We start from the raw sequence: 72089 nt of genomic DNA, 5'->3' as shown, positions 1-72089 counted from the left end.
TGTCGGTGTTGAGCACAATTCCATTCTTAGCACATTGGAGCAGAAAATCGAAGGTATGATAAAAGGCTCCCTCAATGCTAGAGTCATATAGCAGGGTATCGTCTACTATCTTCACCTTGCGTGGGATATCTTTTATTATCTCATCGTATCTGCGAGTGTAAGCATCCCCAGATGCGACATATCCTTGAGGCATCCTAAGATACATGTATCTTCCCCACTCACTTATGAAGGTGGTTAATGGTTGAGATTCTTTGTCTAAGAGAATCGAGTGGTATCCATCAACAGCGTCTAGGACTGTTTTCTTTGTTCTAGGTGGCACTTGCAGTGCCAACTGGAATGGCGACCCAGTATGGTGGGTTTCTCGCTTGCATTGAGAGTTAAGGTGTTGGTAATCTATTGTTCTCCTTGGATTACCATTCTTTTTGGCAGTTATTACCATAGTACTGCACCAATCAGTAGGCATACCCACGGGTACTGGAGCTATGATACCTTTTTCTACATCCTTCCAAAGGGCTTGTCTTACTGGTTCCTTGAAGTGGAAGGGTACAGGAATTGGGTTATGCCTGGCTTTAGGGATAGCTCCCTCTTTGAGGTGAATGTGGGCAGCTGGGCCGGACATGGCTGGAAATATCCCATCTTTGTTGAATGTCGTTTTGGCAAACTTTTCTAGGAGCCAGCTCTTAAGTTTGCCTATGTTATCTTCTGTTGCAGGAAAAGGGAGGTTTTTGGGGCGATTTGGCAATTGATCTGCACACTTTTTAGACTCGGTGTCTACCTCTTCATGTACGTCTGCTAAAGGGTTTGGAAAATGTTTGTGCAATATTCCCACATCGATGCAGGCTGCTCTGCTGAGATAAAGCCGTTGTATGCCCTTGCATATGTAGAGGGCTTGTTTAGTTGTTTTCCCTCTGACCACAAACTCAACTGGTAGCCAACCCTGACACATGAGTGTGAAACCTCCAACTGTTCGTATGATCTTTCTTGATTGGATAAGACTAATCTCTGTGAGGCCCATTTTGATTAAATGCTTTGGTCCCCCAAGACAAATGGCGGCACCACTGTCGGGAAAAACCTTTAGCGTTGTACTACAACTCCTAGGGATATTGACAGGTCGTCTGGGATCTGGTTTTGGTGAGAATGGGATTACTGATGCATTTATTTCAGTTAACAGATCACCTTCTGTAGTCATAATGGTGCCCCTCATTTGATCGAATGTGATATGGGCCATGAGTGTATTCATGGGAGCTTCTTGGTCTTCAAAACTCTTTATCACTGCCGGGCGATATTTCTTTGTCCGGCACACTGCTGAGAAATGGTTAAGTTTCCCACAAGTGTTGCACATTTGATTCCATGCCGGACATGTTAAATGGCGGGCACTTGTCCTTGGAGTACCGTGTTGGTGACTACCGCAACCTATGCAGGTTTGACGGGGTTCTTTATCAGCAATGTTATCGTTGTGAGTAGCAGTAGAGCTAGTGCGAATATTGCCTCTGCTAGTTCGTACAGCACTGTGTTTTTTTTTGCGATACATTGACATCCGGACTGTAGCTATGTCTGAGGTATCAGTCATTGCGGTTTGGTCCCGTAGTGCAGACTCAAATGCCTCAGCATGACAAATATTTTGGTTGAGAGTTTTTAGCAACCCGGCTTTTGCCAGTAGATCGGTCTGAAGCGTATCATTCGATATCCCTTTGATAAATTGGTCCTTGATGTAAATGTCGGACAGGTCGTGATCGCAGTTGGGGCATGAAAAATTACAGTCTATGGCCGTGGACCTAAGACGAACAAGGTATTGTTGGATGGGTTCATCTTCATGCTGTGATATAGCTGCAAATGTCATCCGATGGACCATGGGATTTGATTTTTGAGTTACCAATGCTTCTGTCATCTCTAGCAGCTTGTCTGGGTTGGTGGTGAAGAACTTAGGGTACGTATTTATGATTGCGTTTTGAACGGATTCATCAGCGCAACTGTATAACTGGGTATTGGCCTGAGAAGTTGGCATGTCCGTTATTCTGGTGAATACTTCCCAGTCAATCCGAAATTTTCTGAATTGTTGAGGGGTCATTTCGAGATGAAGTTGGGGAGGCCTGGCAGCTGGTGCCTTAGCATAGGTGGTCTGGGTAGCGGGCTCCTTGGCTTGTCGAAGGATAGACAGAGCTTCTCCCATTGTTGTGATTCCCAATTCTCTTAGCATGGCTCGATCCATTACTTGAAGGTTTTCTTTCCTCAGTTTTTCCTTCACAAAAGTTGCAGCGTAGCTCTTGGCGGAATCGGCAGCAATGCCTGCTTTGAGGAAATAGTCTTCCCAATCTTCTGTCTCGAATCCTGTTCGTAGCGCCATGTTGGATTGTGTAGTGGACTTTCGGTCAGCGTTCAAGTTGTGGATAACTTGACAAAGACTAAAGTTACTTCTCATGAAAGAGGAGAACTATTTATGGCACAATGGGAGATTCCATTGTGCACACATGGGCCAGTCTATTCCTTGGATTGTGATTGGCTGAATCACCTGATTGGATATGCTTGTACATAAATACAAGCCCTCAGTCCAGCTCAATCTGATGTCTGTCTTGTGCATGAGCTGAACCCTTGGTAAGTGTTGCTGCTATTATTATTATTGTTGTTGTTGTTGTGTGTTATTGACTAACACAGTTCTTTTGATTATTCTACAAACCCGTGGAAAAAGAAAGGGAAAAAAGGCAGCTGTAAACGACGAAAGGAAGAGAAAGAAAGACAGAGAAAAAAGATAAGATCATAGCTTATGGTGGGAGAACGTGATGACGTTAAATTGGCCATGACAGCCCGTGGGTGGCGAGGATACCAATGAAATTCCGATGTACAAAGCAAACAGTGTCGACGAACAGCTGGGCGATAAGTGACCCTATTGAAAAGACACGTGGCCTTTGTGGAATCAGATTCAGCTGTTTTTATGTCCTCTCAAAAATAATTAAGTTGGACATCTCTGTTTTTACGACCTGTCAAGTTCCATTAGGCCGAAATTCAGAACACCCGAATGCCAACAGAGGAAGAAAGACAGCTCCTTTTTTGGGTATAGGCCGCCTGGCGAAGATTTGACGGACAGTGATCCCTTAATTCTGATTGGCCAACGACCTGAAATGGGAAGAGACCCAGTCCACGCCCCCACAATATAAGCAGCAAGCCTTGAGAGATTGACAGTGAGTTAGAGAGAGAGAGCTTTGCTTCCTTGGGTCCGACGAACGAAGATTCCCCCATCGATTGACCCTGTCACGTAGATAATTGAGTTTTCTGTCGGAGAGAGAAGAGAAAACCTCGCAGTTAACAAGTGGCCAGTCCCTAACTGAACAGCTAGCTGCGATTGTACTGTTATCGAAATACAAGGAAGTTTGTACAAAAACAAACGCTTATTGACTTGGTCCTTTCAATTGTTTTGCATGACAAGTCTGTTTCAGGAAACCGGCCGTTGACATCATCGCCGAGGAAACACCAGAACCGACAACCGGGGTCATTCCACCACTGGACGACGCGCGAGTGACGTAAGTGTCACATAACTGGTGCCGACGACCTGAGATACCTCGTTTCAGTAGGAAACGTGCGAACGAATTTCCACGGGCACACAATTTTTTTTTTCTTTTCTCTCTCGAAGGCACAAGATCTCCCTGTGAGAGTGGGAAGGGAAAGTTGAAAAAAAAGAAAAAGAAAACGAACAAAACAAGGAGGGAGAAAAAGAGAGAAAGCCAAAATTGAAAAAAAAAGAAAAAGGAAAGAAAGTAAATTCGAAACCAAAGCGCCCCTTGTAAAAAAAGAAGAAAAAAAAAAAAAACGCCACGAGTGAAGCCAGACGACGAACTTTAATCAACTGATTATAAAGTCTGAACAGCTCGTTAGTCATTCATCCACCAGTCGCAGAAGAACACAAGTGCAACAGACCGGGTAAGTCTATTTTTTTTTGCGGGTTCCCTCTTTTGTATGCTTTGCTTTCAGCGGCTGTCTGTGTTTTGTGTTGGGCGCTGTTACACCTTGTAGGGGGCGAGGAGTAGTAGGAGTGAAAAAAAATAGAAAATAACATAATGTATTCTCAGGGAGGATTCGGGGCGGGTCAGTCGATGGGGGAAGGGTCAGAGCAGACTGTTGAGCTGCAGATGACCATGGAGCGGCCACTGTGGGGAATTAGCGTACCCGCATATGGGGGGAGACCCGAGGGGAGTCAAGGAGTGGTTGGCGATAATAGAAAAAAAAAGATTAGTATACGGGTTGACCGATAGAGAAATGGTGCTGCTTGCCTGTGACGGAGTAGTCGCAGCGGCCTCAGAATATATATGCAAATGCTTGGAAAGCAACCCAAGCATAGCCTGGTCTGATTTTCGCGATCAGGTGAAGAGTAAATTCGCCGGCAAAAAGACCACGGTGCAGGCGGTGCGCACGCTGTCTCGAATAGAGATGGCCAACGGGGAGAGCATGGATGAACTGGTCGACCGCATGCAGGAACTGGCGGTCCTGGCGTATCCAGTGTCCGAACACCGCGAGATGCCCACAACCCAAGCAATGCTAGTTGACACGATGGTGGATGCATTGCGGGACGAAGCGACCAAGATAGAGGTGCTAAAGAGTTGCCCAGACACTCTAGAAGAAGCACGCAAAATAGCTAAGAACTATGCGTGGTTGCAGAAAAGAATAATGGGGGAGGAGTCGCGAAATAGGAGCCGGGAACTGGGGAACAGAATGAGATATGGGGCCGGAGGACTCGCCCGGGGCCAGCCTGGATTTGTGTGCTGGAACTGTGGCGGCGAGGGCCACCGGTCGAGAGAGTGCCCCACTGTCCACGAGAAGACACCCCGACAGAATGGGAGAGTAAGAGTGGGCATCGTAAAGACCGAACTGAACGCGTGTCAGAGAGGAGGTAAAATTGACCGTTTCTCCTACAGCCACCAGTCCCACAGGTGTTGGCGGGGTGGAGACCTGAGACATATTAGGAGGGACTGTCCTGACCGAGGGAAAAGCCACCCGAGGGCGAAGGATCCTCTGGAGAGAGGGAATCAGAACCAAACCCCACCCCCTCGGCGAATCTGTAAAGAAAGAGAGGTAGGGCAGACAGGTAGGGTTGGAAAGAAACCACTGTCACAAGTTGCGATGCTCACGGGAGCGGGGTACCAGGAGAGAACCCTGAAACAGGAAAAGAGGAGAGCCCAGGTGTTCCCTCCTTTCACAAAAAAGGGAGAACTCACCTGTAATGTGACGATAGGAGCCACGCAGGTGAAGGCTCTGGTTGACACCGGAGCGTAATATCCCTAATAGACGCGGACGTCTGTCGGACTGTGGCAGGGAGGAGAAGGTTGTACCCGTCGGATGTGGGGCTCAGTCAGGCCGACGATTTTTTTAAGGAGTTTAAACAGGGTTATTACTTCGCTTATTCTTTAAGTAGTTTCCTCTGGAAAAAATATCCGAACATTGTTCGTGCAGTTAATCTATAAGCATCTTTTGAAATCACCTGCGTATATCAAATTACTTATATATTTAAAAAAGCATTTTTCTAGATGTTCGTCTTGATTTAACTAGGTTAGATATATATTTTTCTTTTAATAGTTTTGCCTTTTTCTCTAACGATGCATTCCACCTATCTTTTAGATGCGACTTTGTATAACAAGAAGTTGCTTTGTCCGTTCATTTTCTTTTCCTTTTGTTTTGGCTTTTCCGAACATGTTCATTTTTTAAAAAATTTTTAATTTTTTTTTTGTTTTGATTTTTCGGATTTTTTTAAGGAGTTTAAACAGGATTATTACTTCGCTTATTCTTTAACTCCCTCCCCACACTACAAACACCCGGGCAATGCCGAGTACCCCTGCTAGTAAATAATAAATCACAAAAAAAAGAAAAACATCAACATGGAATTCTTATTGAGAGGAGTAATTTGCATTAGTTATCCATTTATTTATTGCGAACTATTATCCTCGTCTAGTTGTTTCACGTTTCAGCCAACTATTCCTATGGCCTTCGTCAGGTGGTTAACTGCGACGGGATAGGCACGCCAAATCTAACTGCATCCTCAGCAATTACTGCCTTCCATAGTTGTTGTTGTCGCACCACGTGTTAGCCAACTAAGCCTCTGGCCAGAGGAATAGTTGGCCAAAATATTATGAGACAACAAAATAAATAAATGGATAAGAGATGTCTACCTCACGACTCATTTGTAAAAAAAAAAAAAAAAAAAAAAAAAACTCACAACTTAAAATTTCATTTCTTTTTCTGTACGAATTTCAAAATGTGCAAAAAATAAAATAAAATAAATAAAAAAAATAAAAAAATTAAATAAATAAAATAAAATAAAAAATAAAATAAATAAATAAATAAAAATTAAAAAATAAGATAAATAAAAAAAGTAAAATAATAAAATAAATAAAAAAAATAAATAAAAAAAAAATTAAAAAAAAATTAAAAAAATTAAATAAATAAAATAAAATAAAAAATAAAATAAGTTTTAAAAAATAAATAAATAAAAAAAAATAAAAAATAAGATAAATAAAAAAAAGTTAAATAATAAAATAAATAAAAAATAAATAAAAAACAAATAAATAAATATCAAAACTAAAATGAATTCACTCCATCCTGAACAAGTTTTAATTTTTTTTTTCTTCTCAATTTTCTGTTATAAAAAGGAATGCTATTAAAAACTAAAACATTTCTTGTATAGGCTTAATTTATCCTTAAATTATTTGGTTGTAACGAGTCTTCACAAAACACTTTGTCCTGCCGATTTTATTCATTCCTTTCAAATGCATCCTTATTGCTTCCTACAATGTTTCCCTCAACTTTCTTCGACAACTTAACTGATCTACATCTAGCCCATTCTTCCAATGTGACCAGACCAACTAAGTCTCCTATTTTACACACATCTCTCTGTACCATCCAGATTAATCTGAGTTCATCAGATCTAAGCCTGTCATTAAAACTCATGTTACACAAGGCTGATGTGAGGAAGGTGGGCTCTCTCTACCATGTTAGAAAGTTAATTACACCTATGCAAGGCCACCATTCGCCCATGTATAGAGTATTGTTGTCACATTTGGGCTGGTGCATCTGCTACTAGTCTCTCACTCCTAGACAGGGTTCAAAAGAGAGTCGCCAACCTAATAAGCTCTGAACTATCATCTAAGCTTCAACCTCTGTCCCATCGACAAAATGTTGCATCCTTCCGTGTGTTTTACAAGTATTTTAGTGGTGGATGCTCTGACGAACTACAAGCACTTGTACCTCCTCGACATAAATACCCCTAACAAACCCGATAAGCAGCAAAGTCCCACCCCTACACAGTAGAGATCCCTAGATGTAAGAAAGCCTTCTACCCTAATAGCTTCTTCCCCAGAACTGCTAGACTTTGGAACTCCCTTCCAGGATTCTGCCGACTGTACTGACATGCAGAAGTTCAAGTGTAATGTGAACAGACATCTTGCTGCTCAACTCCCTACATAGTAGCCCCCTACAACAAAGTTTCACCCCAAACAAGGCACAATGCCTATATATATATATATATATATATATATATACACACACACACACATGCACGTTTCACCAGACTATCCATTCACGTGAAATCTTTTTTTTTCACCATATTCCCTCTGCTTCACTTTTTGTTATCAAGTAAGATCTTTGACTTACTTGTTTCATCAAATACTTTTGCATGCAAAATCCGATCCCGCATTTTACTAATTCCTACCCTCTGATGAGAAGGAAAGTATTTCTTCGAAACTCCGCGGATTAAGAACTATCCACATTAAATATGTTTTTAACTCTTTTTCAACATGTTTTATTAACTTTTTGCTCATATATATATATATATATAATAAAAACATCCATCATACCAAACTCATATCCGTCGGGTTAGTAATAGGTGTGTGGGGTCGTCTTAATAGTACTTTTTCTTTTTCCTTCTTTCAACCATTGTAAATAGTCATATCACCCTCACGATTGTAGATGCACGTGGTATTTGTTGATTGATAGCAAGAACTAGCTAGATCAATTAGCAATTGTTTGTCATTCCCTCCCCCCTACTCCTTATTTGACGTTGTGTCACTTTTTTTTTTTCTTTTATATAATAATTTACTTTTGCAATTTATTAAAACTAAAAATTTACTCCATGCAATGCATGTCCTCAACCATGATTGGCTACATTTCATTTCCATCGACGACACTGTTCATATATTCCGGATAGATTCTTTTCTGGGTTAACATTGTTAGTAATCGACAGAATTTCTGTGAACTTCTGTCCATTCATTTCTAACTTTGGTTATCACATTAGCACCAGCTCCTTCCTGTGCTCCAAAGCTAACATTACACCATATCGATTTGTCTTACACTTTCACCATTTATTCACATTAAATACACACATAAAAAGCAAAGAAAACCATGTATGCAACAGAGGAGTTGACCGAGTTTCAATAGAAAAGTTCAGCTTTGTTTTGAGGTGTTAAAAGTGGGTGGATATACAGGGTGTCCATAAAGTTTGTGTGCATTTATAAAAAAAAAAAAAAAAAAAAAAAACAACTTTATTTGCATTTTTTTTATTTTTATATTTCAAATGCAAATAAAGTTATATTTTTAAATGCACACGAATTTTATGGACATCCTGTGTGCGTCATATATATATATATATATATATATATATATATATAATACTAGCAGTTTAGCCCGGCTTTGCTCGGGCCCTATGTACTGTTCATAACTTGTCCTACGTGTGAATACACTTTATGTAAGATTTCAAATGTTTAGACCAAAATTTGTCTGAGTAATTTTGTAGAAACTGCAGAGGTCATTTTTTTTTTTAAACTTTGACCCAAATTTTGCCCCTTAACATTTATTATTTTGATCTCAAATCAAAATAAAAAGTTTTTCATATGTCCAAGTAACCTACATATAAAATATAAAGTCTTTAGACCCAAAATTGGTGGAGGAATTTGGTAGAATTTACAAAAGGTGCACTCTTTTAATGTTGACCTTTTGGCAGCCAAATTTTCACCCCAAAACTGATTAAAATGCTTGCTGCATGTCTGAATACACGTTATAAATTTCAAATGGTTAGACCCAAAATTGGCTGAGTAGTTTGCAAGACACTGCAAAGGTCAAATCTTTTTAACTTTGACCCCTTGGCAGCTCAAATTTTCGACCCAAACCGATTAAAAAGCTTGCCCTATGTCTGAATACCCTTTATGTAAAATTTCATATGTTTAGACCAGAAATTGGCTGAGTAATTTGGTAGAGGTCAAATTTTTTATTTTTTTTTTTATTTTGACCCCCTTAACATTTATTTTTTGGGGGATCAAATCAAATTATAGTTTTATCCATGTCCAAGTAACCTACATTTAAAATTTCAAGTGTGTAGACCCAAAATTGGTGGAGGAGTTTGGTAGAGTTTTCAAAGATGAAATTTCTGGCCGAAAACCAATTAAAAAGATTTCCCCAAATCTCAATACTCCTTATATCAAATCTCGAATCTCTAGACTGAAAATTGACAGAGTAGTTTGGTAGGGAAATGTACACAGAGACATTTTCACTTTTATAGATATATATACATAAATCTAACCGGACTGTTTATGTATGTTTGTATGTCTGCCTAAAACTTTCGACATAGGCGATGGATTTTCACAAAATCTGTATCACTTTGAAGCTCGACATCTTGGACAACAAATATTGAAAAATTGGACAAAAACATTAATTCCTTCACCCTTAACTGGAAGGTTTTTTTACAAGGAGGGGGTCGATTTTTTGCAAGCCATTTTTTGCAAGTCATTGTATCGGTTGAATCGACTTTGCCTAATTTTAACATACCGAACTTCTGGTCACGTCATGGAGTAGCAGTAAGACGTCAGATTTTCTTTCATTTTCTTTTCCGCCTTCATGTCACGGGTTCGCGCTTGCCTACTACCACTTTTTTTTTTTTTTTGGCTCAACACACATCTCCAAACACCCGGGCAATACTGGACACCCAGGCTAGTATTTAATAAAAGAAAAACACAAAGTAATTGGATAAACAATTTTTTTTTATTAAAATCTTCAGAACTTGGAAATCACAGGAAATAAGAGGGCAGGGAAACAAAATAATACAGACACAATTATCAAACAGAAATTCTTCAGAAATAAAAAAAATAAAATAAAATAAAATAAATGGACATATTTTATTTATCACATAAACAAGATATAAAAGTCTAACCAAAAGTCTTCACACTCATAAAAAAAAAAAAAAAAAAAAAAAAAAAAAAAGCAAAAGAGAAAAACAAAGATTAAAAAAAAAAGCAAAAGAAAACAAAACCCCAAAAAGCAAAGTACACCGGTTCATGTGATGAAACATGAGTATCAAAAGAGGTATGTGCATTGTGTACACACATATCTCCAAGATAGGAGTGGCTGATAACAAAATACTCAGCCTGGGAGACACTCCTCATAAGTAAAAAAAAAAAAAAAAAAAAAAAAAAATCATCAACACCAAAAAGCTTGTAGAAATGATTTGGACATGGTTTTATTGATAAGTAGTTCAAACAAAATTATCAAAATATAAAATCAGTTAAGTATCAAAATCAAAAGAGATTAGAAAGAAAAAAAAAGGAAAAAAAAAGAAAAAAAGAAAAAAAAAAAGAAAAAGAAAAGAAAAAAAGAAAAAACAGAAATGGATTAGTCATTTTTCACATCTGATAAACAATAACACAAAAACATCAAATACATATTTGAGTGAAATTTTATATCATTTTCTTTTTAATTGCATACAAGTACATACAAGTATTTATAGACAAACTGAAAGGCACTTTACAATTTTATTTTGCTGTTCAATTTGTAAGGGGGGTTGGGGTTGGAAAGCATTTGGCAAAGAGTAGAAGACAGCTAAGCTTTCTTTGATGTAAACTGTCTACATTTGTTTCTAAACAAAAAATAAATGTTTGAATTAATGTATAATCCATCCAAAATTTAATTTTTTTAAAAGAAAGATACTTTATTTATATAACAGGCAAGGGGGTCTGGAGAGAGGCGTGGATGGGAAAGGAAGTCACATCATTTGAAAATGAATAAAAACTTTAGAATATTATGTAAGGAAACAACACTTTGGTATGGTTCAACTTAAGACCAGAAAAAAAAAAAAAAATCCTCTCACATCAAGCATGACAAATCCCATATTAGATGAAACCAAAAGTTGTTATAAAAATCTCAGCTTTAAATTACAATACAGGATTTCTAAGTTGATCTGGGGGAACAATTGCTTGCAATAAATGAATCTATATTAATAGAAAATATACATTTGCTAACTAGTTTTTTTTTTTTTTTTTTTTGTTTTTTAAATAGTAGCATGAAATTGCGTAGAGAAGGTCACTTAAGATAAGGGAGGTAAGTATATTTATCTTTTTCTCAGGTCTTTGAGGGAGAAAAGAATACACTGACATTGACTCTTTGAACCTCAAAGTTCAGTTTGAGACCGAATAAAAAAAAAAAAAAAAAAAAAAAAAAAATAGTAAGCATTCAGAAACTAAAACTACTTTGAAGGATATATAAGATTTAAGCTGTAATGTATTAAATATAGATTAGGGATGTAAAAAAAAAAAAAAAAAAAAATATGCATGGTGCTGTATGTGAGATGACGCCACAAAAAATAATGAAGAAATGATGAATGTGAGAAGTGTGAAGGGCCAACGTTGCCTTCACATTTTCCCCAAGTTAAAAAAAAAAAAATCTAATTGATGGGGCAAAAGTGTCATTTTGTTGCAATTTTCGGGCATTTGTGACCCCTTTTGAGCTCCTGGGAATGCCGAATCCAAGTGAAAATAGACAAACGGTGCAGTTTCACGCCTTAAGACATGTATATTTCAATTCAACGCCATGGAAACTACTATATAGACATACATATCAAGTTTTTGAGTAATATGAAAAAAAAAAAAAAAAAAAAAGAAAAAGAAAAGAAAGCTCCAAAATAGCATGTTTTTTTAGCCATAAAAGTCCCAGAGAGATGCGAACCAGAATTTTGCCAGAGTGACCCATACTGAATTTATATTAAGAACAATGGCCTCTACATTTTGGCCAAGCTTCAGGAAAATCTAATGGATGGATCAAACGCTATGGGACAAAAAGTGTCATTTTTGACCGCTTGAGCCCCTGGGGGTGCTGAATCCCGGTGTAAATGGATAACTGTGCAATTTCAGGCCTTAACACGTATATATTTGAGTTGACCACCGTGAAAAACCACTATATAGTCAGACATATCAAGTTTTTGTTGAGAAATATGAAAATAGAGCCACAGAAAAGGGCGTTTTTAGCACTAAAAGTCCCCGGGGATGCGAATCAAAAGTTTTCCAGGGTCACCTATCCTGGATTTATATTAAGAACAAGGGCTCCACATTTTAGCCAAGTTTTAGAAAAATCTAATGGATGGATCAAAAGTTATGGGGCAAAACGTGCCATTTTTTTTTTTTTTTTTTTTTTTTTTTTTTACCTCTTTTGAGCCCCTGGGGATGTAACAAGAATTTTTGCAAAAAATTTTTTTACTGTGCACTTCTATTTAATGAAATACAATTTGCTGTAGGAAAAACTAATAATCTGGAATAATGGACGTCACTGAAAAACTAATAATCTGGAATAATGGACGTCACTGAAAAACTAATAATCTGGAATAATGGACGTCACTGAAAAACTAATAATCTGGAATAATGGACGTCACTGAAAACAAAGGTCCCACTCCAATAAATCGGGGGAACAAAAAAGCAGCTTCTAATCTGCTAAATGTATAATTGACTGCCAGCTGAATTGTCTGACTTATTGTTTGTATGTTTGCTTAAGCTTAGGTTTCATGCATCGTTGTTGGTATCGTAGTTGAAACATTTTTATTGTTCGTATGTTTGTGATTACAGATTACAACCCAGATTATGCAAATAATATGAAACTTCTGTTTAACAAAAGTAAATTATTTATTTTGTGAGGATTTGGAAAAGAAAGTTTATAGCAATTTTGTTTAGCTTTGAAAAAGTTTGAATTTTGTTAAAATTACACCGTTTTAGGGTCATTTTGAATTTAAATTCTGGTAGGGGTCAATAGACAGATCTTAAGACATTTTTATTAAAATGAATCTACTTTTGCTAATTTAAAAGTATATAACCATCAAAATTTATTTGATGATGCATTTCATGGGATGGTGTAGAAAATGGTAAAACAATCTAAAATTAACTGTTTTGGCTATTGCGTAGACACAACGGCCTACAGAGAAAATAGCTGCCGAGTCCAACAACTTTTGTAAATGAGGTTTATGACAATGATTTGATGCGGACTGAAGAAATAATATTCCAATTTGTTGTGAAGCTGGCTGACAATTTCAAAATGATTCAATAAATTGCCGAGCATTGGGTAATAGCAAATTCTTAGGGGTGGGAAATCTGTAATTTACTGTGGCCATTCAACTGTTATTCGCAGTCAATTGATAGTTGGAGATGGAAATGTTCAAAAGATAGATTTTGTCATTAAATACAAAAAGCTTTTTATGCGTGGCCAATTTCCCTTACGTAACATTTTTCCGTTTTTTTTTCTTTTCTTGGTCTTATAATTAGAAAAAAAAAAATTTTTTTATCAAAATGCATTCAAATTTAATTTTTTTTACTAATCTGCATATATATTTTTTTTTAACTTGAAACTTGTAAAGTTTTGTTTTATTTCAAAATAAGTTGCAGTATCTCAATACTTATGATTGCATGTGTTTGTACATTTTTTTTTTTTTTTTTTAAATATCCCTTAAGGCTGGAAAACAATTCTGAAAAAGTGGGGTGGGGAGTCAGAATTGCAAAACTATATAGGTTGGTTGAAAACTAAATTGCTATGTATTGTAAAAAAAAAAAAAAAAAAAAAAAAAAAAAAAAAAAATTTGTCATATATATTAGACATTTTCATTTCTTGACTGCTAACTAGACTGCATGATTGACAGGTTAGGAACATGCACCAATAATATGCATCGATAAGTGGTGAACTCCATGTAAAAAAAAATAAAAAATAAAAAATAAATAAATGTAATTAAAATTTTAGCAGACAAAAAAATTGTGAGACAAAACGGTCAGGAGAACCTGGACGGTTTTTAATGTGGAAAAATTTAGCTTCCCAAAAAAAAAAAAAAAAAAAAAAAACAGTGAAGGGTAGTTCATCCTTTGTTTCTCTCCCGCTATCTTTGAGCCCCTTTCTCTCACTCCCTCTATATCTCTCTCCCCTTCTCTTTTCCTTCGTCTCACTCAATCCCTCTATCTCTTTTCTATCTTCCTCTTTATCTATCTCTCTCTAATCCCGCATCCTATTTTAGTCACCTAAATTAATTAAAGTGAATAAGGCATTGTTAAAACATGGATAAACCATGTTTTAGTCACCTAATTTACTTACTATGAGAATAGAAGTTATCTGGAAATTATTGCTACCTTGAACAGCATCAGGAGTAACTGGTAAAACCTTTCTAATTTGATTTTGGCAGCCATTCGATGACAAAATGACATTGCCTTAGCTCTTGCTGTATGCGGAATAGCTGTGACCTTACTACCAGGTAGAAGAACTACTCATTTTATTTTTTAATTACTATTAAACATTCGATTTTGAAAACTTCCATGTTCAATATATATATAAAACATCCAGTATGGGAAAAAATATTGCAGAAATGCAAACTAATTGTTTGGGATGAATGCACAATGGCACACACAAAAAAAAAAAAAAAATCACTTGAGGCTCTTGGTCGATCCTTGCAAGATTTGCATGGCAATGTCAGACCATTTGGGAATGCAGTAATATTGCTTGTAGGAGATTTCAGACAAATATTACCTGTAATTTCTCAATCAACACCAGCCGATGAAATAAATGCTTGCCTCAAATACTTTACTTTTTGATGCCATGAGAAGACATTAAATTTCACTCGAAATATGCGTGTCCAGTTACAGAATGCTCGATCCACAGAGAAATTTTTGCATCATTTGTGTGAAATTGGATAAGGAATAGTGCCGGCTGATCTGAGTTAAGGACGAATTTCTTTGACTTTTAACTTCTGTAATTTTATTACAGCAAAAGAAGAGTTAGTAAAAAAGGTTTTTCCAGATATTCAAATAAATTATACGAATTCCAGTTGGCTGAGTGAACAAGTTATTCTTGCAGCTCAATACAAAGACATTCATGAACTTAACGATATTATTCAGCTTAAAATTCAAAGTGAGGTAGTCACATACAAATCCATTGACACTGTTGTGGAAGCAGATGAAGTGGTTAATTATCTAACAGCTAGATTTGCCAGGGATGCCACCGCATGTACTGTAATTGAAAATTGGTGTACCAATTATGTTGCGGAATATAAACCAACCCAAGCTTTGCAATAGCACATGGCTTGCAGTAAAAAAATTAATGAACAACATCATAGAAACAACAACCTTAACAAGACTTTTCACAGGCGAAGATATCTTCATTCCCCACATTCCTATGATTGTACTGGATACACCATTACACTTCAAGAAATTGCACTTGCCAATTTTATTGTTGTTTGCAAACACCACTAACAATTTTCACAATTGTGTGGCTTACAGCTACACATTGATTGTTTCTCACATGGACAATTTATGTTGCACTAGCGAGAGGTACCCGGTGTTGCCTGGGTGTTTGGAGGTGTGTGTGTGTGTGTGGAGGGGAAGGGGTAAAAAAGAAGTAAGTATGAGGATCGAACCCGAACCGTCGAGACAAAGGTGTAAATTAAAGTGTGAAAAAAAAAAAAAAAAGAAAAAGTGAGACGTTAACCATTGCCTCACTGCAAGATGCTAACGGAAACAAGTTTGAATTTATTTAATTACTTGGATTTAGCAGGTGCTCGTTTTAATGAGTTAATGAGGTCAAGTTTGACTGCGGGATTTCATTTACTGCTGACCCCCCCCCCCAAGATGTTATAGGAAAAAGACTAACCCACATGCGGCGAGCGACAAATATTGAATATTTATAATTAAATAGACAGGCGAGCTTCGTTGTTAACTGAGATATTACGATTTATATGTGATATAAAAAGTTTTAAAAGGTTGTGAAGCGAGCGACCGCTTCTCTGAAAGAAGCCTTTTGTAGACACACAGAAAAAGCGAACAGACATACATACATACATTTTCGCTTTTATATTTATAGATGTCCAAGAATCAGCAAACCAGAAAATCTCTATATCAGCTTAGAAAATGGAATGACAAAAAACAGAACCCATACGTACTGGGAAATTAAGCCTATAAGAAATATTAATTTTCTCGTTTTGGAATTTTTTCCATTGGGCCAATTTGAGCCACAGCATCGCATGGCAAAGTACAGCTAGTGTGTGTGTGTGTGTGTGTGTATAAATATATATATATATATATGTGTGTGTGTGCGTGTGTGAATGGTCTATTTTGCCAAAAATGTTAGTTATATTTTGCATTTTATTATAAAAACCTTACAGCAAATAAATATATGGTCAGCAAACAAATTTTATACTTTATCAATAAAATATTAAACATTTTGTTGAAATTTCTAAGAAAAGCGTAAAATGGCAGAAGTTTATTTCAAGTTATAAAAACAATATGAAGTTTTCTATATAGATTTTTTTTTAAAAAACTTTTAAACAGAAAAGTTTTGAAAAGAAAAAGACTATTCCAATATGTTGTGTAAAATTGTCAATTTTATTGTAAATTGTAATCAGTGCAGTTTTTATGGTTTTCCTTCATAGTAAAAAAAAAAAAAAAAAAAAAAAAAAATTAAAAAAAAAAAATCAAAGAACTATCATGGAATTTATAAATGAATGTAAAAAAGGTTTACATTTAAACATGGATGTTACCTAATTTAAAAAAAAAAAAAAATTCTTTGTTTAATAGCATATTATGCAAGTCAACGTCTAAATTTAATGAATTAATCTTTAGAAAAAAACGATATGAAAGAAGAATTTTATAAAGGAAATTCCAAAACGATGAAGAAAAAAAAAAAAAAAAAAAAAAAAAAAAAAATTGACTTCTCATGTACAGATGACAAAAGTTCATGAACAAAAAACACACGGAAAAGTGAGCAAAGCTACATTTTTGATTAAAGGATATTAAAAAAAAAAAAAAAAAAAAAAAATTTTTTTTTGAAGAAAATTGCAAAAAGAAAATAAAAAAAAAAAGAAATGAAAAAATTAACTCATTTTTTTGTACGAGACACTCGTGTCCACTTTGTGGATTGTAGTGGTAAAAGAACGCAATCTGACTTCGTCCGAGTTGGCTATGAATTGTGGACCGGTTTCTCCCCACGTGTCTGGGGATTCAACATCTTTATGAGTATAAACAAGGAGGTCAAAATTACCTAAAGAGAAAGGAAAACAAAAAGTAAAAAAAATTAGTCCAAGAGAGTGGAATGTAAAGTGCTGTTTTATGATCCAAATTATATATTTTGGTAGCAAGTCATTATTCAAACATGTCTGATTGAACACGAGTTATTCTTTTTTCGGATTTTTCTGGATATCTTTTTCATTCACCAAGTGGTCTTTTTATATCAGCTGGTATGTTTTATAGAATGGCGCCCAAAAGTTTTTCTACGGACATTTCTATCGGTGCATCCAATAATTTTTTTTCTTTTCTTTATTTTTTACAAAGGCATAACCACTTATCAAGGCCAGAAACCACTCGAGGATAAAGGGTTAAGAGTGTACAGTAGTCAATTAGACAATATAGTAATCGTTAGTAATGGAAATTCGGTAAATTTGTTAACTTATATGGAACGGCCCATCAAGAACTTGTTTACGTTGGACTTGAAGACAACCATATTGTAGTCAGTTGAAAAGCAGGAAAACGGAAGACAATTCCACAGGCGTGTGCAGTTCTAAGAAAGAAACCTTGTTCATGGAATCTACATTTAGGTTTAGGCACAGATAAAGAGTGGGAGGAATTATTGATAGTGTTTTCAGCTAGACGAGTGTTTCTTGTGAAACTTTGATGAGGGGGACCATAGATTGAAGCTCAGTCGAGCACTTGCCATGAAAATAACAATAAAGCAGAGAAACTCGCAACATCTTTTGTGAGATAGAGGTTGCAGGGAAGAGAAAAGGACATCTCCTACGAGGCTACGAAGTTTATTTTGAACTCTATCAAGGCAGGACAAGTCCTTTCTAGCAGCTCCTGCCCAGATGTGGCAACAGTATTCCATCTTTGGACGTACCTGGCTCTTATATAGATAGAGAATTGCATCAGCAGGAAGATATCTACTGGATACCACCATTTTTCCAGCGACCTTGGCAACAGATTTGATGTACGTGTTCCATTTAAGATCAGGAGTAAAGGTCAAGCCCAGAAGCTTGTCAAAACATGAGGTCTCCCCAAGACGAGAGCCATTCATTTCAATTGATGCCAGATGAGAATCAGAACGTTAATGATATAAAAGATAGAAGCTTTGTTTTAGATGCATTAAAAGTAATCAGCCACTCCTTTCCCCATTGTACCACGTGCTCAAGATCAGAGGAGAGAGAATCGGAGAGAACTTAGTCGTTTACGGTCTTAGATGTGCTACCATAGATGGTAGTGTCATCAGCATAAATGTTTACGAATGATGTAAGGATGTGATTTGGGAGATCATTAATGTAGATCAGAAGCGATTGTTATTGCCGTCGTTTTTTTTTTTCCCCCTTTGAGGCTTGGTGCATTTATATTTTTTTTTATTGGTTATAAAAGGTGGGTGCAAGATAGTTCAGGGCAAGTTATTTTTATTTCGATTTTGTTATTTTATAGTTTATTTGGTTTCTCGTTTCTTATTAAATACGGTTAGTATATTTGTCCCAGTGTTAAACGAAATATACATATCATATGCTACTGGTACCATGTAACTCAGTACTACCTGCCTCATGGTCGGGTCACCGGCGACTAAACTGGTTTTCCCACCAAACTTGTTTGGAGAGGAGGGTGGCTAGTCTCCCTGAAGGATTAAAAACAAGACCTTCGAAAGGGCGAATTAACCCTTTTTTCCGGGTCAACCAACTAGCACTGTGTGCGTTTGTGTGTATGTATGTGTGTGTTGGGGTGGAGAGGGCTCCTGTAAGCCGGGGTGAAGGCAACCTTTCCAGGAGCAGCAAATCTGATTTAAAAAAACCATAAAGTGGGAGACCAATACCCGCATTAAGCTGGTCTGCAGTTTAACTTGTTGCTGGCTATCTTGCTCTTGCTTGTTGCTGGATCTCAACATTTTGAACCGAGAGAGAGACTTAGCTGTCATACAAAGCTAAGACTAACATCATCTGTGTATAGATAGTTCCTCAGGCATTTGCCTATTAAAATGGTCCTGTGGCGATGGAAGTCATTTTTGGGCTCATGGACTTTAAGTGTCTGAGGGAATGGCACTCGTCTGACAAGACGTTGCAATCATCATATATGTACACACACACACACACACACACACACACACACACACACACTAGAAGGGAGACCTCTACAATGCCAGAGATTGAATGAGGATCAACAAATATTTCACTCATTTTATTATCATCGAAATTGGTGAAATTGCCCATTTTCCGATCAAATCGATTAATTTACCTGCTCTAGTGGGGAACCCATTGTGGTGCATCAAGAGGAACCTTCATATGCCTCCCCAGTGACTTAGTCGACAATACATTGTAGTCTACATTGCACTGTGGAGAACCTACTGTTGATTTTATAAAATTTTTTGATTATCGATTCTTATTGAAGATATTCCAATACAAAACCTATCTAAGAATACTGCCAGATACATAAAGTATATTTGTGCAAAATTTCATTAAAATTGGTCCAGCCGTTTTTAAGTTTATAGGGAACAAACTCAAAGTTCCATTTTATATAATAATAAAATTTTATATTATATATATATATATATATATATATATATATATATGTGACACTTACGTCACCCGCGCGTCGTCCAGTGGTGGAATGACCCCGGTTGTCGGTTCTGATGTTTCCTCAGCGATGATGTCACGGCCGGTTTCCTAAAACAGACTTGTCATGCAAAAACAATTGAAGGGACCAAGTCAATAAGCGTTTCTTTTTGTTTAAACTTCTTTGTATTCAATCAGGGTACAATCGCAGTTAGCTGTTTAGTTAGGGACTGGCCCCTTGTTAACTGCGAGGTTTTCTCTTCTCTCTCTCCGACAGACAACTCAATTATCTACGTGACAGGGACAGTCGATGGGGGAATCTTCGTTCGTCGGACCCAAGGAAACAAAGCTCTCTCTCTTACTCTGACTGTCAATCTCTCAAGGCTCGCTGCTTATATTGTGGGGGCGTGGACTGGGTCTCTTCCCGTTTAAGGTCGTTGGCCAATCAGAATTAAGGGATCACTGTCCGTCAAATCTTTGCCAGGCGGTCTATACCCAAAAAAGGAGCTGTCTTTCTTTCTCTGTTGGCATTCGGTTGTTCCCTAATGGAACTTGACAGGACATAAAAACAGAGATGCCTAACTTAATTATTTTTGAGAGGACATAAAAACAGCTGAATCCGATTCCACAAAGGCCACGCGTCTTTTCAATAGGGTCACGTGTCGCCCCGCTGTTCAGCGACTGTTTGCTTTGTAGATCGGAATTTCATTGGTATCCTCGCCACCCACGGGCTGTCATGGCCAATTTAACGTCATCACGTTCTTCCACCATAAGCTACGATCTTATCTTTTTTTCTCTTCTTTTCGTCGTTTACAGCTGCCTGTTTTCCCTTTCTTTTTCCACGGGTTCACCGCTACTCTTGGCCTTTTGGTCAGGATCAAAGTGCAGCATCTGTTCTTCGGATGCCGCACTTCCATTTCTTGTTCTCTTTCGGTGGAGGAGAAATCCTTCACGACTGGGACAATTTTTATTTTTGTACCCTTGAGCGTCTCTCATATATATATATATATATATATATACACTAGCGGGGGGTACCCAGCGTTGCCCGGGTGTTCGGCGGTGTGTGTGCTCGGACGGGGATGTTAATCAAAACATAATAAGCGAAGTAAATATTAAAAAAAAAAAAAAAAAAAAAAAAAAAAAAAAAACTAACGTAAGGCAAACGAACGATGTTAAATGTCAAAATCAGAAAAAAAAAGAAAAAAAAAAGAAAAAAAAGAAAAGAAAACAGAAAAACGAACGTTAAAACTTCTTGAAGAAATCTGAAAAATACCCCCCCCCCCCCAAAAAAAAATGTGAAAATGGCTACCCGGCATAGCCCGGGTGTTTTTGGGTGTGTTGAAAAATAAAAACCTAAAAAACATGTGAAAAATGGCTTAAATAACCCTGCTTCAATATCAAAATTTTTTTTTTAAAAATCGAAAAAAAAAAAAAAAAGACATCTCACACCACAATTCGAACACAAAACCTTTAGATAATGAGGCCGCGCTCTAAGCAACTGAGCTAAGACAATGTCGCCAAAATCAGGTTACGATGTCGTAAAGCGAGTTCGTCATGAGAGGAGGGTTTTTGAGCCACGATTGTGTTGTCGGCCGTAAGTCCTTAATGTGACGGGGCACACCATCGACACACACTGCTTGCTTGCTGATTACTTCAGTGATGCATCCAAGTCCATACTGAGTTGTACATTTGCCGCACGGGTTCTTGACTCAGACAACATCTCCTTTTTCCAGCCTCCCTCCAATTATTTTTGTCTCAGGTACCGGGTTCGTTTCTATGCTCTTCACCCTAACGTGATACCTATACAATGTGTCGGCCGGAACTGTAGAGGGTGATACAGCATCCTTGGAGGTCACGTTGTATAAATAAACTGCTTCAGACAGCCCGTTCTGGCGGCGATAGTTTTGACAGTCCTGTGGTTCCACTCAATCCCATTCCCGCTCGGAATGTAAGCACATCGGAACCACAGATGTACTCCCCAGCCATCGGCAAACTTTCTGAATTGCTCACTGGTGAAAGCGGTGCCGTTATCAGTTAGTATCTCCGTTGTGAGGCCACGGTCGAGGAAGATGCCGTTTAGCTGATGGATGATAGCTGTTGTATCTTGCCGGCGAAGTGGCCGCAATATTGCAAACCTAGATGGGCCGCAGTCAATGAGTGTTAGGTAATCCTCGCCGTTGTGGTGAGTAACATCTATCGCCAGCCGTCTCCAGTGGCTTTTTACAACCAGTTTCCTTTTTCCCAGCGAATGGATGCCTGGTCGATGGATTGACAAGCCACGCTGCTTTGGTTGTATGGGTTCGATGGTCCTTCTAGTGGCGTCAATCCATTGGCGAGGAACTCTTGTTAAACAATCGGCCTTGTTCCGGCTGGATCTGACCAGGGAGATTTCTATTGACAGCGCACATTCTTCTTTGGTCCTCATGATGGTATCGAGCCACCGTCAGATGAGCATCTCGCTCGTAGCTTTAGTTTGTACTCTGGCCCTCCCGGTAAGGATGTCCAAAATCCACTTGTGGATGCAAACAGAATCTGTAAACAGCCGCAAGATAGTTGACTTCCAGAGGATTGCCAAGTTTATCCCCTTGATGACAGCATCAAGCTCTGCCAGGTTCATATGCTGGGAGTCCCATTCTGGGCATAACCAGCAGGCATCTTCCACCACGGCCCCATCATGGACTATTGATACGCCCGTGGTAAGAGAGCTCGCATCAACCCACACACTCAGGTCCCGGCTGTCGACGCACCATCTGCTCCGTGCAGGGTCCTCCTTGCACACTCTGGTGAGAATTCCTCCAGCATTGTGTTGAGAGAGGCGTCGTGCACCACATCATCTCATCCAGTGGTGACCTTAGACGCTCTCCTCTTTATGAACGCCACCGCAACACGAACCTAGCTGACCACAGGGAAGTGTCCAACCAATTTTCCGCACCAAGAAAATATGTTTCTTCACATGACATCATAGAGCATGTCTGAGACTTGCTTGCCGCCATTCCCATAATTTATCAGCGCACACGTTTGCACGGGCCGTAAAGGGGTCCAGGTGTTTAACTCCCTATAATCGAGCACCAGCCTCACTTTTTGTTTGTTTGGCTGGATGACCGCCATTAATGGGATTAAATCCTTTGGAGGCCCCAATGCCTTCTCAGGATAAGGAACCAACCATCCAGAAATCTTGTACTCTGGTACTCTATTGAACAAATTCTCTGGTGGTTGTTCGTTCAACCACTTCCAAGCCACAATTCAGGAGTTCATGCACTGGTCAAACTCCGTACGAAAATCAGGCTTGTCTAGGGTGAGTGCTGAGCAAATGCATTCTTCGCATTGGGAGAACGTCACATTCCCGGCTCCATTTACTACGACTCTGCCCAGCTGCACAATTGCGTCCATTCCTAAGAGTAAATCGTACCCAAGTAGCTCAATGTCCATAATCAGAGCTTGCATGGTTACTTCAAGCCCGCTACCGATGCTTACGTGGATACTACCTCCTCCGTGAGAGGACAAAGAGCTCCCGCCTACAGTCAGCACCGGAGTTCTTGTCACAACGTTCTTTGCGCACAAGTGTCTGGGCGCAACCCGTGTCCACAAGTGCGTGGCACTCATGCCCGTTAACGCGTACGCTCACCGCAGGTAGTGCCTTGTTTAATGATGATCTTGGGGAGAAGACTGGCGCTGTAACTTCTTCCCCTAGCCTGTTTCCAGGACAGGCGCGAGCCAGATGTCCCAGTTTTTTGCATTTGTGACACCGCGGTCTGCTAGGCTTCTGGGTCGTTGACCGAGACGAAAGGCAATCATGGGCCCAATGGTTTGGGGCCCTGCATCTGAAGCAGCTAACACTTCTGGTGTTCTCACTAGCTGTAGACAGTGGTGTAGGTGCACATGTGGCCTCTCGAGGTTGCACCCCGGCGACAACCTCCCCATCTCTGGTATCCATCAGCACGGCACGAGCCCTCCCAAGCAGCTTTTTTAATGACAGCTTGTCCATTCGTGTTGAGGCTTGCAAAAGTCCCTTTGCATGGCATGGCAATCCATTCACGAAGGCTCCCTTTATCCAACACTCTGGTGGCATTTCACCTACCAGGCGTGCTTGCCGCTGTAAATCCGTCAAAAACTCATCCACGGTCTCCCCTGGCCGAAGGTGGCGGGCGGTGAACTGTTCCAATGCCGTAAACTTCAGTCCCGTAAGCCTTTACAAAGGCACGCTTGATCTCCTCGAGGTCACTCCGTTGGTCCTCCGAGTGTTGCCGATACATCTCATGAGCCGCACCCTTTAGCCGCAGTGGCAGTACTCTCCCCACATTGGTTACCTTGCACATCTCACACATTAACTCTACATCCTCTAGCCATTCTACTATTGGAACATCCGTTGCTGTGCCATTGAACTCGGGGATGAGTCGGAGGTCAAACTGTCTTAGAACCATGATTAGAATACAGCCGAAATAGCTTGTATCAGAAGTCTTTGTCTAACGCAAAGTAACAAAACTTTTTGGTTAAATCGTCACGCAGAGGTTCGCTAGTCACAAGTTGAGTCGAATAAAGTTCGTTGTTCACAACACGAGATACACGTCGACATTCTTTATTCGCATGTCTTAAACGCTTCTCTCACTCCTTCCAGCGACTTGCCTTTTATGTTCCGGGCACACCAATTTGCATATACCACATGAGACTGCTCGATATTTACGCGTGACCGGAGGCTTTAAAAGACAACAGCCACCATCTGGGCCTCTTTTTCTTTTTCTGTCTTTCAGCCTGCTGCCGAGACAGATTCGCGCCCGTTTCTGTGGTAGGTCCTCTCTATGTCTATTGCAGCAAGTATGCTGGTTCTTTTTAAACAGTTCACTTCATGACCCCCCCCCCCCCCAAAAAAAAACTCCAGTTGAGATCGAAACCAAAACTTAAAGACAGAAAGTCAAGTACAATAACCATTAGGCCAACTTGACACAATCTATAAAACATGTTTTCAAACATACTTATATAATTAATCTATCATGTGAATCAATTATACATGCACATTCTTGAAACAGTTGACAAACAGATAAAAATCTGATGACCTGCACGTACCAATTTTTACCCCTTAGCGGCCCTTTTTTCTGGATGAAAACTGATTAAAGTTTTCCACATGTGTGAATACTTTATATCCCAAATTTCAAGTCTGCAGATTGAAAATCCGTTGAGTATATAGATTGAGAAGTGTCCTCTCTGTCTCACACAAACACACACCGATGCCTCCATTCAGTCTCGAAAGACAAAGGATAATCCCTGCATGGGCAGCTGTGTATGTAATTGTATGGCAAGGGTTGCACAATCCCAACTACACCTCTTCTGAATCGGCACTACTTAAGTTTAGTGGTAAGAAGTTCAGACGACTGGAAACAATGCAGAGATGAGCGGAGAGCATAGACAGAATCTGGAAGTTCCAAATGGTCACCAATTTAGTACTGACCAGGTTCAATGCTATTACTTTTTTTTTTTTTTTCTTTTTGAGATGGAGACTAATCTACAATGGTTGTTTTTTTCATACTACATGTACTAGCAGATACATTCGAACAGAGACAGGAGTTAATCATTAATGAAACCAAAATCTTCTACCTCCCCTACCACTATTGTTTGAAAGTATGGCAAAATTAACATTTTGAAAGAGAGGAGAAAAGAGCGGGAGAGAAGAGCAACACGAGAGTCGAAAAGTGGGATTAGAGAGAGAGAGAGAGGGAGGGGGGGGGGCCTGCAAAAAAAAAAAAAAAAAAAAAAAAAAAAAAAAAAAAAAAACGCATTCCTTTGGTAGGGGTGCCTCAGGTGCTTAGCAATAAACTAACCCCTTATCAAAGGAAGAAGGAAAATCCTGAGAAGGTGGATCTAAAACTGCATAGGACTAGCAGCATAACAGTCTCGCAGAAAAAAAAAAAAAAAAAAAAAAAAAAAAAAAAAAAAAAAAAAAAACAACAACATTATAATAATAGTAATTATACTCTGTACATTTTTTGCTGATGTCAAGGTTAAACTCCTGGCGGAGACATCGATTTAGATTTTGTCTGGATGGATAAGGAATATCTGCAGTACTAATAATACTGATACAAACAGTAAAAAAAATGTAAAAAAGAAAAAAAGAAAAAAAAAAGAAAAAGACAAACGAACTAATATACTCACAAAGAGTTTCTAATAATGGCAGGAACGTAATCGTTGCCGTTATTTGTCGCATCACAGCCGCAATCTCATCATGAATCTCCTTTTCTGTTTTGATTTTTGGTTTACTGAAAAATAAAAAGTAAAATAAAAAGTAAATATATATATATATATTACCATTAGCATATGAAGCGATGCTCTTTGTGTAAACAAATTGAGCTTAGGTACTTTGGACAATGTCAAAACATTGTTAATTCATTGCCCACACAGCAGCAGACGTATAGCGCAACGGTTAGAAGCTCCAACTGTCGTTTGGGCGATCGGGTTTCGATCCTGGCCCGAGGTAATTGCTTGTCTTGCTGCACTGAGGAGTTGTGAAACAGCGAAACAGTACTGTATGTGGATGACTATAATTGAACATTTTCAAACGGATAGAAAAGTTGAAATTACACTTACTATATATGAAAGTGACAAATGTAAGCCATGTTGGAGTTAAATGATTTATTTCAAAAAAAAAATTTTTTTAAATTTATTTAGTGTTATAATTTGTTTCAATAAATTTTTCTGTAATAAAACCATAAGGTTCTTATTGACAGAAATACACAACAGGTGAAATTTACAAAGTGGAACAATAAAATTGATGTCCTAGAAAAGATGACATTATTCAATATCCGTTTGATGAGAACTGTTTTTTTTTTTTTTTTTTTTTTTGTACCCAAGAGCAATAGGAGCCTTCTAATATGTCTGGAAGTGACAATGTTCAAGGAGCAAGATCGGAGATGCACCGCTGTGCAACTAATGCTTTCAACCAATCCAAGTTATAACAACAGGACCATTGCCAACACCCTCAAAATGCAAATCCGGATGGTTGAACACTTGAGGGCACAGCTCAACAAAGTCTCCGGCCACGGTTATGGTCTTTGGTGTGGTTTTAAGTGAGAGTCACATCATGCCACCTCACATCTTCAAAGTCTGCTTGAAACGACTCAGCACTGATCCACAAGTCCAAAAAGATCCAGGCTTGACTTCAGAAGGAGTGCTATAACTTAGCACCTTTCTCTGACTAACCCGCATCCTTCCCCTGATCTGAACCCCCTGGACTACTTTGTTTGGTTATACGTTCAGAACATCACCAACATAACCTCTCACACCACCGAAGCCAGCCTGATCGCCGCCATCTGCCGACGTTTGGGAAAAAGCATGCTCCCTGTTCCAGATCCGTACTGAGGCGGTGATTGAAGCTGAAGGCGGATACATTGAATAGATGTCACCTCTACTACATCATCAACTTACCTGAATTGATTTTTTTCAATAAAAGTTTTAAAATAAGCTGTAGTGTTTTTTTTAAAAAGGCGACAAATTTATTGTTCCACTCTATAGCAGGTCAAAACGTGGGAAACGTCTTGGATATGCTTATAAAGCACAACTGTTTTTATGTATCAAAAATTATGGAAAATAATTAAGTAGAATCTTGATAAAAAATAAAATTATTATTTCAATATTTGTAGTCAACAAACTCCAAATGAAAAAAATCGTATGGCATGTTCATATTAGAAAAAGGGAGATAATCTTATACAACACGATAATGAAAAGATGCCTAATAGAAATAAAGGATTACCAAAATCTTTGGTAGAGATATTCATACACAAGTATATTAACGAGTTTTCCTGTTTATTTTGAACTGTCATTTCACCTGTTTATTTCTGTCAACAGTTATTAGTCGCGTGCAAGTGACTCTATAAGTCACTCCGTCGGTTGGTCAGTCTGTCACTTTTGTGCTTGGCCTTTTTGGTTAAGATCAAAGGTCTGTTGTTAATAGATGCTGTGCTTAGCTTTTTAAGCTTTTCTTGGCCTTTTGGCCAAGATCAAAGTGTAAGAAAAGGGGAAGAATAGGGGAAGAAAAGGGGAAGAAAAGGTGCCCCCCCCCCACTCCCTGTGAACATACACCACCCCTAACAACAAAATCCACTTCCACCCCCAAACCAGATACTGCACCAACACCAGACATCCCCACACCAATGCAAACTGAGCCACCACCCCAAAAAGAAAAGGAAAAGAATGAACCTAGGGAAGGGAGAGACTCCTCTGCCTCTCGCAGACCAACCAAATTAAAAGCCCTTGCCCCCGAAGAACTATGTTATGTAGACCCTCTATCTGTGGCAACAGACATTTCCCATTGGCAGAGGAAAAACTTAAAACCTATGCTCGCTTACAAACAGATAGAGGGGAAAGATGTAAATATCCCCTCAAATTTCCCAGACGCCCCGCTCCTAATAACTTTTGTCAGAACTCCAGAGGCCTGCAAGACCAACTTGTGGACAAGGCTGCAAGCTGTGGAAGGGGCGTTTCCGGGAATCGAACTGGTGAAGAAAAATGACCCTTCTCTTGACGAACTGTCAAAACAATGCAACGGAAGGTTCCCAGTGCTGGTCCATCTGTCACTCTACAGGGCCATAAAATTAATTTATCCTTTAGACGTCAGCGGCATTGCGAGAGAAGGTCAGGATATGAAAAACCTGACCACCTTGAGCATGACACATAACGTCAGCGTCTTCTCCCCGGCTGACTTCGGAGCTGAGTGTGACACACCCTAAGGTAAGTACAATGGCTTTGAATTTGGCTAGTTTGAATGCGAGGGGCTTGAGATCATCAGGCTGGGCGGTTCGCCTCCGGCACGACCTCTTGTCCCTGGGAGTGGATGTGGTTGCGATTCAGGAGATGCATTTCATTTCCTCTGTGGACTGTCAGGTGCTGGCCAGAGATTTTGAATTTTTTTTCAGCATATGACAGCCCGCGGGGGAAGGGAGTTTCCGTGCTGGTTAAACGTACCCTGTCGGCGACCGTCAACATTGTTCATAGGGATGCAGCGGGCAGGCTGGTTGTGGCCGATGTTGCCGTAAAAGATTCTGTGTTTCGAGTGATCGCAGTTCATGCGCCCAGCACCGCTCGTGAAAGGGTCTCATTCTTCAATAAGCTTGACACATTTGTAGATCGTGGGGAGCGGGTAGTGCTAATGGGAGATTGGAACGCGCCATCTTAGACCCCGAGATAGATAAGGTAGGAGGCGATGCTAGAGGATCAGAGAGGTGCGAGTCCAGTCTGGTTGATCTGATGGCTAGATGCGGTCTGGTCGACAGGTTTCCTCTTATCCAAACACTTACTTGGACAGGATGTTAGTTAGGAGAGGCGAAGTAGACTTCTTATCTTGTCCCACATTCACTTGGCTAGGCCAGACGGACCATAAACTAGTTATGGTTCGGCTGAAGCTAGGAAATAGGCCTAAGTTAGTGGTTCACTGGAAGTTAAACACCTCCCTTCTGGAGATACAAGACTTCCAAGAGAAGTTAATAGAATTAATTCAAAAAGCACTAGTAAAGAATAGTGAGCATTATGAAGGTCAAGTAGTCAGAGCTAGGCTTAGAAAGGTAGGCAATGAAGCAGTCAACTCCAACACTGACGCAAATTTCTAGGTGTGGCTCGGACAAGTACATTGCAAAGGTAAGACATCCGGATGGACGCACCCTGGAATCAACTCGGGAGATCTGTGAAGGGTTTCGAGAACATTTTGAGGAGCGTTTTATGCAGCAGCCCGATCTTCCGGTTCTCGAGTTTAGCAACTATTTGGCTGACTCTCCCCACCTCGAGGTGGCTAGTTGCGAGGGCTGGGTGACGGAGCGGGAGGTTTTTACTGCGCTGAAGCAGGTAAGCTGTGACAGATCGCCGGGACTTGATGGTCTGCCATACAAACTATATTTGAGGCTGTCGCCCATGTTTCTGCCTCTTTTGACAGATGTGTTCAACCACTGGTTTGCTCAAGGATCTACTCCAGGGCAAGTCAACAAGGGAGTGATCACATTGCTGAGGAAAGGTGACGGGCATGGTGGGGAAGAGTTAGACGATTACAGGCACATAACTCTGCTAAACACAGAGTTGAAGATTTTGGCCAAGGTCCTGTCGAATCTGCTGCAGGTTGTTATCAGCGAGTTGGTTGAACCGGAACAGAACTACGCTGTGAAGGGGAGATCGATTCAGAACAACTTGCACCTGATCCGCACGATCCTAGAGGGAGGGATAGATGACGACACAGAAGCCGCGCTGATCAACTTAGATCAGTCCAAAGCTTTCGATAGGGTCGACCATTGTTTCTTGACATCTGTCTTAGAGGCCGCCGATTTTAAACTGGACTTCTGCAAGTGGATCTCCGTGATGTATCGACAGCCCACAGCCGTCGTGCAAGTCAACGGAAAGCGCTTGAAACCCCTTGTTATCTCTCAGTCGGTTCGTCAAGGTTGTCCCCTGTCGCCCCTGCTCCGCAAGCTGAGACATGGGGAGGCAAATTCGGCCCTGCGCGGAATTGCAATACCCAGTGGCTCAGCCGCCAAGGTATCCACGTTCGCCGATGATGTCACGGTCTTTGTGTCGAGCTTCAGAGACATCGAGATCATGTCGGAGGCGCTCGCTCAGTACGAAAGAATTACAGGGACCAAGATAAACCGCAGCAAGTCGATAGGACTGCGGTTGGGCGCCTGGAGTGGCAACGCCAACCTCACAGCGCCCTTCAGCTGGACGGATGCGCAGTTCAGATCCTCGGCGTGTGGTTCGGACAGAGTCTCTAGCTTGACAAAAATTGGTTGGAGGTACGGCCAAAGGTGGAGGCTGCAGTAAATTTGTGGCTTCCTAGGAAACTTTCCTTAAAGGGTAGAGCTGAGACGTGCGCCACTTATGTCTTTCCTCTCATCCTTTACAGACTGGCCGTACTTTCTCTGCCTGCACAGCACCTAACAGCTCTTGTCGAACTCTTGTCCTCGCTTTTTTGGGACAGAGGAAGACACTGGGCAAGCAGACAGGTCTGTATTCAAGTCCGTGTGAGGGAGGCTTGGAAATGCCGGACTTGAAGTGTCAGAGACGCTGAGAGGCTGGCCTTCCTGAGCCACTATATGCAAGATGACTAACCGTGGCACCCCGTGGTTACTGCCGCCTTCCCTGACCTTGTTCTCGACCTTTCTATCGAGAGCCGTCACAGGCCGCGGGGAGAATCTGCCTACATGAAAGAGTGCCAAGCTGCGCTAAAACGACTACCAAGGTCCAGCGACCTTGTGACTGCTACCTGTAGGGAACTCCACAGGGATCTAGTGATGGGGGCCGCCGCCGACCCGCAATGCGCGCGTTTGGGTTGGCAGCAGAGTGAGATCCGCTCTGCGTGGAGCTGGGCGCCAGGTTTGAGTCATCTGAACAATTCGGAGTTCTCTCTGACTTGTCGATTGGCCCGAAATGCACTTCCACTCAACAACATACAATGCAGTTCCGGGTTTTTGGAGTTGCCTGATTGTCCCCATTGTGGGACAACAGCCGTAGAAACGACTGATCATGCTTTCTTCGATTACGCGAACTCCGCCGGTACTGGTTGTATGTCAGCGAGGTGACGGCTCGCATCAATCCTGAGCACCCTCGCCCAATTACCGTATCCAATGTCGTGGCCGTCGTGGGACCGGGAAAGACAAATGGTCTACGTTACGATCCTGGCTGTGGCGAGAATGGTGATTTGGACGTCGCGTCTGCAAGGTTGCCGGCAAATGTTGTCTTTTTCTTTTTTTCTTTAAACACCAACTACGGGTGAAGATCAGATGTGATAGAAGAAGGCTGCATCGCGCTGCATTTGACAGAAGATGGATACATGTAGCAAGTCTGTGTGTAAGAAGAGGAGCCAAATTTAAATACGTGTTCCCCGCCTAGGTGTGGAACGCGCAGTTCCGTAAAGTAAAAGTAAACAAGTAGCCTTTCAGCTAGCTGAACGTGTGTTCCATCCCTGCCCGATTAGGAAGCCTCCAAGATCCCCACCCCCTCCTTTTTGCAATTTTTGTTTTCACCCCCTCCTCTAAATTTCACCCATCTTGGAGAGAAAGAAATACAAACTAACCCGCATTCCTTACCCACAAAATTTTCTTTTCTCCATTCACCCTCATCTAGAGGGCATCTCCACTTAGAGACTGACCCGCAGAAGCGAGGTTCCTTTTACAAACCTAGTGGAACAACTATCAACTAGACGGGGTTGGCAGGGTCCTACTAATCACAAACTAAAAATGAAGATCACTTGTAATACGAAGATCTATGTTGAAACTATAAAATAACTACAAAAAAATAAAAATATAGTAAAAAAAAAAACTTGATTAAATCACATTTTTGGAAAAAATGCAACTAATTTACACTACATACTTGATTTTTTAATCAGTTTTTTTTAGTAAATTTATTATCTATTCTCATTTTTTTTTTTTTTTAATTGTCGTTTCATGTTTCGGCCAACTATTCCTCTGGCCTTCGTCAGGTGGTAACCGCGACGGGATAGGAACTCTGAATCTCCTCACTATATCCTCAGCAATTACTGCCATCCATAGTTGTTGTCGTCTCATGTTTTGGCCAAGTAATGAATTCCAGTAAAATAATAGTTTTTTTTTTAGCTTGTATACCCGTGACAGTTTTTTTTTGTTGTTGTTTTTTGCTGCTTTGTTTTTTTTATCATTTGAGGGGGAGCACTACTATATGTTGGGTACAATAATCAATAAAAACTGGCTCTTTAATAAATAAAAAAATCTGCATAAATTAAAATATATTTAAGCGTATTTAATGATCAGCCTTATAGTAACAAACTAAAAATGAAAATCATTTGTACAGGGTTCATACAGCTTTTCAATGTCCATTTTCAAGGACTTTTTTCAAAACAAAATTCAATACATAAACAATGACATAATAAAACAGGAAAAGTCATTTACCTACAAAACAATATGGCTGTCGATAATCATATTTACATTCTCTGACCCACTTATATTTGGCCAACAAAGCGCAATTAAACGTGGTGTTGGTTTTACATTTAAATTTTGAATTTCCAGTGTTGTGTATATTAGAGTTACATCCCTTTATCAAGAAACTACCCGATGTCAAGATATGGAAAACATCACATGGTTTTGTGATAAAGGGACATATCAGAACAATATATTTCGATTTTATTTACAATGTTTAAAAAATAGTTTAATGATATTTTATCATTAATACTTAAAAATAACTTAATAGCATTTATTTCGATTTTATTTTTAATATTGCAACAAAACATTTTACTTGACAGAAAGAATAGGATTTTCAGGGCATTTTCCATATTTTCAAGGATTTTTTAAGGTAATAATAGAAATAAGGTCTTTGAGGTCAAATTCAAAATTCAAGGACTTTTCAAGTTTGCATTGAAGTCTGTTGTATTATGATAATCTATGATGAAAGTATAAAATAACAGCACTTGTAGTTTAATCAAGACATTAAAAAATCCAAATATCTAATAAAAAAAAAAATATTGTACATCTGTTTTCGACTGAAGATCGAAAAAAATTTCACTTAATTTGATTGAGTAGTTTTTTGGGTTTTTTTTCAGCGAAAAAACATGTTTTTATGACAGCACGTTGAAGGCGGAAATCTTGGAATTTTTTGAACACACCATGGGGGAGATAACTCAATTTAAAGCCCCCCACCCTTAATATTAGCTTTTCTTTCTATATAAAAAAAAAAAAAAAAAAAAAAAAAGATACTTCATGAAATTAAGTGAAATTTTTTTCCCGGAGAACTTCATTCCATAACGGATACGTACAATTTAAACTTTTTTTTCAATATTTTCATTTTTTAATGTCTTGATTAAACTGTATAAGTACCAAATTAACCACAAAAAAGATTAAAAATATAATATTTTAATATTTAAAAAACTTGATTAAATCACATTTTTGGAATAGATCCAACTTTTGTTCATACATGATTTTTTTTTTTTAAACAATTCTTTTAGCTCGTATACTTCTGATTGTTTTTTTTTTTTGCTTTGTTTTTTTTCATAATTTAGGTTAATTCACAACTTGTTATTTTAATTGACTTTCTGAATGTCGACTTGATTTTTTTCAACTTCTTTCTCTTTCAATGTTATATTTCCCATAGTTAAAATCAGAAATCCCGGAACACTTTCAACACGGACATTACCAATGAGCAGGAAAAGAAGTTACCTGTTTTCTTTTGTTTCGGAAGTATCATCTTCTACATCAAACTGCCATCGTTCCAAAACTTCGTTTGTATCTGCACACGTGATCACAACTACAAGTTTCTGCAAAACCATACTTCCAAGCCATTCTAAAAAAGCGAAAAATAGAAAAATATAAATTATAACAAATCATTTTAACGCCAAATCCAATGCAAAGATCTTTTTTTTTTTCAATAAATGAAAATAAATTAAATATTTTGATTGACTTTTTTTTAGTAAAAATTAATATTGTTTTTTTCTTTTTTTCTCATTGTTGTGCTTTACCAACAGATGCTGATAATAGCGGAGTTTTCCTGTTATCAAATAGAGATGTTATGTCATATTATAAGATGTAGAGATTATGCTGGCATTGTGTGTAACTATAATAGATCCTGTATTTCTACATTTTAAAAGCAATGCATTTGTCAGTAACAAGTAAAAAGATGAAAAAAAAAAGTATATCTATAATTAACTGAAGATGGTTGGACATTGATGGAAATATTTGATTTATATTTTTTCATTTATTAAAGATAGCCAGTCGTAAAATATGCTTATTTTAATTCATGCAGATTTCATATAACAGAACCAATTTTTTTTTATTTATATATATATATATATATATATACACACACACACTAGCATTTCAGCCCGGCATTGCCCGGGTGCTTGGAGGTGTATGTTGAGAAAAAAAAAAAAAAAAAAAAGGTCAAATCATTTATCTTTGACCCCTATTATGACCCCATAACATTTGTTTTGGGTTCAAATCAAGTTATTAAGTTAGATGCATGTCCAAGGAACCTATATCTAAAATTTCAAATGTTTAGACCCAAAATTGGTGGAGGAGTTTGGTAGAGATCTCAATGGTCAAATCATTGAACTTTGACCCCATAACAGCCAAATTTATGCCCGAAAACGGATTACAAAGATTTTCCCAATCTCAGTACCCTGTATATCAAATTTCGAGTCTGAAGACTGAAAATTGACAGAGTTATTGCGTAGGGAAATGTACACAGACAGACACTTTCACTTTTATAGATATATAAAGATAAGTCACAGATTAGAGATCAAGTGAATTATCCTGACAGATATTACATTGAGGTAATACTTTTAGGATGTTCCTAGCGAAAAAAGTAAAGGGTACTCTTGCATAATTTGACCCGAATTCTCACGAATTCCACTCAAACATAGATCGGGCGAGACCGGCAATCATCGGTGTCAGCCGAGCGTCATAACAGACGCAGACTAATGAAAAAAAAAAAAAAAAAAAAAAAAAAAAAAAACTACCTTGAAAAATGAAAATATGTTTATTTCATTTTAGTATTTATTTATTTTTAAATATTTACCAACACAAAGTTTTGTTTTTTTTCTCCAAGAAAATATTTTTTAACCATATAATTGTTAGGTGAAAGTACAAGTTTTTTTGTTTTCTTTTCTTTTTTGTAACCATGTTTATTTTTTTTTATTTTTTATTTTTTTTTTAAGACTTGTTGTTCAGTCAAGTTCTTTTGGTGGCACTGTCCATTTGTACATCTCCAGGAGAAGCCATCCTTTACACACAATCTCTTTAAAGTAAACATTTGTGTTTACAATTGTTGTACCTCATTTTTTTGGAGGCAGCAATTTCTTCTGACAATATGAGATTGTCTGCATCGATGTTTTCATTTTTTTTTTCTAACTTGTATAGATTTATTTTCTTGCCTGTCATTTTCCTGTTTGGCGAGTTTGAAAATATATTTGTCAGCCTTTTTTTTTTCTTTTTGTTGGCTTAGTCGCTTTCTTCCAATTTGAATGTTGTCCGCTTCCATTTAGATAGCGCTTTTTCATTGGGCTAATTAAATTCCCAAAAATTCAATTAAAGTAACTAATCAGAAAATAAGTCACCCCTGCCCCCTTAATATCACCTTAAAAATTACTAAAAACATAACAGAATAAATTTTTTTTAAAAAATAAAAAAGTTGAGTTCATGTTTTAACATTTGAACAACGTTCAGCTGACACCGAGGATTGCCGGTCTCACCCGATCCATGCTTGACGGGAATTCACAAGAATTTGGGTCAAATTATGCAAGAACACCAAGTAAAGCTCAATATTTAAAAAATAGAGCAATATATAAGTTTAATGATTAAAGTTAAATTCTGTAAATCAAAATCTATACACATATATTTAAGTTAAGAATTTATTGTTTGAAACAAAGAATATAGAGAAAAATTGTTTATTTCCTCAATCCATGGATTTTCAATAATGGCTCATCAGAGGAAATGCAATGCAATTAGCAAAAATGTTCAGCTCTGAATAAGCAAGTATTTTGCTTTTCAACACATACATTGAAAATGTTATTTGAATGGTGAATAAGAGTCATAGAAAAAAGGATTTCATACAACCTGGGCAGTCCATTAGTAGAATTAGTTCAATATTTTCGGAATATTACTGCCAGGTCAGAGGAGTAGTGATCCAGGGTAAAAATCAGTAATCCGATATATCAAGTATGTTTGGTTGTCCCATACCGTTATTTCGAAGGGCATACGAAATGGTTTTCCTCTTCGGCGATATAGAGATCCGTTGGTAGAAGAAATCCAGAATCCTTGAGGGTGCAGAGATGTTGCAACATTTCCTCTGATGATATGAACCATTATTGAAAATCAATGGATTAACAATTTTTCTCTATATATTCCTTGTTTCAAACAAATTGTTAACTTAAATATGTTTATATATTTTGATTTACAGAATTCAACTTTAATCATTCACATGCAATACTGTTTTGCTGTATCACAGCTAATCAGAGTGGCTAGACTAGCAAGTACCTCAAGCCAGGTTTGAAACTCTACCACCTCATATATATATTATATTAAATAGAAAATTGTTTCTGTAATGTTGTCTCCATTGGAGAGCCCTGACCATGCAAAGCAAGTTTTTTTTTTTTTGAAAGGGTGGGAAAAATTTATGGTGGCTGCCACTACTCCTCCCCACTTGTGCCACCTACAAAAAATTAAATTATAAATGAAAGCAAAAATAGAAGGCTATTTCACTGATTTTGATGACAACTACAGTATTGGAAGTGTGAAACATTTGCTGATCCTTATTAAATCCGGGGCAACGTCGAGTCTCCCTGCTAGTAAGAATAATACTTTTTTAAGTCTTTACATAGTGAAAGAATAATTTACTTAACTTCTATAATGAAAACGATTCAAGCTACATTGCAATCTAAGTTTAAATATGAAACACAAAAAGAATGAAACTGGTTAGTAATTAATTTTTAAGTCAGTAAACATTTTTTTCAAATAGTTTTAATATATATATATGAAAAAAAAAAGGGGGGGGGTACAAAATTTCATTATGGTTAAATACAGACCAATTAACATGATTACAAAAATAAAAGATGAAAATAAAGGTTAGCTAACCAGGTTTCGTTCCTCGCTCAACAGAGCTAAATCAAGGAAAATACAATTATTTTGAAAAAAGTTATGAACATGGCAGAGGTGGAAAAGAGGAAAAAAAAAAAAAAAAAAAAAAAAAAAAAAGGGAAAAGAAAAAACGAAAAATAAGCGGGTGGGTGGGGGGGGGGATACATGGAAACTAAATTAAGTCCCAAAAGATTTTTTTTTTGCTTGCAAAGACAAAGTCTCAAAGACTTAATAAAAATAGTTTCTAGAATTTTTAGATGAAAGAGTGAGTGCGACTCAAGATCGTACACATGTCAGCATTGAAATTTGTGGCACACGCATATTATTTATAAGGTGCTCGCAAATCAAAGAATCATACACATTACTCAGAACATCCGAAGATGAAAAATTTGCATACCAAATCTTTGATGGTACGTGTTCTTTCAAGCGAAAATCCAATCTTTGCGATGTTTGCAACAGTATGCATTGGAACTACATTTGAATAAATAAATAATAGAATTATTATGGTGGTGGTGGGGGGGGGGCATTTTTTTCAAATGGACGATAACATAGCTCTGGTTGAAAAAAACAATGCGTGGATTTGATGCAAAATAACACCGTTGTACAGGCAAAGAGATTTGCTTAGCAAATCGGTCGCTGATACACCCATCGCCAAACTGGAAGTGGCAAAGGTTTCAATTTCGAAAAGAGGGAATGATTTTCGAAAATATCAGGGGGGGGAAAAAAAAAAAAAAAAAAAAAGAACCTTGTAGAAAAGTGCTCAGTTGAGGGTTAAGAAATTCATGTTTTTAGCCAATTTTTCAATATTTGTTGTCCGAAGGGTCAAGCTTCAAAACAATACAGATTTCGTGAAAATCGGTCGCCTGTGTTGCAAGTTTTTGGCAGACATACAAACATACATACATTTAAACAAGCAGGTGAGATTTATATTATAGACTAGCAGGGGTACCCGGCGTTGCCCGGGAGTTTGTAGATGTGTGTATGGGGGGGGGGGGTAAGTAATACCCCTGAAACGATGTAAAAAAAAAAAAAAAAAAAAAAAAAAAAAAATCGGAAAAACCAAAACAAAAAACAGCGAAAAAAAAAAAAAAAAAAAAAAAAAAAAAAAAAAGGAAAGAAACCACTGTGTGTATAGGGGTGGTAAACTAAAGAATAAGCAAAATAAAAAAAAAAAAAAACGTTACTTGAGTGTTTAAAGATGTAAAAGAAAGAAAAAAAATAGATTGGTCGGGAGACAGGATTCAACTCAGAAGCCTTGACGCGGAAGTGAAAAAAATGCCAACCACTTACCCGTCTAGGCCAGGAGTAAGAGGAATTGATTAGAATGTTAAAATAAGGCTTATAAGGCGAGTGAAAGAGGTTTGATTGACAGATAGCCGCTAAATGAGGTCATCGCGGGAGCATTACGAGATGACATAGCAGTATTTTATTTAATGATGGAAAACTTTTTTGGGTTTGTTTACTTTGTTTCAATGCAGGGCAGTTTTCGCTTCCCCAAGATGATGGTGGGGGGAAACCGGCTCCCAATTTAAAGGGGATTGTCCAGAAGATCAAAGCTGATTGCTTGTGGACGTTCCCGGCTCGGTGCCAAGAACACCATGTTAGCTTTGAATTAGTTTCGCTTTTTATACGAAAAAGACCAATCAACACGTGAGAAGTCAAAATAGCAATAATTTTGTAAAAGTTGCTGTAAGTAAATCTAGATGCTACGCGCTTTCCCCAAATCGTAGATATTATTATATAGGGGGTATATAAACAGTTGTAAGGGATAGTACCCCCCCCCCCGAGCGTGTGCGAAAGAAGCCTTTGCGAGACATACACGAAATGGTCACACACATTTTGCCTTTTACATATATAGATGGTGCACTTTTCCCAAATGATGTTACTTCAAGTAATAGCACGAAGTTGGATACTCCACCAGACAAGATAAATTCTTGTAAGACCAAAACAAAAGATATACTAAAATATATAAAAATGGTTATTTGAGGAGAGGAAAATTATGTTCTCATTTCCTTTACGAAACTTAATATTTGAAAGACAAAGAACTTTAATGGAACACTCGAATATCTATGTATCTGAAATAGCGTTCAAATGTTAGCACCAAGTAGTGATTTCTGAGAACTTTGAAGTAAAATAAAATGAAAAAAAATCTAAATGCAACCTTCCTTAGAGGTTAACAGATCTACGTTTGTCTTGGAGACAAACATTATGCATGGTGCGATTCAAAAGCAAACGAAAGAATTACCTTTAATATTTGTCATGATGTTTTTCATGTATTTTTGCAATTCTTCTTCAGTCGATACAAATAATGAGAGGCCATACTTCTTCTCTCGGGCAAAAGTTTCGGCTGGATAGATTCCGCGCTGATAAAGAATGTTGTGAACTCCATAGTCTGAAAAAGAGAATTACAGGATGCAAATTTACAGTATTCCTAACCTGTTGATTCATTCTTTGTAAAATGATGTGGGTCAAAATGGCTGTAACAGAACCACCATTATTTTTTGTTCAAATTCAGACTTGATACTTATTTTTTCAAAGTAAAAATCTAGGTAAGTAGAAGAGTAACTGATCTTGCTTTTGGTAATGCTTATTTGTTGCATATTTGTTTTGTTTTGTTGTTCTGTTAACTACAAATCAAAATACAGTACAGTCTTGGCCTTTTGGTCAAGATCAAAGTGTAATATCTGTTCTTCAGATGCGGCACTTCCATTTCTCGTTCTCTTTCAGTGGAGGAGAAATCCTTCATGAGGGAGACAATTTTTATTTTTGTACCTTTTCTCCACGTTAAAAAAACGACCCTGGTGTCTAACTGTCCCGTGGGGAGGCACTGTAAATAGGTACAAATCAAAATACTTTCAAACTAATTAAATTAGTTCAATTAAATTTGCTTTGTACAAACATTCAGACACACACACACATATATTAGTAATTTATAAAATATATATGGCGATTAAGCTACACTGAATATTCCGTGTTTCATCCACTCTAGGACTCTTCAGGCTTATGCGCAAATTCTGTGGTTGTTTATCGTTTTTATATGCTCCTCATATATATATATATATATATATATTACTTATTTTCATACCTACAGACAATAGTGTTTCATGCTTTCGCAATCATCAGTGCAGGAAGTGATAATTACTGCTGGTTGAAGGATTCAGCTTTAAAGACACTTGACTATACATCTAACTTTTACATGACTTGTTGCACTTTGATATTTTTTTTCATATAAATGGGAATTATTTGATACTAGCAGGGCTACCCGGCATTGCCCGGGGCAAAAGTTTTACACCTTAATATTAAAACTTATCTCTTACCACTCTTTATCTTCCTCTCTTCCCTTTCCACAATCCCCTCCTCTCTGTCTAGCCCATTCTCCTCTGAATACACACACACACAGGTATCTCCTTCGTACAATATATTCCTCGAAGGAATTAATGGGCATTTTCTTTCAAAATCAGTACATAATAGCCAGGGTTCTACGGACAAATTTATACTAGCCAAATAGAAAAGTTACTAGCAAAATCCACATGATTTTTAGAATATGACATCTTCGTTTTGTGACGAGCATGTACATCATAAAGATTTTCCGGTGTTATTTTTTTAAATAAGTGTTATTCTAAATATACAACAAATTTTATATTGATACTTGAAGGTATAAACATTCTAATTTCTTCAGATATTTTTTAAACAGCTTTCGCAAAAAAAAACAAAAAAAAACAAAAAAAAAAACAGAAAAAAAAGTATATTGTTCTATTAAACAATTATTGTTTAAATAATTTAACTTTTTTTTTTTATAAAAAAAAGTTGGAAAGATATTTTTCACTCAGTAGCGAGCTTTGGAAGATTCATTATTTCTAGTCGCGACTTTGAAAAATCATTCGTAAATGTGACCATTTCACTTGTAATGCAGAGCCCTGATAGCACTAAAAGAAACTTACCCTCTTGATTAAACAAGGGTTCATATTAGTGGTGGGACGATTAATCAGAATCCTTAAATCGTAAGAATTGTGTATTTTGGGGGGGAATCGGAATCGCATCATTAAAAAATACCTTAGATTTATGATTCTTTCATTACGATTCTCTTATATTTTTAAGTTGAACTGTTTGTTTGAAGTGAGATTAATGCTCTTAAAAATTTGTGATAAAAACGTCATAGAACTTTTCATAACATTTAATATGATGCACAAGAATTTTATTAACTACTTTAAGGTAATCTTTATTTATCTTTGAGTTTCGAAATTTCTTCTTTCCTTAATTCTTTAAATTAAAAAAATTTTTTTTTTTTTTACTTTTAGCTTAACTTGCTTTTATATTTCACCATTTCGTTTTTTAGTAATAAATGCTTCTCTACATTAAAAACCGACCTTGTTTCTAACTCTGTCCTTGTGGGGAGGCAAGTAAATAGGAAGTAATATGGCGACTGAAAAACGTTTTTCGACCACCATAAAAGCATTACCATACATTTAAATCTTGAAAAATTTCCGCCATGTGCACTTGTTCTAACTTGTCACTACTTGTGTTTCAAACTTAAAAAAAAAAAAAAAAAAAAAAAAGGCGCTTTAAAATAGTAAAAAACACTAAAACTTTTTTTGTTTTGGAAGGGGAGGGGGGTAAACACCTTGCAATATTTTTCAATAATTATTTTAAAAAAATTCTTTACAATCAATTTTTATTTAAAATTAAATTATTTTCTAAAATATTTTGTTTATATATGTTTACATTTTGTTTTTAAGTAAAATTAAGAAATTTAAAAAATATTGTTTATATCCATCTTCATTCAAAAGGGTTACTTTTCAGTAGCTTCATTGGTTGTTAAACTAAATTTTCCGAATGTCAGAACGAGGCTCATCTGCAGGACCTACTTAGCTAAGTTTCACCGATTTTTGTTATGATTTTATTTGTTTTTTGTTTTTTTGCCGGAATTTATGTAATTGTTAACAGGAAAATTGGTAAAGGTCAAAACGGAATCTGCACTATGTTTAAATATTATTTTCACGTTTAAAGTTTTACGGTACCCTTTTCTTATTATTGTTTTTATATTCTTTTGTTATTTTTATTTATTTATTTTTTTTTGCCACATTTAATAAACAAACGATTGAAATGAAAGCAAAGCAAAACAAACAAAAAATTGGTGCTTATGCACTTATGTTACCGTTATTTTTTTTAATGGTTTAAGTGCCTTGCCGAATGTTTGAAGAGTTTCTAATTGTTTTTTAAAGGAAAATTGGTGAAAGTCAAAATTAGCACTTGTGGCGATAAACAAAAAAAAACCAAACTTTAGCATGTACGTACCTCTCATGGAATGTCGTAGATCGAAACACAGTGAAATGTTATTTGGTGCTAGTGCCCTTATTGATCCGCGTTATTTTTAAATAGTACTTTCAAGTTTAATTAAAGTTTTATGATACCTGTTCTTATTAAATTGATTGTTAGGTGAAAGTACAGAATAGGTACACAACAGCCTCTCGTCCCCATGTTAAGAATGGCTTTCTAAATGTCATTATTTCAGCATGGCTCAATAAGTGCATGAGTACCTTTTATTTTCTTGAATAAAATAAAAACTTATTTTGTTTTAATAATTATTTTTTAATCAAAAATAAATAAAAATTTCAATTGTTCAAGCCATGTTTTTTCCCAAAAGCTTATTGGGATTTTTTTTTTTTTTAATTACCATATTTTTCATGAACATGCTCTAAAAATGTTTCAAAATTATCTAATATTTTTTCACTTTTCAGCTTATAAGCCTCTCTATACATGGCCTCCCTATACATGACATGAGACCATTTCATTTCTCCTACTGATCCCAATATGTATTTCAGTCTTCATTTAATACGGGACTAGTAGGCTTCAATATTGTTGGTGCAAAAACTAGTAAGCGGATCCACAAAATTTTGTGAATGGTTTATAGTCCCGTAAACAAACTTGAAAACAATGTACAACATCAGAGCCGATACGTATTTTGCTACAGGGGTAGCATTCGTGTACATCCGCCCTTTATCTTTATATTTTTTAATATATAAAATAACCCCTGAAATTGATTGTTATTAATTTCCTGGTGCATGTTTAATTCATGGTTAAAATACTTGTTTTGACTTTTATCTTCAATGAAAGAAATTTTATGAAAAAGAAATCAAATCATTTTCGAAATTCCCTTAATTGTATTTCCACTTTTTTACTGTACCAAGTTTTTCACTACACAAAAAACTTTTGATTATATACTGGTATATTTCAAAACACCAATTCCATGGGAATCGGAATCGTACTTGGTATTGGAATCGTTAATCAACTTTTTCCTGGAATCGGAAAAAAATTTAGGAATCGTTCCAACATTAGTTCATATAGATTTTCAATGTTCATTTTTAAGAACTTCTCAAGGTCTTTCAAAGCCTTGTTACGTGCAAGATAATATCTAGAGATAGACACACAACATATATTGAAAAAAACTAAAAGGAGTTAAAAAAATTTATTGAACAGATAAACAATGAAACCAAATATTTACTAGAAAAAGGGTGCAAGGAAGGTAATCAGGTTTTTTTTTTTTTTTTTTTTTTTTTGCTAAACTAGCCTTTGCGCTGTCTAACAACCGAGTTTGAGAAAATATAATATTTTACTTCAGAATATAAGATCTGAAAATCAATATTGACCAACAATCCGGTTCTTTGTGAGGGTGTCTGCAATTGGCTTGTTTCAGGAAATTCCTTATGAATGAATTATATCGCATGAAATTGGCTGAAGTCATAAATAGTTGAAAGGTTGCCTCAACTTAGTGTTCCTTCTCAGAGGTGATTTAATAACTGAAGTTATGATGCCATTAGCATCTATTTATAGTAAGGTGGATTGGAAGCTTCTAGAATTTCCAAATTGGAACACTGACTTTAGAACCTTCTGGAGCTCCTGAAAAAGAACACTTTTCTGTTCTATTTTTAGGTCTTTCCAGAAATGTTTAAAATGAACCTTTATTTTCTAATTGTAATGTAATGTATTTTAATAAATGTTTTATTATCATACATATTTAATATTATATTATAATTTATATTTTATACTATTATTTACATGAGAAGTGGTTATTTCTTCATATTTCAAAAAGGAAAAATGTCCTCATGGCAGTTCAAACAAAACTCAAGTTGTTTTCAAAACAAAATCCGATATATAGAAAAAGATATAATAAACCAAAAAACCAATATTTTTATTAATATTTTAATTAATATATAAAAAATATGTTAAGAGTATTTATTTTGGTTTTGAATTTCACTGACTAGATTCATAAAGCTTTATGGATAACATCAGGTAGTTTTGTGATAAAGGGACGTAACTATTGTATCAATAATACCAGAAATAATATGCAAGTTCAGAAGAATTTCTATTTTATTTTTAATATTTAAAAAAAAAAAAATTTCTTATATGATGAACGTATATTTTTAAGATAATTATTATCTGTATTATTTGGACTATTATTCTCATCTTGGTTGTTTTTTCCTCCATGTTTTGGCCGATATAACTTCCAAACATCTTCAGGTGTATTCACACTGGATGTTATTAATGAATAATGAAAAATGTTTGGTTTTTCGCTTTCCCAACAAACATAGCCGTGAGAAATTCAAATTGCAAATAGCGCAAAGTCTTTTTTTAAAAATAAATATGGGTTCATTCTGTTTTCGAGATGAGGATTTACAATTATTTTTTGTTTATTTGGACTATTATTCTTATCTTGGTTGTTTCAGGTTCTGTCTCCATAAGGTAATTTTCTGGTTTAAAGTTGTTAAATTATTTACAGTAAAATTGATTTTGATGTTACTCCCAAACAGTCAAGAAATCATAATATTAAACCAAGGGAGATGTTCTTTATTAAAATTATCTTAATTTTTAGTAATTTACTAATTTAAGGTTATAAATTTTTTACTATTAAATGGATTTCAGTATCTAATTTAGCATTAAAATCATGACTTGCATTTATTTTATTTTTTTTTAGTAAAAACAATACTTAACAAATATCAGGTTTTTAGTGTATTCACAGCAATACTAAAATTCAACATGGCGTTCTTTCGCCGCCTGCCCTATCAACCAAACTATCCAAGGGCAGATAACTAGTCACTTCTGGTTTGAAATATATAAGAGTTGTACTTGACTGGGATTACCCAGGAGTAAAAGAAAAAAAAGTACTTGTTTATTAAGAAGCTAAAATTAACGTGGAAATTTTAATTTTGTAATCAAATTATTTTTTTTTTAAGTTTGTTTTAGTACTTGACACTAATCAATTAAAAGCAAACAAAAATATAATTAATGTGGATGCAACATACACACACTTGAAGTCTATTATATATATATATGTGTGTGTGCTAATATTTTTGTAACTTATATATTAGTTAAATTGGAACCAGATTGTGTCTACATATCTTTATTAGGGGGAGTGGTATTTTCTACTGGAGAGCCATGAATTTAACAGCTATCCCATTTTTAGATCTCTGAAACAGCCTCATGGTAAACAGCTGATGATCCCCGTTTTCTATATATATATATATATATATATATATTTTACTGTTATTTAGTGGAATTCCCTTGTGAATTTTCTAGCAGTAAATCAGCTTCCAAATGCTAAATCTGCAATATGTTGACCTTAGTATTACTAGGAATTTAAATTGCATTATTCTCTTATTTTTTATATATATATATATATATATATATATATATATAAAGAATATAAAGGAATGAACTAATCTACATTGCACGTAATAACTATATAATTGTTTTGATAAGTAAAAGGAAAATATCTTTAATTCTAATTTTTCTTAGCCAAAATATGTAAAAAAAAAAAAAAAAAAAAAAAAAAAAAAAATGAATATATAATAGTATAAGAAAGAATAATCCAGTCTGAATGACAATGAAAACCAAACATTTTTAATGTCCACCAATAACATCCAGTGCGAATACACCTGAAGATGATCGAAGGTTATATTTTAATAGTATTTATTTTATTTTTAATATTGCGACAAATTTTTACTGAATATAAATGCATTTTTTTTAAGTTCTTTTTAAGACATTTTCCATATTTTGAAGGCCTTTTCAAGGTAATAATAGAAATAAGGCCTTTTTAAGCCTGTGCGACAAACACTGTAAACCTGGCCCAGTTGATCACCAGATAATATTTTTTCATAAATTTCAGATATTCATCTGGGGCAATGCTGATCAAGGATATAACTGGTTCTTTGTTTTGTAGGTTTTTACTTTTAACTTGACATATAAACCCAAGACCACTTCCATTTATATATATATATATTAGTTGAAGTAATATTTTATTTATTTATTATTAGATGTTACTGTTATTGCTTGGTTTACACACTTTTGGAATGTGCTTTCATAGCTCGTTATTACAAATTGATTGTGGCAGTACAGAATAACACTGACGATCCTGGATATGACCTTAAACTATATCCGATGGTGAGGCCCCAGCTTGCGGGTTTTGGGGAGTGTGGAGCCACCCTTTAATTGCCATTGCTCCCAGGTCCACGCTGACCCGGACTGGTAGTACCTGTTAGGGTCCAACTATGGGTTAAATAGCAATGGACTTAAAAAAAAAAAAAAAAAAAAAAAAAAAAACTATTAAAAAAAATCTTCAAAATCACTGGATTCAGCATTAAATAATCTGAAAAGGGTTGATACGCCGTAAAACAAAAACAAGCAGAATAACTCTGCAGAAAACGGTGTTGGGTCAGAAACAGTTATTTATATCAAACTTCATAATATAACTACCGGTTAGAAAGCAATTAAGGAATTTCAAACGTTATAATACAACTTCTTACTAAAAACAAAATTCCAACCCATGTGAAGAACTAGTGCAGAAAATTTGAACAGCTTCCTGCAAGAGTTTCTTTGGAATCACAGAGGAAAAAATTACTTTGAACATATACAGGGTGTGGCAGAAATACGTCCCACATTTTAAACTTTTGTGGCTTCTATGTTGCTAATGAACTTATGCAAATGAAGTTTTCATTCAGCTAATAATGTGCCATTTTTTTTTTTTTTTCAAGTACCCTCATTAATCAATATGGTTCGGATTGGTGCACATCGTTCTTTTACTGTAGAAATGTTTTTAAAGAATGGTCAATGCGTAATTGGAACACAGAAAGCTTTACGAGTTCATTACAATTCAGGACGGCATGATGCTGTTCCAGATTGAAACTTAATACATCTATGGGTTGCAAATTTCAGAGCTACAGGTTCGGCACTTAAAAGAAAGCCACCTGGAAGGTCTCAAAGTGCTCAAAAGCTGGACAGTATTCGAGCTGTGAGACTTTCTCTTACTCAGTCTCCTATACGTTCAACTCACAAACTTGCTTTCGCCTTGGGATTGTCTTCTCGAACAGTCAGAAAAAGTCTACACATATGCAGTTTCATCCATACAAATAAATGGTTGCTCAGGAACACCACGAGTGTGACCGAGAAGATTGTATATCAAAATGGGGGGAGATATTTCTGTTGTATCCTGTAGTATGCTTGTTAGAGAAATTATTTCATAATATATTTTTATTATGAAACAAAAAACAAACATTTTTATATTTCCAAAATAAAATCAAGGCATCTACTTCCAAAATATAAAAAACTGAAAATTCAGAGCAACTAAATAGTTTTGTAAAAGAAATTTTAAATAAAAAAAAAAAAAAAATGCAAAAATTTTCCACATTTTCTTTAAACCCTTTGTGATTACTTATTTTTAATCTGGTACCGAATCTGGCTTAACACCATTCTTTGCGGACTTAGAGTTGAGTGTTATTCTCGAGTGCCTCATTAGTCACATTAAAATAAAAATTATTCTTGAAATAGGAGCTGCCAATTTAAAGATAAATATATAGTTTTCGATTACTAAAATTATTAATACTAGCGGGACCTGTAGAAATTCCACAGCGGCATCTTTCATATGTAATATATTTCATATGTAATATATTTCATATGTAATATATTTCATATGTAATATCTTTCATATGTAATATATTTCATATGTAATATCTTTCATATGTAATATATTTCATATGTAATATCTTTCATATGTAATATATTTCATATGTAATATCTTTCATATGTAATATATTTCATATGTAATATCTTTCATATGTAATATATTTCATATGTAATATATTTCATATGTAATATCTTTCAATGTAATATCTTTCATATGTAATATATTTCATATGTAATATCTTTCATATGTAATATATTTCATATGTAATATCTTTCATATGTAATATATTTCATATGTAATATCTTTCATATGTAATATATTTCATATGTAATATCTTTCATATGTAATATATTGCTTCTGTGAATAGAGACTCTGCAATATTATTGTACCTATTTACAATGCCTCCCCACAGGACAGAGTTAGACTAGCAATAATAATAAAATAATTATAATTAGCAATACACATGAAAAAATTGAAATAGCTAAAAATATTTCAATATTGGTATACATAGAAAGAGCTTGAGGAGCTAAGAAAGAATCTTTTTAAATTTTAAAAATTTAATAAAAATCAAGGAAGTTATGACTATTTTTGTGCCTCACACGTTTGGATATTTTCCCCTCTTTAAGACCATATGCGTTTCGTCACATTTTTTACACAACTTTTTCAGTAAAACTGTCATATCTTTGTTAAAACACAAGACTAAGAAATGAAATTTACCATATAAGTGTATTTTTGTACAGAGGAATCAGAATTTGCGATTGAAAATCTCCAAAACTTCATGATTTCAAAATAATCTGCAGTAAATGTGCATAAATATGCTGCAATTCCTTCTAAATGCCATGTATCCATAAACAGAAAAGAAGTTGGAGAACTCAAAGTTAAATTTTAATGTGCTTTATGTACAAAAAACTTAAATCTAAACATAGGACCATTTAAAAATGAATCTATTGCAATATTTCTTTGGTATTATTGTAGATTAACACCTTCTGTTTAACCCCACCCAACCCCTTCTGACCACCCCTCCAAAATGTGATCTACCTTTTTAGGTAATTATGTATGAAATGCCATGAAAAACTTTAATGAAAGATAAACAAATTATTTTAGAATTTAATGTAAAATAATTCCCCATCTATCATTTTAGGGCAGTTAACTTTTTTTCTATGGGAGATAAATCCTGTATGCTTTTTGTTTTATTTTTTTTTAAGACGATTATGTGTGGTTTTAAGAGGGTTTCTATGCAATGAAAATATGTGGAGGGTTGCCATTCGGACTTTGAATTAATTGTAGGGCTAAGGAAAATTATGTGTGAACATACTGAAGATTTGACAGAAACAAAAACAACAAAAACAATATTAGAGGGGGGGGGGCGGTTAGTTTCACAAAAATTTAATTTCAAATAAATATCTTACAGAAAATTGTGTGTGTGTGTGTGTATTCAACAGGTAAATAAGTCAGCAAATGTTATATTTAGTTTTAATTTAATAAGAAACTGCGTTATGAAATTTCAAAGAAAATTCCATAAATTTGTTGATTTCTATTTTCGAGGTTGAAGGTGTTTATTCCATAGGTCGTTTATACTATGCTGGAGCAGGTGGTAAAAATACCTTTCGCTTAATAAGTAGAAAAAAAATAACGGGTTTTGTATTACTGTACACAGATTCGAAAAAGTTATCAAAAAGCAAATACATAACAAATAAATGTTATCAAAGGAAAAATAAGTTACTTTTCTACCTAACTGGATATGTTTTTAGTGTTTTTATTTAATGTTACATAATATCGAAAAAAAAAAAAAAAAAAAAAAAAAAAAAAAAAAAAAAAACACCGTAAGGCAAACAACGATGTTAAATGTAAAAAAAAACGTGAAAAATGGCTTAAATATGCCTGTTTCGATATTAAAATTTAAAAAATTGGTCGGTACCCGGGTTATTCCAGCCCAATTCATCCAGCCCCGACACACCCCCTCTTGGATTTTTTTCATATTTACACCATACAAACTTTGGGTTAAAACTAAGAGAAATCTGCAATTTCAGCCCAGTTGGATTTCAGGAACATATTTTTTTTCACAGTTGGTTTCGGCCTGGAAATCAAAAATTGCTATCTCATGACGTAGAATTTTCGACTCCCGGCGTTTTACAAAATTTGCATTTTTGTTGCAAAAAATAAAGCTCTGGAGCTAAATATTCACACATATAAGGTTTTGAGGGCAAGGAATCCAAAAATCATGGTTAGAAAGATGGCAAATGAGAGGAAGTACCTTATTTTTACCATTTTAGGTGGTGCCGCATCACTTTTTTAGAGCTTGTTTGGGGCGATATTTTATTGAGAAAAAAACATAACTGTGGTGCTTTGCCAGACTTCTCCTTTGGATTTTTAAAGTGACAATGGGTTGGAAATTACAAAAATCAAATAAAACCTTTCGGCATATTTGACATTTCCAGACACTAAAGCCTCAAAATTGGCATTTTTATAAAAATTTAAGGATTTTTTGGTGAATTTGGCAACAATCTAATCTTAAGTTATGATCAATATCTAGAGCTGAAAAAAGACTTGGATCGGCTCATTATAGCCCATTTTCATAATATAATGTCAAATTACATCATATAAAAGGATATGGACCCCTACTTCACAGTCAAAATGGACAAAAAAATAGTCGAAAATAAAAGACTGATGCATAATCTAGTTTATCATAAGAAAAACTGTCAAACAAATATAAAACAGACATTTGTTATAACTCCAACTATCGACTTAATCTGTCAAAATAGTTCTGAGTCTTATTTTTCTCCTCCTTGGTGATGAAATATGTTCTACCATTCACTGAAATACTTGGGGTCTGCACTCTCATAACGACCTTGCTTAGTGGAATATAGCCTCTATCCCTATTAGTTGGCCAGTGGAATTGATGTGATGGTCCATGTGGATGCAGGAATTTGCAAGTAAGATCTTTCTCTTCCCTGTTGACACTCTCAATCAATGCTAACCACCAATACCCATCAAAAATGCAAGTAATGTAGTCATTGCATTTGAGCAACTCCAGAGTTTCATCTAGCGGCGTAGGCATGTCCAGGAAAGAATGGTCGATAAAGATCGTTGTGTCAGCACTCAGTTGCTTGCCCTGAATAGTAAACTGAGAAGTTGGTTTGAAATAGTGACAGCTCCTTGTACCAGGCACAGTATCTCCCAGTTTATATCTCATTTGAAGTTTCTCTCGAACTGAAACCATGTCTTCTTTGTCGATCTTTAGAAACATGATACCAGTGATCGATGATCTGCAAAAGTCTGCAACAGCATGAAAAGTGAGTATTTGGTCTTTTATTGGCCTTTGCAAGCTGGCACGGAGAACTTTGCGTTTGACAGCCCCACCAATTCCATCACAGGGTGATTTGCCATGGCTAGTTGCAAAAAATGCCCAAGTTGCATCAATTCCAAAATCTGATGAGTGATGGCAAAGGTTAATAAATGCTTTGAAGTTTTTATATTGGGCAGCACAGCCATCGCTGAAGTACTCTACACTCTTGATCCAGGGAAATTTCTCTTTGATGTACAACATCACCATTCTTTGCAGTTCATGCACAAAACAGGTGTCATGCTCAAGGTCATCTGAAATGATGCATAATGAGATCTGTTGAAGTTTACCATTGTTATCTTTGTAATAAATTACCACTGGATGTATGGTACACTGGTCTTTGTTCCAGTGATATCCCTGGATCTCATCTTGCACCACGTAGTGATAATTTTCCGCAAAGTCCAAGAGAAGTATACATTCGGTCTCAGTTATTTCTTCTCTTCTCTTTTTTAGATACTGCGCTTGGCTCTTTGCTGTGAAGGAATGGGTCGTTAGATTATCAACATTGTATACCAATATCTCTATGAAGTAATCTACATCAGCCATCTGTGTCCGTAGCATTGTCCTATCCACACTCTCCCACTGACTATATGACATCTCACTGTCAATTTCCAATTCAGTAAATTTATCTCTGATATACTTCTCTAGAGCAGGGAAACCTGGGCATTTAGGACAACGGTGGACCATACATTCAAGACTATTGGTGTCGCAAACTACCAAGGCCATCAAATCTTTGTAAGTGATATTAAAATTGGGATTTTCAGTTGGTACATTAGCAGCACTCTCATCTCTGGATTCTACAGCTTTCATTCTGAGCTGAGTCTTGACAGTTGAAACAAAGCAGTCAACAAGCAATTTGGTATTTTGATGGTGGGTGCAAACACAAACTGAATGAGAACCTGATGTCAAGACGGTGACGCACCATTTTGGACGGAGCTCACAGAACTTTGAAAGACCTATTTTGTGTTCAGGATAGCTTTCTTTGTAAGCTACATAAAGCTCCTTAAGATTGCATAATAGGAGCCGTTTCTGGACATGAACTTTATTACCAATGCTCACAAAATCTTTCCCTCCAGGCATTAACCGTGAAAATTCATTGTCCTCATAGAAAGCTAAGACAGAATTGATAACCTCTTTTGAGAGACCTCTCCCCTTCTTTTTCTGTGGCAATGAAAGAATACCTCGATCCTTTTTCAGTTGCCGTGCTTCACGTACTATATATTCAGAGACATTGAAATATTCAGACACCTCTTTTCGAGACCAACTTTCCGGAGCTAAAATCATCAACTGGATCCTCTCACTGGTTTTCATTTCTTTATTCTCAAGTTTGTCCTTCATTGCATCCAACAAACAATCATAATCTTTTGCCTTTGCCACTAAATCCGTTTGACTCGTTTGGCTGCTAATAGGGCTTCCTAATTCAGGGCTAGAGATGTTAAGGACTTTGGCAGCTGCCTCTACTTGCATTTCATAGTTTCTTTCTAATTTCTCTCTGACAATATTGATTTTTGTGTGCTTCTGCATTCTACCGGTTTTTATAGGGGATATATCAAACATCATTAGACTGTCATTCAGTTTCTCTCTCTTTTGTTCAATTTGCGACTCATTTTCAAGGTCTTGGTTGTCACTTCCTTCTGTTTCACTTGTATCTTCTAACTTCTTGGCAGCTACTTCACAGTGACGGCAAAGCTTCCAGCCAGGAACAACATGGTAGCCCTTCTGCTTTAGCATCTCAGCCATGTCTAACTTGATAGCACGATCACCCTTTACCTTTCTTTTGTGCTTCAAAAAGATGTTGCAGCACTTTGTATATTTTTTCTCAAAGTAATGCCCCAAATGAAATTCGTGATACCTGCAAATGTTAGCAACGGTTTCATCAGTGAGTGTGACACCAGCTCTTAATTTGAGCACAGTTCTTACATCATGCTCTAATGCAGTTATTGGTGTTGAAGATGGCTTCAGATTGCGGTGACATGCACTCTTCATTAGTAATCCAAAAGAACATTGAGGAGCACTTGTCATCAATGATGTATCTCCTCCCTCTCGTTTCCTTGGTTCAGAAGACATTCTTAATTTATTGCTCTGGAAGAAAGATGTGAAATAATAATTCACAATGAGCAGAATATGCAATACTCAACTGAATCAGAACTTTTTGAGATATTGGAATCAGAAAAATTTTAACCTAATTTCTGATTCCAAAAACAATTCTTTTAATATCATTTTAAACTTAATTTTCCACTGCTGGTACTGATAAATATTTATTGTTTTTAAACTATTAGTAAAAATAAACTTTAGATCATAATAACATCAAAATAAGGTGTAAATTTAATTTACTTGCATAAAATAAACAAATAGACCTGACTTTCAACAGAAACTGTGAGTGAACGGAACAAGAACTTTTTAACATTTTTGGTCCAGCGGTAATTTATTGTGTCTAGAAAAAATATATGAAAAAAAAAATGCATTACCATATCAGCCACACCCTTTTTTATTGGATTTTGGGGCATGTGGGTAAAAAATCCAAAAACCCTTAATATCTCTATAAGGATTCACTTTTTAGCAAATCTGATGCCATTTTTGGATTCCTTGGGTCAAAATACTTACCTGTGCAAATTTTCAGAGCCATAGGATCTTTCAATCAGAAAATATTCAAAGAAATGACATCACAAAATTTATCCCGGGCGCCACATTATGCAGCAAAAACGAAAACAAAAAATGCTCTAAATCGGAAACCGCTTGGAATTAGATGCTCAAATTTTCAGGATTTCTTAGTTTCTATATTGTCTATCTGCACAGCAAATTACAGCCAAATCTGAGGGTATGGGTATTTTTTGTCCATTTTGACTGTGAAGTAGGGGTCCATATCCTTTTATATGATGTAATTTGACATTATATTATGAAAATGGGCTATAATGGGTCGATCCAAGTCTTTTTTCAGCTCTAGATATTGATCATAACTTAAGATTAGATTGTTGCCAAATTCACCAAAAAATCCTTAAATTTTTATAAAAATGCCAATTTTGAGGCTTTAGTGTCTGGAAATGTCAAATATGCCGAAAGGTTTTATTGGATTTTTGTAATTTCCAACCCATTGTCACTTTAAAAATCCAAAGGAGAAGTCTGGCAAAGCACCACAGTTATGTTTTTTTCTCAATAAAATATCGCCCCAAACAAGCTCTAAAAAAGTGCTGCGGCACCACCTAAAATGGTAAAAATAAGGTACTTCCTCTCATTTGCCATCTTTCTAACCATGATTTTTGGATTCCTTGCCCTCAAAACCTTATATGTGTGAATATTTAGCTCCAGAGCTTTATTTTTTGCAACAAAAATGCAAATTTTGTAAAACGCCGGGGGTCGAAAATTCTACGTCATGAGATAGCAATTTTTGATTTCCAGGCCGAAACCAACTGTGAAAAAAAATATGTTCCTGAAATCCAACTGGGCTGAAATTGCAGATTTCTCTTAGTTTTAACCCAAAGTTTGTATGGTGTAAATATGAAAAAAATCCAAGAGGGGGTGTGTCGGGGCTGGATGAATTGGGCTGGAATAACCCACCCGGGTGTTTTTGGATGTGTGGTCGGGAGAGGGGGGGGGGTGTTAATGAAAACCTAAGAATAAGTAAAAAAAAACCAGAAAAACGAACGTTACGTGAAAAATGGCTTAAATAACACTGCTTCAATATTAAAAAAAAATCTCACACCATGATTTGAACCGAAGACGTTTAGATAATGACCCAACGCTCTAACGAACTGAGCTAACACAACGTACATGAAATTTAGTCAGTTCTTCAACTATTTAAACTAAATCAGGTCATGATGTCATCGGATGCATGCGTAGAACCAAACAAGACTATTTTGTTGTTTTTAATGCTTTCAGTACAATGTACTGAAAGCATTAAAAAACAAACAAAATGTACTAAGTACATGCGTTTCTATTATCATGCTATTTATAACTTCCTACTTGAGGTAGAATTGTGTTTTTTTAGTTGTAAAAAAAAAAAAAATAAATAAATGAAATAAAAAAGGTGCACTTATACTACCATTCTGAAATAACATTATTTAATGTTGTGTCGTGGAACAACAGTGAAAATAAGAACAATCAAGTCGAGGTTCAGTTAAGGAACAAGTGTATTAACAATAATGTACAAAGATAGGAAAGCGTGTATATCTGCTGAGCACTCGGCTAGCAGTTGAAGTGCAGTCGCATCTCTCTCACTGGTGTTGGAATTACTAGCGTTATTTATAGTGCTAATCGGTGTAAATTCCTCTGTTCAAGGAAGGCCGGTATAACACCCCCCCCTTTGAAAATATCCCATCTGGGATTACTAACATTTTTGTTTTGGATTCACCCTAATCAATTCTGTTGATTTCCGTTTTCTGTTTGATCTTCTGTTCTCCGGAGCTGTCTATGGTATGGGTACCTGAAAAGTATCAAACACTGTGTCGATGATGTCCTCCTCAGACGATCTGGTCACCTCACTGTTCAAGTATCTTTTCCAAATTTGGTTAGTGTGACGTTTTGTGCACGAAGTCTAATCCCTTAATCATGTAGACCATGTTGCCTATTTGTTTCTCAACAATGCCGGACTCACAGAAAGTCTTATTATTTTTGTGAATCTTGTAGAAGATTCTTTCGCCAACTTGATACCATTTTTTTTTTTTATCGTTTTTTTGAGGTTTGGCCTATCCTGGTTTGGTAACAACTTGTGAAAAATCGATCTAACCTTGTGTCTGAACATAACCTCAGCAGGTGTCTTCGACATTTCGATGTTTGCATTAGAAGTGACTCTGAAGACTTGTAAAAACTGTTGGATTGACTTTCTGTCGGCGACCCACTAGCTTTTTTCAGAGCTTTCTTGAATGTGTCAACGAATTTCTCTGCTTGTCCATTACTTCTTGGGTGGTATGGTGGAATGGTTATATGCTCGATTAGATAATCCTCGCAAAAATGTTTAAATTCAGTAGACGTAAATTGCGTTCCAATGTCTATAACAATGCAGTCTACTACTCCAAACCTAGTGAATAGTTCATAAAGGAAGTTGATAGTTACCTCGGATGTGGGATTCTTACATTTTAATACTTCCGGCCATTTAGATAGGCTGTCTACAACAAGGAGATAGTAGAACCCATCTAGCAGTCATGCAAAATCTAAATGAATCCTAGACTAAGGTCGGTCCGGTTTTGCCCACGATCCGAATTGAGTCAGAGCTTTCATAGCTAATGCGCATCCTCTACACTCCGATTTTTCCTTCTATATCCTTATCCATGTTTGGCCAATAAACGAAAGAGCGCATAAGGTTTTTCATTCTTAATACATCTGGATGTCCTACATTGAATTCCTTGAGCATTCTTTTCTGTAATGTCGCAGGAATTACGACCCTGCCGCTATATAACAGGATGTTATCGCAAATGGAATAAATTTTTTCATCCAGTTTGTTATTGTTGATCCTTTCTTTCGTGCATATAATAAATTCATCCACCTCTGCCTTTAATCTCATCAAACGTTACTGGAAGTTCTCTTATTGTGTCACATAATGTATTTTTTACTTCAACTTCTGCTTGAATGGCTGCTATTACCATATCCCCCAATGGTAATGCCTGTTTAGGTATTAACCTCGATAACCCATCTGCATGATCAAATTTTTTAGATGGTACATACTCCATTTGAAAATTGTAATTTAGAAGTATGGTACCCCATCTTTGGAGTCTATTCGCCGTATTTTGTGGTAGTCTCTTTTTTTATCCGAAAATCGTTAATAATGGTTTGTGGTCTATTTGTAACAGAAATTGCCTATCGTGCAGGAAACAATGAAATTTCTTTACTGCAAACATAATGCTTAGCACCTCTTTTCAATTTGTGAGTAGTTCTGACTGTTCGACTGAGCTTCAATCTATGGTCCCCCCTCGATAATCTTTCACAAGAAACACTCATCTAGCTGTAAACACTATCAATAATTCCCCTCACTCTTTATCTGTGCCTAAACCTAAACATAGATTCCATGAACAAAGCTTCTTTCTTAGAACTGCACGCCTGTGGAATTGCCTTCCGTTTTCCTGCTTTCCGGCTGACTATAATATGGTTGTCTTCAAGTTTAACGTAAATAAGTTCTTGATGAGCCGTTCCATATAAGTTATCAAATTTACCAAATTTTCATTACTAATGATTACTATATTGTCCAATTTCTACTGTACACTCTTTAACCCTTATCCTTGAGTGGCCTCTTGGCCTTGATAATGTGGTGATGCCTATGTAAAAAAAAAAAAAAAAAAAAAGTTCTTTTCGGCTGGCAAAAGTGATCGGGATGAATGTGCTATGGGTTTCACTTTTCCATCATCCATTTTGTGTAAAATACATGCTCCTATGCCATAGGAGATGGCATCGCTTGCAACTATAATTTCACGCTTGGGATTATAATGTGCTAGAAACATGTCAGACGTTAAAGTCTCTTTAATTTCCTGAAATGCTTCTTCGCACTCTTGCGTCAGACACATTTTTGGCCTTTCCTTAACAGTTCATTTAAAGGCGACCTTAGTTTATGCATATTTGGCACAAATACATTGTAGTAATTTGCCAAACTTAAGAAACTTTGTAAAGACGCAATATTTTCTGGAGCAGGCATATTCTTTATTGCACTCGATCTATCTGGATCCGGCCTTCTTCCATGTTTATCAATGATTTGCCCCAAGTATTTTATTTTCTCCATGAAAAATGTACATTTTTCATGTTTTACTTTAAATCCATAATCCTGGATCCTTTTGAATACTTGGTTTACATGAAATTTGTGTCGTTCTTTGCTAGTGCTTTTCATTAACACATCGTCCAGGTACCCTACTGCGAAATCCACCCCATTTAACAATGTCCATAATTTACTGAAAAATCGCAGGGGCGACTGACCCCAAAAGGAAGTGTTAAACTTGTACAATCCTTTATGGGTATTAATACATAGCAGCTTTGAACACTTCTCATTGACTGAAACTTGTAAGTACGCGTCACTGAGGTCGATTTTAGAAAAATATTTCCCTCCAATCAGTTTCGCAAATATCTCTTCAGGGCTCGGAAGAGGATAATGGTGATCTTGTAATGCCCTGTTTAAGCCTGTCGTGAAGTCGGTGCAAACCCGAATCTCCTTACTCTTCTTTTTGATGTAAAACGTTGGTGCGGCCCACTCACTGTGATCAATTTTTCTGATGACACCCATGTTTTTGAGTCTTTCTAATTCACCGTGTATCTGCTCTATAGCGACGTATGGAACATTTCTTTTCTTTCTGAACACTGGCTGTTCATTTACTTTTACGTCAAATTTTGCTACCGATTTTTTACACCTTCCCAAACCGCCTGAGAATATGTCTGGGAAATTTTCTTTTAACTCCCTCTTAAGTTTTTCTGCCTCCACATTCAGATCCTCAACCTTTTGGTAAAATGAGCTTAAAGGCAGATCCCATAGTCTAAACTTTTTGAACAGATCAGTTCCAAAGAGGTTGTTTGATTTTCGCATGACAAAAATTCTTGCTTTTTCGGCCCTGTTCTATAAAAACATATTCGTCAATAATTCTCCTTCAAAAGGTAATTTTTTCACCACTGACACTTCGCCATTTTGTGATTTACTCATAATGGGTCTCCCAGGCCTCTTCCATGTCTGTACATTAATAATGGAAATGTCAGACCCACTATCTTTCTTTTTAAACATTTTGACCTGTACATATATTTCCGGATATTTTGTTCCTCAGGTTCAATTTTTGTAAGTTTAATGGATGTCTTTCTACCAGATTTTTTTCTACAATGCGATGCTTTATGGCCTTTCTGGTGGCAGTTGTCACATTGTTTGAATTTGTAGGGACAATCATTGTACCAATGTTTATTTCCACACCTCCAACATGGTCCAGGTGGATCTTTTCCCTGTTTCTTTCTATGGTTATTTTTTGAACTTGAATTTTTCTTTTGATGGATCTTTTTAATATGCGACACTCCGCTTTCCTCTATGTCACGACTGTCTTGTTTCAACGCAATAAACCGTTCACAATCTTCCGCTAAGTTTTGTAGTTTTAAATTCGGTTCGTTTTCGAGTTTATTGAAAACACGCCTGATTTCAGCATCTTTATTTAAGACCAGCCCTTGCACAAATATTAAACATTTAAAATTATCTGCTGATAATTCCTCCAGTTTAAAATCGTCGCAATGCTTGTTCACTATACTTGCATAAGTAGTGTAGTCGTCTTCATCTCTTCTAGTAACATTCATACATTTATATTGCATATGGAAAACAGAAGTTTTTGCAGATTTTCAAGTTAAATTCAATTTTTGTGGTATCTTCTACTTCATTAAATTGTTAGGTGAAAGTACAGAATAATTTTTCTTTTTTCTTCCATGGTAGTCACCACTTATCAAGACCCGGAAGCCACTTGGGGATAAGGGTTATTGCGCGTACAGTAATCAATGGGATAATATCGTAGTAATCGTTAGTAATGGAGATTTGATAAAGTGTCTTAAGGGAGTGGTTTATCACAAATTTGTTTATATTGGACTTGAAGACATCCAAGTTGTAGTCCGGAGGGAAGCAGGCAGACGGAACAGAGTTCCACAGGCGTGCAGTTCTAAGAAAGAAGCTTTGTTCATGGAATCTATGTTTTGATTTAAGCACAGATAAAGAATGGGGGAATATTTTTGACAGTGGTTTCAGCTAGATGGGTGTTTTTCGTGAAAGAGTGGCAAGGAAGGACCAGAGATTGGAGCTCAGACGCGCACTTGCCAGGGAAATAACGATAAAACAAAGGCTCGCAATGTCTCTTCTGTGGAAGAGAGGTTGCAGGGAAGAGAAAAGGGCATTCCTCACTAAGCTACGAAGTCTATTTTGTACTCTGTCAAGGCAGGATAGGCTCTTTTCAGCAGCTCCTGACCAGATGTGGCAGCAGTACTCCATCCTTGGACGTACTTGGCTTTTATATAGTATAGATAGATAATTGCATCAGTAGTAAGAGATCTTCTGGAGCGGTAGAAGGATCCCACCATCTTTCCAGCGACCTTGGCAACAGACTTTATGTATGTGTTCCATTTCAGATCAGGAGTAAAGGTCAATCCCAGAAGCTTATCAAAACATGAAGCCTCCCCTAGACGAGAGCCATTCATTTCAATTGATGCCAGATGGGGATCAGAGCATTGATGATGTAAAGATTGGAGCTTGGTTTTGGATGCATTAAAAGTAACCAGCCACTTCTTCCCCGACTGTACCTCACGCTCAAGATCAGAGGAGAGAGAATTAGAGAGAACTTTGTCATTTGATGTGTTGCCATAGATGGTCGTGTCATCAGCATAGATGTCAACGAATGATTTAAGTATGTGTTTTGGGAGATCATTGATGTAGATCAGGAAGAGAGTTGGATCCAGGATGGACCCCTGAGGGACTCCACCACTACTCTTATGAGCCTATCAGAGAGAAATGATTTAATTGAGAAAACATTTCCAGTTATACCGTAGCTGGAAATCTTGTGAAGTAGGCCCTTATGCCATCGAAGGCCTTTGATATGTCAAGAGCAATTGCCCTAGAAAGGAAGCCTTTGTGGAGAGAGTCACTAAACCTAGGAGATATAACCGTTAACACATCTGCTGTAAATCTGGCAGAATGGAAACCATATTGCAGGTCACTAAGAAAGTTATTTCTGCTGACGTGGTGGACGACTACTCTATTTATATGGATTCCAGCAACTTACTCATGACACACAAGAGACTTATTGGTCTGTACTGAGAGGCAGAGGACTTATCACCTGAATTCTTAAATACAGGACATACTAAATGAGATTTTCCAGGGTGTTGGGAAGCATTTCACCTTAAGGCAACGCTTAAACAGTTTTGTAAGTATGAGAGCAAGTTCTGGTTGAAGCTTTTTCAACACTATAATTGGAATGCCGTCTGGGCCAGTAGTTTTACTGGAATCAAGGTTCTTGATTAGCTTGGCAACCTCACGCACAGATATTTGTATGTTGCATAGCATATTGTCTGTTATAGGAGGAAATATGGGGAGTTGATGGCCTTTGTCGCATAGGGTAGAATTAGCTGCTAAGTTCTTGCCAAATAGTTTGGCCTTGTCTAATGCTGACGAGATGACCTCAGGTCCAATTGATGATGGTTGGGATAGAACGCACGATTCTGTTCAGGATCTTGTTTGCTATTTGCCAAAACTGGTGGGAACCAAGCCGTTGCTCAGCTACTTTGGATTTGACGGACTGAGCATATAGCTCTCTTGCATTTTTTATTACTCTTTTACAGTGGTTGCTGGCAGTCCTGAAAGCAGCTTTAGTCTCAATACATCTATTACGTTGGTAGCTATAGAAAAAGTGATTTCTGTACACGATGGCAGCAGCACATTCTGGGGAGAACCATGGCTGGCTGTTAGGTTTTTGTTGGAATTTTTTGGATGGTATGAATCAGTCTAAGCCTACAATTAACCATTCGGTCAGATCTGATACTATAGAGGATACATTCTTTTTAAAGATGGAATACAGAGATAGATCAGATATAAATGTACGGAAGCTATCCCAGTCAACCATACAGTATCGATATACAGTACGATAGAGAGGTACGTCTGAAGACTTATTACATTTTATTTTTATCTTAACTGATACAACCGAGTGTTCGGAAGATCCCAAAGATAGAACGGAACATGAACATAGCTCAGGGGAAGTTGTGAGAAAAAGGTCTAGAAGGCTTGCATATTGACTGGTAAGTCATAGGCAATGGCGAAATCATGTCAGAACCTCCCCTCATCTGTCTTGTCAGAATGGGTCAGCCATTCCACATTGTGGACATTGAAATCACCACAAATATGAATGTTAGCCAAAGGATGAGCAGACAAGATGTGGTCAATTTTCTCAGATATACTCTTAAAGATAGTAACTCCGCTGTTGTGAGAACGATAGAGGACAAATATAAATGCTGTGGTGTAAGCAAGTGTAACCCGGAAGCACATATAAGGTAAATTAGGGTCTTCACTGGAGATATCGCTACCACATGGAAAGCCATTTTTAATGTAGGCACATATTCCATGTCCATGGCGATCTGATTTAGATGTTAAGTTAGAGTATTCTTTAATTATGAACTCATCTAGGAAAGTGGACGGCCCTATGCCAGTTTCGCTTAGGAAGAATATGTCCGGTTTCTTCTCCTGTAATTGGGTTTTAACCTCTGGAAGGTTGGAATGTAGACCCCTGATGTTGGAGAAGGAGACATTGTAGTAGGGGTCTATGTTGGAGGATGGAGTTCTAGGTTTATTCGCGTTTTTTTTCTGGAGATATTTCATGTTGAGGTTTTGGAATTTGTGGAACCGGTCGACAGACTTGGTTAGAGCAGGACAGTGAGGGAAAGTAAGAGAGAAAAAGATAGGAAATTTTTTTTTTTTGTAGCACATAAGGTAAAGCCGTAACAATTACCTCCAGCACCCTTACTAGTGACATGGCAACACGGATAGACATAGAAACAGACAATTTCCGACATCTCACGCTACGGCTCACAAAGTACTGCCAACCCAGAAAGCAGCTTTTTCTTCACCCTTTGTCAGAAAAATCACTCATTGGAAATGAGGGACAAATAAGGAGAAGCGAGAGTTACTGAAGATGCCGATAACACATCCACAGTGCATTATCTACTCTCCATTAAAAAAAAAAAAAAAAAAAAAAAAAATAGGTACGAGAGACTGATTAATATCTACTTAATAAGTCCGTTGCTCCATTTCCAATTTAGGACGATATTTGAAAATAGTCTCCCCTCCCATATTAATGTGTAGATTTGTAATGTGATACACAAGGGATTACGTATCAGATATGAATAATAATAATAAAAACATTTTAACATTATAAGAAGTTGGCATTCATTGGAATAATTAACAATGTTGCTTATTTAGCAAAGCTTGCTGTCTGTAAACAAAACAGTAGCTTGAGCACTGTTAAGCGATGTTCAGAAGTTCAGTTTAAAACAAAAAACACCTTTACTAAAGTTATGGTTTTCAGTGATAAAAGAAAAATAAAATAAAAGAAACTGAACGAATTTGCTTTTTTTATGAAAATAGAGCATCGTAAATTGTAACCAAAATAAAAAGAAAAAATTACCTTTTTTAAGAACATGATGAAAAAAAGTCCCTAAAGTTTATAATAATGAATTAAATATAACTGGAAGAAAAATTAATTTCTCAAACTACTGATATTATCATTGAATTAAAGCATTGTTATTTAATATTTTCACACAAAAATTATAATCCCCCCCCCAAATATTTCCTCATTTTTTTTTTTAGATTACATCTTCCGCATAATTTTTATCTGTAAGAGTCTCATATTTTCCTTGCCTGAATTAACGTGTAACTTTCAGCGTACATAATTTTTATATAATTTTGAAAAATAAAAACATTTTTTTAAATTTAAAAGCAGGAACACAGAAAAATAATTAAATTAAAAAAATGGAAAAATTGTACAAACGAGGAATGCACAACTGGAGAAAAAAGAAAACCAGCACTTCCTACCTCCCTCCAACTACCTGACGTCATTTTCGGACAGCTTTTTGACTTTCTGATATTTTAAGATTCCGTAGAAACTATTTTAAGACGAATTTGTTTGTTTTTGTTTATGCAAAGCCAGAATTTCTCGCTTTGGGGAGGGGTAATTAAGCTATTTAAAAAAATTTTTTTTTTTTTCATTTAATATCTTTGGACTTTACTAATTATCTTTGAAATAGACCCAGAAAATTATCTTCTTAAAATTCATCTTTTAAGGGATTTTTAGAAGGAATTTATTTAACTACAAAATTCAGCTGAATTTGTCAGTTTCCAAATGTCGCCGTGAAAACATTTTTTATTATAACTTTTTTCACATGTACAAATGTTTTTTTCATTTGGAAATTAACTTTAGGCTTTAATCTTTCAAATACAATCAAAAAGTAGTCGGAAACCTACAAAAATGATAACCTGGCTTTCAAAACTATGTCCCCCTATTTTTTATCCACCAATATTGCCTGTACCTAAAACTTTCTTATGTGAAAAGTGGTGGCCATAGTAGTACATCACAAATATGCGCGCACAACTTATGCCAGCACTTTAAACATAAATTATATTGCTTATAATGCGGAAACTTTATTTGCAGAGCATTCAAATTTTATATTCGTTTTCAGCATACCCGAACACTAATAAAAAGTCATTTTAATGGAAAATTTTAAGGTGGAAACCAAGTAAAAATTTACCATAAGCTTTTAAAAATAAAAGGTTTATACGGTTTAAAAATAAAAAAGGTTTATATTGTTTAAAATCATAAAAAGTTCTGTTTATTTTTCAAAAAATGTTCTGCTTATTTAAAACTTAACTTCTGAATCACCGATATTATTGTTTACATATTGTAGGTTAGTAACATAACGGTGATTAGGGAAGTTGGTTCCTTTTCTGCAATATAGGAATCGAGAGTATTTTGCTACCTAATCTCCAAGCTTGCCATTTTGTAACATGCATACACATTAATACTTTTCAGTTGGGAATAATATGGCCACCAGTGAAAACATAATGGATTACATTGGATAATAAAGGTCTCACTATCCAGAAAACTACTTTTGTCTGCTCCAAAATTAAATGTGATATTCATTTTCAGCATACTCGAAAACCTTTAAAAGTCGTCATTTTAAGTTCAGGTGGAAAAAAAGTAAAAGAAAAAGGATGACATTTAGCAGAAAAGCTAATAAACGGGGAGGGGGGGGAATTCAAATACATATGTTAGAAGGAAAGATAAGTTACTCTTCTACTTACCTGGATAAGTTATGGGTGGACCTGTACGAGAGTGCCCACCCTTTAAAAATGCGTGTTTTTCATTTTTTTTTTTTTTTTTTTTCCCAGCGATTATCAGATTTAAGAATTAAGATCATAGACCTAACTATCATATTAGCAGAAAAAAAAAAAAAAAAAAAAAATTGAAAATAAAAAAAATTAATGACTTTTTAAAAGGGGTTCTAATCACGCGACACGCCGGTAAAGAAATGGACAGTAAGTCGGGTAGCAATAAAGTAGAACTTTATAATGAGAATGTGAACCCCCTTAAAAATAATGTTTTCTTTGTTTTGTTTTCAAACTTTTTTCTGCTAATATGATATTTAAGTCTAATCTATGAAAATCGTCGGAAAAAAAGTTAAAAGAGTGTAAAACACGCATTTTTAGGGGGTGGGCGTGGGCACTCTCGTACAGATCCGCCGTTTTATGTTCTAAAGTATTTTAAAGCTTTTATTCGGTTCGGAGGGGGGGGGGGGGAGTATTTTTTTAAGATTAGGTCCACCTCCACAATTTTCTTTTAAATGATAACTTGGATAAGTTTTCGACTATGCTGAATACGGAAATCGCATTGAAATTTTACAGAAATAAGAAGTTATCGAGATATAAAAAGTTGTATTATGTATTGTATTCTTTGGCCGCCATCTTTTTTACGCGCGTGCGACATAAACAAATCTACTCATCTATGACTGACACTGCACGCGCGTAAAAAAGATGGCCGCCAAAGAATACAATGCATAATACAACTTTTATATCTCTATAACTACTTATTTCTGCAAAATTTCAATGTGATTTTCGTATTCAGCATAGTCGGAAAACCTATAAAAGTTGTCGTTTAAAAGAAAATTGCGGAGGTGGACCTAATCTGAAAATTTACAAAAAAAAAAAAAAAAAAAAAAAAAAAAAAAAAAGTGTCGAGTTGCTAAATCGACAACATGTCCGACATGTTTTCGGAGTTATTAATGGCTCAAAACTCGAAAATGAACAAAATAGCGAAAGAAATACGCCCAATAAGTGTCAGACTGTTATCAGTATTTTTTTTGTTTGTTTTATGATTTAAACGATTATCGAGACTTTCCAGTTGAAAGTCTGGATGTCGACCATCTTGATGTTCTAATTTACCAACTTGGCACTAAGCGAGTTTTAAAACAAACAGACGCTTTAAAACACGTTAAAATACACAAAACCTATCCAAGTAGGTAGAAGAGTAACTTATCTTGCCTTTGGTAACATTTTTTTATATTTTAAAACTTTTTTTGGTATTATTATACAAACACCGTGACAGCGTTAGGGTTAGGATTAGGGTTAGAGTTTAGGGTTAGGGTTAATTCGTTGTCACGGTGTTTGTATAGTTTTACCCTTTTTTTTCCCCCGTCTGTTGATTTCTCTACCAAATCCCCTGAAATAGTGTAATTAATCCCACACCCACTTTTATCATCGGCCCCCAAAATCAACAGAGAATAGACCATTCCTTGCGGTGGGATGCTGGTTATGTGCAGTTCTAGGAGGTCCATCCTTCGCCTTCTCTCTTTGAGAAGGGGTTACTCGCCTGAGGCGCCCTTGCCGGAGAATGCCGATGAAACTGCTCAGGCAACTTTTTGAATGTCAGAGTGCCCCCCCCCCTCCTCAAGGGGCGTTGACATCTCAATCCCGTGTTCCGATTCTGGTGCCACAGTTATCGCAGTGGGAGAAAACTTAATACGGCGAACCTGAACGAGAATCAGCCCCCTCCACCTCCTAGAACAGCTTTCGGAATAAAGGGGGTTATTCTCGTTCAGGCCAACCCTTTTTTTTTTTTTTTTAACTGGTTTACAAAACTTTTTAGGATTTTAAACAATTCCTTCCGAAACGTTCTATTTTTGTTAGGGAAAAATTTTCAAAATTGAAACATTGGTAATGGTACACGAGTGAAGCCGAAGCCTCCATAGCAAAATACGCATGCATATCAGCTCCGATGTTTTAAGAGATTTGAAAAAAAAAGAAAAACAATACATTTTAAAATCATAGATACTTAGCGAAAATATCTACAAAAATTCCACCCATGTTAAATTTTTATATGAATAAAAATATCAAAAAACATGAAAAATACATATTTAGGGAGGGGGGGGGGGTAAAAAAATTTTTAACAACAAACAAAACATGTAACGTGATAATTTCATGGCTTCGTAAAATGTCCAAGTTAAATTTAATGCAGCAATCATTTAATATTTCACCGAAAGAATGGTTTAAAAAGAAAACAAAAATAAGAGAAATTTACGTACTGAAATATTCAGCAACAATTTCCGTTGAACCTTTCAGCTTAATGTTTCCTGCAACTTGCGTACCCGCCATTTTCTGGTTTGAATTTGCTCGCTAGAGGGCGTTGACGGTTGACGTTTATAATTTTTTTTTTTTCTTTTCTTGACAGAGTTATTTCCCTTACATTTACACACACACACTCACTCTCTCTCTCTCTCTCTCTCTCTCTCTCTCTCTTATGAAAACGCCACTACAATGGTTATATTGAAGAGATTCGCTTCCAAAATGGCTGCGGATTTTTTTAAAAATGAAAATCGTTCCAAACAAGGCATAAACCTGCTTGATATAAGGAGCTAAAGAAATACTAAACAAGGTTAAAAATTAGTCAATGATAAATGTTAAATGGATAGATTCCAAATCAGGAAACAGAACCCCTCCCCCCACCATGTCAGAATTTTAGTTGTTTTACCTTTTTTTTTTTTAGCTCCTTGCATCCAGTGACTTCATGCCTTGTCTGGAGCTATTTCCATTAAAAAAATATTTTATTTAACATTTGTTTTAAATACTGGCATGTGTTGGACAGCTTTAAGAAATTGACTTCCAAAGTTACTTACCTCTTTATTCATCCTTCCCCCCCCCAGGTCTACTTTTATCATTTCCTCTCGTGTTTTCCATGGCCTTCCCCAGTTAAATGGCCCCGCTACCTCAACTGTTCTACATCTACTAACCCAAGAAATCTTATCCATTCTTTAAACAAAGCCTTTTTTTACCCAAAAGATTTTGTAATACATAATTTTTTAATAAACTTGATCAAATTTCTTTGCATGTGGCACATGCCAAAACTTGTTAGAGGGTTAGGGTTAGGGTTGTTGCCGTGTGGCAAAATGTTTAAATTTAAAATATAACAAAAAAAATTATTTTTATTTCAAGGGTGCCACTATATACATTTTGTGCTTCCGTAACTGGGTGGACAGGCAGTAACGCCACCTATAGTTAAATGGAGGAAACAGGCTCTCTCTTTCTTCCAGATTACCAACGATTTTAGGTATTTCCAAGTGGTTTGATGATTTGGTTATAGTAAACTAGAGTCTTCCCATATTTTCTGCGTGACTGTAACCGGAACTGGTTACATTTCACAATAGTCCATTTTGCTTTTTATCTCACGTCCGTATCCCCTTTGTGCATGTATTTTTTTAATTTTTTATTCTTAAGTTTTATTGAAAATACTTTTTCCAATCTTTTTTTTTAGAATACATTGTTTTATGACGTTTGAGTTATAAAAACAAACTTATTAAAAACGTAAAAAATGCAAATGACGACTAATTTTGTTATTTTTATTTCATAAAAATATCTTAAAATTTCAAATAATTTCATGAACATATTTTAATAAAATTTCAAATAATTTCATAAACGAATATTGATTATAAAATTTCAAATAAAAACATTTTATTTTTATAATTTCATAAACCTATATTTATAAAGTTTAGAATAAAAAAAAACTTTTATTTCCATAATTTCATAAAAATATATTCATTTTTATAATTTCATAAACATATATGTATTATAAAATTTGAAATTTAAAAAAATTATTTTTATAATTTCATAAATTTATTTATAAAATATAAAATTTATTTATAAAATATAAAATTTGAAATTAAAAAACTTTTATTTTTATAATGTTCTCATTAAAAGTGCAAATGTTATTTTTATTTTTATACGTTTCAATAATGTTATTTTTATTATTTTATTTCAATAAATCGCTTAAATATACAAATATTGAATAACAAAAAAAGTGAAGGAACTATTTTGAGTTGTCACTGGTTCCAATGACAGTTTGACTATAACTGATTACTTTCATTTACAGATGAGGAGTGGGAAGGAAAATGCCTTAAAAACACCCAAATAAAAAAAAATACTAATAAATAAACCAAATAAAATGCTAATTGGGTTAGCTCACACTTCTGCACCAATATCCATCATTATAATACCAAGAACCACCAAGACTACATGTGTTATGGAGTCCTTGACATGAATAGTGGGATTAATGTGAGATGGCGTTGAGTGCGATGGGGTTCAAAAGGTTTAGACTCATCAAACTGACCTTCCCAATAATACTGAATCTGAGATGTGTATATTTGTTGATGATACAATGCTCTATATCATGCATAAGAAAAGAACGGATGTACACAAATCCAAGACAATGGCTGAATCCTTAGAAAATGACCTCCAGACCGTAGTGGAATGGGAACATTAATGGAAGGTAACAGTTGATGTGAGTAAGACTAAGCTGCTCTCCTTTAACAATTACAAGACGCCTCTCCAACCAATGATATCTATTTTAAATAACTCCCTTCCTGAGAATCCTTCCTTCAAACTCCTTAGCTTAACATTCACAGGAAATATGAACTGGAATGAATACATTGAGGACATTGTGAAGGCTACTGCATGGAAGGTGGGTTCCCTTTATCGTGCTAGAAAACTGCTCACACCTGAGAGTATCCTGTACTTTTACAAGGCCAACATTTGCCTATGCATGGAGTATTGTTGCCACATCTGGGCTAGTGTATCTAGGATAAGGTCCAAAAAAAGGGTCTCCAATTTAATAGGTCCCACTTTGTCCACTGGGCTCCAACCTCTGTCCCATCACCAAAATGTCACATCCCTATGCCTGTTTTACAAGTATTTTAATGGAATGTGCTGTTTGGAATGTGCTCTGATGAACTCATTGCAGTTGTGTTCTCTTGACATACATATCCCCGAAAAACCCCACTTAGCAGCAAAGTCGCACCCCTTCACTGTTGAGGTCCCCAAATGTCAGAAAGTTTTCTACTTTAATAGCTTCTTTCCTAGAACAGCTTGACTTTGGAATTCCCTTCCTGCTACCTGCTGCCCTAACTGTGCAGAAGATCAAATGTAACGTAAACCAACATCTTAATCCTTTTTAGGCATGATCCCAATTAGTAGCCCCTTACGTCCAAGTGCCAATATGCCTTGTTTCACTGTTGCATGAGTGAAAAAAAAAAAATAAATAAAAAAATAAAAACTCAACGACACTACTCTGATGTGTTGTGTACACGTTGGCTTGCAGGTGCATCTTGTTGAAGACCGCCCACACAAATACCATCCCCAAATATAAAAAATAGGGATGTACATGCGTCTTCTAAGCAGTTCATTAGTCTACAGTTCGACAGTCTACAGTTTGTCAGTCTAGAGTTAATGAGAGAATCTTGATTTAAGATCTGAATCGATTTAGCAATGCTGCGACCCTATCAACGATGAAATCCAAATAAAAACTTCTCCAAACAATAAAATGAAGTTGTTTTTTGGGGGGAGCAGGCTTGAATTGTCGCAACGGGGCACCTACCAAGAATGAGAAATGGTACGTTTCTTGAGATCTTCTTATGACAAACATGATGATGATTGCAACGTCTCTTGTCAGACGAGTGCCACTCCCTCAGACATTTAAAATCCATGAGCCCAAATGTCTGAGGGAGTATCTATACAAATATGATGTTACAGAGTCTTAGCTTTGTACGACAGCTAAGTCTCTCTCTCGGTTCAAAATGTTGAGATCCAGCAACAAGCAAGAGCAAGATAGCCAGCAACAAGTTAAACTGCAGACCAGCTTAATGCGGGTAATGGTCTTCCGCTTTATGGTTTTTTAAATCAGAGATTTGCTTCTCCTAGAAAGGTTGCCTTCACCACGGCTTACGGGAGCCCTTTCCACCCCAATACACATTCACACACACACACACAAATATACACGGTGCTAGTTGGCCGTTGACCCAGGAAAAGAGTTCATTCGCCCTTTGGAAGGTCTTGTTTTTAATCCTTCAGGGAGACTAGCCGCCCTCCTCACCAAACAAGTCTGGTGGGGGAACCAGTTTAGTCGCCGGTGACTCGACCATGAGGCAGGTAGTACTGGGTTACATGGTACCAGTAGCACATGACATGACCTGACATACATACACACACACATACACACATGACTGTTACACACATGTGCACGCACAGAAGACAGACGGTCACGACCATGTCACAATTATATAGACACCACATACACAAGAATATATATACACAAGAATATATATATACATAAGAATATATATATACACGAGAATATATACATACACAAGAATATACATATACACAAGAATATATATATATACACAAGAATATATACATACACAAGAATATATATACACAAGAATATATATATACACAAGAATATATACATACACGAGAATATATATATACACAAGAATATATATATACACAAGAATATATATACACAAGAATATATATACGCAAGAATATATATATACAAGAATATATATATATATATATATATATATATATATATATACACACACAAGAAT

The 72089-nt window shown here is 36.2% G+C and overlaps 1 protein-coding gene and 1 pseudogene across 1 annotated transcript; one reads left to right on the top strand and one right to left on the bottom strand.

Annotated features, from left to right (window-relative positions):
* Window positions 1–17003: 17003 nt before the first annotated feature.
* Window positions 17004–67890, bottom strand: LOC145297799 (mitotic spindle assembly checkpoint protein MAD2A-like). Its single transcript, XM_080144087.1, has 5 exons — window positions 67734–67890; window positions 39635–39781; window positions 33976–34099; window positions 25973–26076; window positions 17004–17295 (listed from the first exon to the last, which is right to left on the bottom strand). The coding sequence occupies exons 1-5, from the start codon at window positions 67801–67803 to the stop codon at window positions 17129–17131; spliced, it is 612 nt and encodes a 203-aa protein (XP_080000213.1). The 5' UTR covers window positions 67804–67890; the 3' UTR covers window positions 17004–17128.
* Window positions 40034–40166, top strand: LOC145298086 (U2 spliceosomal RNA; annotated as a pseudogene).
* Window positions 67891–72089: the final 4199 nt, after the last annotated feature.

The sequence above is a fragment of the Euprymna scolopes genome, chromosome 18 (genome assembly GCF_053919585.1).
Source record: "Euprymna scolopes isolate OS-2025 chromosome 18, ASM5391958v1, whole genome shotgun sequence".
Lineage (NCBI taxonomy): Eukaryota > Metazoa > Mollusca > Cephalopoda > Sepiida > Sepiolidae > Euprymna > Euprymna scolopes.
Note: the sequence above shows the minus strand (reverse complement) of the source record. Positions and strands in the feature narration are given on the sequence as shown.

Bases quoted from the DNA above. Each gene is read 5' to 3' on its own strand.
- LOC145297799 (XM_080144087.1), bottom strand. From the start codon at position 67,803: ATGGCGGGTACGCAAGTTGCAGGAAACATTAAGCTGAAAGGTTCAACG. The intron at 39,782-67,733 runs GTACGTAAATTT...TCTCTTTTTCAG, and splicing joins AATTGTTGCTGAATATTTCA to ACTATGGAGTTCACAACATT. The intron at 17,296-25,972 runs GTGAGTATATTA...CTTTCTCTTTAG, and splicing joins GCCATTATTAGAAACTCTTT to GTAATTTTGACCTCCTTGTT.